This window comes from Ictidomys tridecemlineatus, chromosome 9, assembly GCF_052094955.1.
Source record: "Ictidomys tridecemlineatus isolate mIctTri1 chromosome 9, mIctTri1.hap1, whole genome shotgun sequence".
In the NCBI taxonomy this organism is placed as follows: domain Eukaryota; kingdom Metazoa; phylum Chordata; class Mammalia; order Rodentia; family Sciuridae; genus Ictidomys; species Ictidomys tridecemlineatus.
In genome coordinates, this window is record NC_135485.1 from 130,327,512 (window position 1) to 130,399,600 (window position 72,089).

The 72,089-nt window shown below is 34.7% G+C and overlaps 1 protein-coding gene across 2 annotated transcripts; it reads right to left on the reverse strand.

Annotated features, from left to right (window-relative positions):
• Positions 1–8,837: 8,837 nt before the first annotated feature.
• Usp38 (ubiquitin specific peptidase 38) lies at positions 8,838–49,860 on the reverse strand. 2 transcript variants are annotated; one of them, XM_005327561.5, is made up of 10 exons: positions 48,630–49,860; positions 46,986–47,121; positions 39,781–39,910; positions 38,002–38,103; positions 34,544–34,702; positions 32,796–32,989; positions 28,650–28,743; positions 26,099–26,205; positions 23,938–25,300; positions 8,838–19,224 (listed from the first exon to the last, which is right to left on the reverse strand). In XM_005327561.5, the coding sequence occupies exons 1-10, from the start codon at positions 49,309–49,311 to the stop codon at positions 19,063–19,065; spliced, it is 3,129 nt and encodes a 1,042-aa protein (XP_005327618.1). In that variant the 5' UTR covers positions 49,312–49,860; the 3' UTR covers positions 8,838–19,062. The 2 variants fall into 2 exon arrangements, with proteins under 2 accessions (XP_005327618.1, XP_077878202.1); XM_078022076.1 differs by lacking the exon at positions 38,002–38,103.
• Positions 49,861–72,089: the final 22,229 nt, after the last annotated feature.

The window sequence follows — 72,089 nt, forward strand, 5'->3', positions numbered from 1 at the left end:
AATTTACTATATCAATTTAAAATATCAAACCAATTTAAAAACTCTCACCTTCAATTTCTTGACAGCCTGTATCCCTGCCCAAGTCCAGAGCAAGGGCAGGTGTGACTTGTATTCTGAAAACACTCCACAACCGGCCAGTGTCTCTCTGCCTTTTAAATATTTCTTTCCTCAACACTTACTAAATATTTTCAATGCACATTAAATTTCTTCTCATCAAACCTTCCTAAAGTGTGACAGAAACAAGGATCCACAAAAAAACTGTTATATTTGGCTGTATTAAAACCCCCTTCTTCCTGGCAAACACACCATGAGCAAAATCAAAACATAGATGAAAAGATCAATAAAAGTGGGAAAACATATCCACAACTTCAACAGCAAGCAAAGTGCTATGTCCCTAATAGAGAGTTATGATAGTTTATAAAGGACCAACAACCCAATAAAAAACTGGGCAAAGGATATGAATACTTCCATAAAATGTAAAGCGCCAAACAAACAGATGCTTCACCTCCTTCACAAGAAAAGTGGAAAATAAAAATTAGAAGTAAAAATGAAAATAAAAATTACACTAAGATACCATTCTTTAAGCTTGTTGGGCCAGATAAAATTCAAAGGTTAGATATGACATGGTGTTAGGAAGGTTGGGGACACAGACTCTGCCTTTCGTTGCTTAGTAGAGCAACTTTTCTAGTTTTTGTAGAGGGACATTTAACAGTGACTGTCACTTACAAATGCACATTTGATATTCTGAAAAATATCAAATATTTTTCAGAATATCCCTTAGAGATAGCAGTTCTAATAAAAATTGAAATGACAGGCATACTTTTGACAGGCAAAATGATGCCTATTCAAGGCAACACCATTCTCTGAATAGTGAAATAGTGTAAATGACCATAATATAAGTGATTTGAGATCTAGTTAAATAAATTATGATATATGCTTACAATAAAATAGTAGGCAGCTATAAAAACCAAGAAAGTCCCGCCCCCCCTTTTTTTTGGTACTGAGGATTGAACCCAGGGGTGCTTAAACCATTGAGCCATATCCCCAGCCTTTATAATTTTTTATTTTGAGACAGGGTCTTGCTAAATTGTTCAGGGCCTTGCTCAATTTCTGAGACTGGTTTTGAACTTGAGATCCTCCTGCCTCAGCTTCCCTAGCTGCTGGGATTACGGGCATGTGCCACTGCACCTGGCAGGTTTTGTTTTCCCTGAGTATAGATTACAAATAATCTTTTGTATCATTTTCCCAGTTTAATATCACAGTCACTGGGTTTTATCTTAGCTACATTTTTATCATTTAAAGTAGAATACACTTATTAACCCACTTATATTCCAGTAGTCTTATCAATGAAAAACATTAGAGAACTAAGGACAAATAATGGAGTCATTATTTCACTGATCCACATCTAATTTCAGGAAAATCACTTCCATGCCCATATTAAATTTTCATATTAAACCTCTTGGTTTAATATGAAAAAAAATCTAGATTATTGTTAAGTAAAAAAAAATACTATAGATAGAATGAAGTGCAGTATGTGTTAATATTTGTGTAAAAAAGGAAGGGAAAATATGTGTATCTATCTATATCAGCTAATAAATGTATGAAAACACTCTAGAAGAATAAAATAAAAATATTGCTTATGGGAGACATTTTACTTAAATTTTTGTTTGTTTTAATGTTTGAAACTTAATGCCAGTTCAAAACAAAACAGCAACAACAACAAAACAGTAGCAGGTTCACTGTCTCCTCTTGGTGGCCCATAATGGCTGAATGTGACCCTTCTGTTCATCACAGAAAGGAGAAAATCTTCCTTACAGTCAGTTGTAAACGTGTTCAGCACTTAGAGATGGATGGAAGGATGGAAAATATTGATTGATATTTTAGACATTTATTTTCTTTCCTCATATGTTGCTTTGCAATCGGAGCTGATATCCCCTCTGGTGAGGCTATAGAAGTTCTCCCACCCATTTCTTCTTTGTAATTATGTCCCTTGGCTTCTGTGCTCATTGCCCATCTGATGCTGGAGTCCTGTGGCTCTAGATCCCCACTTTTTTTTTTTTTTAAATATCAGCAATTGAATCAAGGAGTGCTTAACCTCGGAGCCACATCTCCAGCCCTTTTTAAAATATATATATATTTTTTATCCCCACTCTTAATGGGAAAAACCTCCAAATAAAGAGATTTCCTCTTGCTAATATGAATGACTCCTCCCAGAGTGACTTCAATGAGAATGGAAAGGGATAATGAGGTGTCTTGTTATAGAGACTAAAACTTAACACATCCATAATAATCTTTTTTTTTTTTCTTCAGTGCTGGGGATGGAACCCAGGGCTTCATGTCTGATAGGCAAGTGCTCTACCACTGAGCTTCACCTCTCTAACCCTCAGAATAATCTGCTGCCCTCACTTTTCTATATTTGGACCACTCACTCCCAGAGCTCCCTACTCCATTGCTCACATAATCCATTTAGACAAACTAGAAATCTAGACCTCATCCATGGAAACTGAACTCCATATCCTGAGACGTTATCTCTCAGTAGGTCTATGAATTTTATTTCCTAAATATCTCTTGACTTTCTTCACCTTTTTCCTTCTCACTGAGATCACGTTAGCCCAGATAATCATGATCTGGGTGTAGATTACTGCAATATCTGCATTCCTCTCTTTTTCTTCCATTCCTTCCTAATCTTCCACTTTCTCCATCTTTTTTTGTGTGAAATATAATATTCATTCAGAAAGTGCATGTAGTGGATGATTTTGGTGACTTCCCAGGTTACCTATAGTAGCAGGTACACCTGCTGTGAATGTTGGCTGACAACTTACAGTTGTCTGGAATTTTCCTCTGCCACATCCAGCTGCTGTACCTGCCTGGTCAGTCTTGCTGGCACCTTCTTCCCACACAAATGGAAGCCAATCACAGGAAAGATGGCTCTTCTGCCTCCAGTGGGGTTGACTGTGGGTTCTGAGTTCCAGAATTCCCTCTAGGGTTAGATCCTGGCCTCTGGACAGCACATCCTTACTTACCTTTCCTCCTGCTCCACCATGCTTCTCTCATTCCCTCTACTCTCCTTCCCTGGAGACAGGGAGAAAGCACTTCCCCAATAATCCACTTGAATAAGAATCCTCATCTCAGGCTCTGCTTCTATGAAACCCAACCTCCCCAACCTCACACAGTGCATAAACTGGAATCCTTTAACTTGTCCAATTAGTGTAAATACCAAAGGAAAACTACCCAGGACTTAACAACAAGCCAAAGGAAAGGCAACATGTTCTTTCAATGCCGCATTTTAAGTTGCCTAATGATTATTTGATCATCAAGAAAGCATCCTCAAACTTTAGTGTTCATCATGATGGTGGTTAGAAGAATTGTGTCCTTCCCAAAATTTGCATGATTTAAGAAAAAAACACCAGAAGGGTAAACTATGAAATTAAACAAAAATGGCTACAGTACCAGTGAGGAAGGAAATAGAGTAGGGAATAGAAAAGGGACAGAAATTTGTGTTCTTGAAATACACTTTTTGTAGTTCTCAAAATTTTTATTTTAGAACCATGTACATTGTTTTCCAATTGAAACATGATTTTACAATTTTAAAATTAAATTTATTTTGACTATAACATAAAAATATAAAATTATACATATTAGTTAATGGAGAACCATGTAGCATTTTTCAAAAAAATTTTTAAACCTTTATTTTATTTATTTATTTTTCATGTGGTGCTGAGGATCGAACCCAGGGCCTTGCACGTGCTAAGTGAGTGCTGTACTGCTGAGGCATAACCCCAGCCCCCATGTAGCATTTTGACACGTGTATTTTGTATAAGGTCTACATCAGTTTGAACATCTATCTCCTAAAACATTTATTATTTTTTATGGCAAACTTCCTAAATCATTTTTCTACCTTTTTGAAGTGTACAGTGTATTATTGTTATCTACAGTCTACAGCAATTGCATACCAGAAATTTTTGCTCCTGCTAATTGTAACTTAGTACTCATTGACAATCTTTCCTCATCCCTCCCTCCCTGCTATTTTTCCTGGTCCCTGGTAACCACCATTCTGCTCTCAAAATTTCAAGAACTCTTTGTAGATGGCACCTCTCTCAATTCTCATCATCTTGTGCTTCTCCTCTGCTGTCAGCCACTGAGCCTCTGCTGACATGGCTGCCAGACTCAGCTCTGACCTGCAGTGACTACCAACAAGTGCCCTGTGGCCCCCATGCCCTGCGTGCTGCCTCTTATTTTTTCAGTTGTGAAAAATTTTTATATAAAAAATAATTCTTAGATGAAATCGGATTCCCTCTTTCTTACCCTGCACAAAAGTCAACTCAAAATGCATCAAAGACCTAGAAATTCGACGAGACACTTTGCAACTCCTAGAAGGAAACCTAGGGTTAAAACTCCAACAGATAGGTGCAAGCAAAGACTTCCTCAATAGGACCCCTAAAGCTCAGGAAATAATTAATAAATATTAATAAATGGGGATGGTATCAAACGAAAAAGCTTCTGCACAGCAAAGGAAACAATTAAGAGCATGAAGAGAGAGCCTGTAGAATGAGAGAAAAACGTTTCGAGCTTCTATTCTGAGAGAGAATTCATATCCAGAATATATAAAGGATTCAAAAAAAAAATTAGTATCAAATGAACCAAAAAATCCAATTAATAAACGACTCAATGAACTAAACAAATATTTCTTAAAAGAAGAAATACAAGTGGCTAAGAAAGATACAAAAAATGTTCAACATCTTTAACAATTATGGAAATACAAATCAAAACTACAATGAAATTTCATCTTACTCCACTTAAAATGGCGCCATCAAAAATACAAATGATAATAAATGCTAGAGACGATGTGGAGAAAAATAAATACTTTTACAGTCTTTGAGGGATTGTTGATTAGTACAACCATTATGGAAGTCAGTATGGAGTCCAATCAAAAGACTAGAAACAGGACCTATGACCTAGCTATACCACTTCTTGGTATTTATCCTAATAATTAATGCCAATGTACTCTAGTGACTCATGTATCCCCATGCTGGTAGCAGCACAAGTCACCATAGCAAAATTATGAAACCAGCCTATGTGTCCACCAGGGGATAAATGGATAAAAAAAAAAAATGAAGTATATGTACACAATGAAGTTTTATTCAGCTATAAAGCAGAATGAAATTATGTCATTTGCAGGAAAATGGATGAAACTGAGAATATTATGTTAAGCAAAATACCAAACTAATGTGGTCAAGGATTATATGTTTCTCTCATATGCATAAGCTGGAGAGAAAAATGTAAAAAAAAATGTGGTGGTGGTGGTGGGGAATCTATGATTACTGAAGGGGATCAGTGGAATTGAGGAAGAGAACGGGGGAGACAGGAGGGGAGGGTCAAGGGAAGTTCTGGGGAATGAAACTGACCAAGTTATATTGTTATATTTTGTGCATGTATAAATATATAATAGGGAATCTCACTACTTTTTATAATTATAATTCACCACTACTGACAAAAAATGAATTTTTAGAATTTAGTGATAAAAGTGGAAATATTTAAAGACTACAAAGTCTGGGATTGCTTCGAATTAATTCCAAAGGGAAGCAGGTGAGATGGGTACATTGGGATTCATTACAAGTTTGGGTTTTTATATCTCTGATATTTTCCAGTTTGAAAAATAAGTTATACATATAGCACAGGACAGCTAACATTCTCCTTGAAAGGTATATTAGCAAGGTTTTAAACCCCTAGATACATTGTAGGCCTGAAAGAATAATGAAGTTCTTGATCTCCTATCAGAATTCAGAGGTGTAGTAGGCCAGTGGATTTTAAAACAGGTCCTAAAGCTGTTTTCCTTCAGTTCATCTCTTTTTCCCTCCTGCTGCTAACAGACAAATCCCATCCTGTTCCAATCTGTCCCTAGGCTATTCTAGAAACTTCTTTTTTGTTTCTTCCCGTAGCACAAGAACAGAACAGAATAGAATACAATGAAGCATACCAAGGCCTCCTTAAACACAGATGTTTAAAACAAAAATCAAACCAAAAACTCATAGGATGTACAGGTACTATTTTTTTTTTTCCTTTTGGTAAGTGAGAATTGGATCACTGAGCTACACCCCAGTGCTTTGAATAGGCACTATTGATTAAAAATACTTTCAAAGCAACAATGAGAATTTAGGCTCACTATCTCATTAGGTAAAGGTGATTAAAAAAATAAAATAAAAGATAAAACAAGTACAAATACATGTGCATAATAAAAAATTTAAAAAGTACAAAAATATATTGCAAAAAACAAGTCTTCAAAAGCATTAATACTAGCAATTTATTGTATATTCTTCCAAAGATACTTTAAATATATTTGTAGAAAATATAATTTACATAACACATATTGTAGTATATTATATATAGTTAATAAATAATCTTTAACTTTCTCCAATGCTGTGATTTTGTTTTTTTTAGGACTCCTTTTTACGTTTGTACTATCATTTATACAGTGAGCAAAAAAAAAAAAAAACAATTCTGAAATAACATTTGCCTCACATTTAGTTTTTTCTTTTGGTTTTGACAACTCAAGCAATTTCATTTTTCCAGATGAGTACTTACAGGACTGCCTAAATAAAAATTTAAATTAGCATGGGCATAAATTCACTACTGGATTTCAGCAAACATTTTTCACTGGGTCATAAAATTTTCAGTGTCATAAAATTTAACATTTGAAAAAATAAAACTAAATCATCCTGACTTTGCCTCCTATTTTCCTAGTTTCACAATTGTGGGTTTTACAAAGACCCAAACCATGGGGGTTTTTAATTAGAAGCTACCATGAATAGTGACTTTGTATTAAATCAACCATTGCAGGGTGGGGAAGAAGCCCAGAGCCTCTCTCCCCCTCCAGCATGGGGAGGCAGAGACTGGGGGGGTGGGAAGGAAAGAGAAGTCCTTGCTTCTTTGCAAGTTCTACCCTTCAGGATCCTGTATCCTATTCTCTTCTTAGTGCCTCTCATTGGAGAAGGGCCCATATGGCCTGATGTCCATGCTCACTTTTCTTTTTTTCCCTTCAGGGACTGGGGATTCAATCAAAGGGCACTCTAACTGAGGTATATCTCCAGACCTTTTTAATTTTGAGACAGGGTCTCACTAAGTTGCCTGGTCTAGTGTTGAATTTGCAATCTTCCTGCCTCAGCCTCCTGGATAGCTGGGACACAACCCCTCCCCCCACTCCCCTCCAATACTGGGGATTGAATCCAGGGGTTCTACTGCTAAGCCACATTACCAGCCCTTTTAAATTTTGAGATAAGATCTCATTAAATTGTGGAGGCTGGCCTCTAACTTGCAATTCTCCTGCTTCAGCCTCCCAATTCCCATTTCTAAACTACACCTTTAAGTATGAAATAAAATTGTAAAATCCCAGCAACTGTCCTCAAGCCTGCTATCTCTCTCGGTGACCTTCTTTCCCCATTGCCCTCTTTATCCCCCTTCCCTTTAACATCTCCATTGTCTTTATTTTCAACAGTTCAATTAGTTCCTAAGAAACCCTGATTACTCCGTCCTCAAGGACAAGTCAAATCCAAGCTGGTCTTAGACCCCACCTTGTCTCTGTCATCTCTTTCCATGACAAAAACTTGGTGCGTTTCTTACCAGGTTATACTTACAGTAGATGAACCTACTCTGAAAATTCATGAGCCCATCAGCCAACCAAATTAAAGAGAGATTATACAAACATACTCTAAAGATCAACAATTCACAAATTAAATAAATGCCAGAGAGAATCCACAGGAAGTGCAATATAACTAAAATCTATAAAGAAAATATTTTTCCCTATTTTCCCCCACCCCCCACCCCCACTGGGGATTGAACCCAGGGAAGCTTAACCACTAAGACACATCCCAAGCCCTTTTGTGTTTTATTTTGAGACAGGGATCTCACTAAGTTGCTTAGGGCCTTGCAAAGTTGCTGAGACTGGCTTTGAACTTGTGATCCTCTTGCCTCAGCCTCCCAAGGCACTGGGATTTCAAATGTGTGCCACCACACCCTGCTTGCTATGGTTTCTGACTCTGCTTTTTTAGTTAAATACATTAAGGCACAAATGAACCAAATACTTTCCCTCAAAAACCTCCTACCTCTCCAAAAATTGAAATTTTCATACTTTTTCTTATTCTGCCAGTTAAGGGACATATAGCCCTGCAAATTCTAACAGACATTTCTTCAATTATCTGTAACTCACTTTGGGAATCACAAACTATTATTAGATCAGATACAGATCCCATTATTAGATCAGATACAGATCCCATTCAAGGGTTTTCTTTTCAAAATTTAAAATAATACTGAATGAATTTTTAAAAATCACAAGGTTATCATCAGCTTCTGGGAAAACTTCTTGCTAAGAGCACAATCTGGGCTCAAAACATTTTTTGGAAGCACCCTAATATTTTGCTTCATGATTCTGATTTGCCTAAGTGCATTATCTTGCTAAGGACACCTCTCTCCTGTGCATACTGCCTAGCAGAAGGGTATTATGGTTCTTCAGAGGAAAAGAACAGTGGAATGTACACATAATTATAAGAGGGGCTGTACTAAATTCACTAGCATGAGTAGAGGCTTGATGGTCCCACAGTGGCCATCAATCAGCTGCAGAGCCAGGGGAAACCAGAAATGGCTTAGTTCAAGAAATCTGGAAGCCTCAAGCAGTTCCAGTCTGAGACCTGGAAGCCCCCCAGAGAGTAGTTAGTAGAAGTCTGCTTTCAAAGGCTGAAGAATCTGCAGTCTGATATCCAAGGATTAAGACAGCAGCAGCAGCAACAACAAAACCCCACCCACGTGAAAAGTCTACCTTGCACATAAGGCCAGCTTCCCCTTAATTTTGTTTTTTGTTCCGTTTGGGCCCCTAGCTTATGGGATGGTGCCATTTCTATTCAGGTCAGGTCTTCTACTCTTCTCTCATTCACGTGCCAGTTGTCTCTGGAAACACTCTCACAGACACACCCAGAAGTATGCCCATTTTCTTTTGATCTAATCAAGTTGATAAGCAAGATGAAGCATCCAGGTGCTATTAAGAAGTCCTAATAAGAAGTCTGTTGTTTTTCCGTTGTGTGCAGCTGTCTTGCCATAATGGCATCCCCTGCAGCTGACTCTGGAGTCTCTAGTGCATGTGGTTTCATAGATGGTTGATCTTGGACGTGTGCTTTCAACGATTGTATCCAGCAGGAGAGTCATCATTAGAAATATATAACCGGAGAGAATCCACACTTGGTGTTTTTGTTAAGCTAAATTTCTATAATGGCTATAATGCTGCCTCAAGAGAAGAGGATGATGCAAAAAAGAAGTATAGAGAGAAGACACAGAAAAGAGGTCATCTGAAGAGATAGTCATGTGCCTGTGCAAAAGATATTGGTAGTTCTACATTTTTTTTTGTTTTGTTTTTTACTTGGAGGTGTATAAGGAGTAGGCGAGGCAAGTGTGTCAAACTGGTTTTCTCACAGATTCCATGTATTTGTATGATTCTCAAGATTTTTTATTATTATTTTTTTCATTGCCAGCTCTCAGAGTAACTGTTTAGCTCTGACCAGCTTACTTATTTCTCCCAGCTCAATTATGCTGTGTGCATTGGCAATGGCGACTCCCCTTAGAGTGATTTTGAGTATTATAGTAAATGGGGCTAGGGTGTAGCTCAGTGGTAGAGTGCTTGCCTAGCATACATGAGGCTCTGGGTTCCATCCCCAGCAACACATCACACACACACACACACCACACATAAATGATCTCTTAAAGGTGATTGATTAGGGTCAGAAAATGAAAGTTAGAGTAAACACATGGCTCTTTGTTTAACAGCTCTGTTCAATTTCTGCAGAGAGTAGTAACTCATTAACTAATGGAGCCTTGGGAGGTCGTCACCAAACTCTTGTCAATTGTGTTCATACATGTTATTAATGAAGATGCTTTTTATAAAAAACACGATGACTTGCTCATTGTTCTTTATTCAAAACCAGTACTCCAGTGGTTAACTGATACTGATTCTCCTGGGAAAGGAAGATAGGGAGTATTTAAAGCCTTTACTGTCAATCAGTAGTAGATCTGGGAAGATAATTTATTTGCCAGATGGCAGCCAGTCTATTATTTTGTCTCTAGCACCTAACCATGGTGGCCTACTTCTTTATGTTCTGATAAGGAATTGTGGAATATTCAATAACTGTTCCAGACAATTGCTGACCTGTTTATTGGCAGCCAGCATCCTCACTGAAGACAAAATAGAATATTTGGGGTTGTCACTTCCCAAGGCAAGATTCTTACCTTTGCTTGGAAGGTTTTCTCTGTTACTATTTTGCTGAATTTAGGGGAAGCCAGTGAAGACTGAGAGGCAAGTTAGTCTTATTGTTGTAGTTATTTTGTGTTCATTTTAGCCATGGGTGAGTAAAGTTATAAACTTTTGTCAAAATATTGGCAAATAATGTTTATGCCACATTACTTCTGCTGTTACTAAAAGCCAAAAGGATATAAATTATCCAGGGAAAGAAATTATTCAGTAGAGAGCTACAGAGGTATACCATCAATTTCAGCAACAAACTGGTTTTCCAAATTCTGAGCCTAGGTTTCAATATTTTTCTCATGAACTCTGGACCATGGTTTGAGACAGAACCAAATTAAGGCCAAGCTTGTCTTACACACCTGAGGATGAAGTTCTCTAGAAATATGAACTGTCAAAAATATAGCATGGATAGTCCAACATCTGTCTTGGACTTAGCCAAGTATAGACCATCTTGGAGAAATGACATGGCAGCAGGTCTGGTGTTCTGTTCTGGAATGTTGTGATTTTGATATAGAGACCATACAAACCACAAGACAGACATCCTGAAAAATATTCACCTTTGTTATTGTCTGCTTCAAGAAATGAGGCTTAGTGGTAGGAAGTGGAGGACAGAGTATAACCCAAGATGAAGAAGTAAAAATAAACTTAAAAAGAAGTCAAGATGTTCTAATGTGCTTGAGCAGATGTTATGAATTATTTCCTTTATTATATGGTAGATAGACTGGCTAATAAGTTGTCAACAGCAGCAGTATTAAAAAGTAATTTTATTGGTCTGTTGCCTTAATAATGGGGAAGTCATCAGTATTATTATAAGTTCCTCTTTCAGAATTCATATATGGTTCATTTGTTTTCTCAGCTGTTCAGAAATTTAATATATGAATACTCACAGTTTATCTAACTAGTCTTCATGGACATTTGATTATTTCAAGCTTTAGGCCATTATGAATACTGTTTTAAATATTTAAAAATGTATTTTGTGCATGTTTTGTTGGATCTATCTCTAGTTGTGGAGTGGCTGGATAATAGAATATATATATAAAAAGTTATATATATATAGAAGATACTGCTGGTTTTCCAAAGTAATCATAAATTTTTACTCCCATATGTAGGTATCTATTAGAGTTTACATTTTCCATTTTCATCAACATTTGTCTAAATTTTTTTATTCTATGAGCATTTAATGGCATATCATTGTGGTTTTGTGTCTTGATTATTAATGAAGTTCAGCACTTTTTGATGTTTATTAGAAATTTGTTTTTGAAGTGCCTTCTCAACTCTTTTGCCCATTTTACAACAAATTATCTTTTAAAATTTGATTTATGGGGGGGGCTAGTGTTGTGGCTCATAGGTCAGTACTCACTTAGTATGTGTGAGGCCTTGAGTTCGATCCTCAGCACCACATAAAAATATTGTGTCTACCTATAACTAAAAAATAAATATTTTTTAAAATTTTGATTTATAGCTGTTATATATATTCATATATCTACAATTATGTTCCATTCATGGCTTTTTTCATCCTTAATGGTGTCTTTGATGAACAGAAGTTTCCATTTTAATGTAATCCTTTTTATCATTGTTTTCTTTCATGATTAAGGCTTTATTTTAAATTTCTGACACTAGGGATTGAACCCAGGGGTGCTTTACCACTACACTATATCCCCAGACCTTTCTGAGACAGGGTTTCCCTAAATTGCTGAGGCTGGCCTCAAATTTGCAATCCACATTACTGGGATTACAGGCATGTATTACTGCACTCAGAATGACCAAGGCTTTTTGGGTCTTATTTAACAATAAACCTTTCCATTCACCTAGATTTTGAAGATATTCTAATAGGTGATGTTTTAGAAATGCATAGATTTACAATCCACAAGAATATATTTTGTATAATGCGTGAAGGGATAATTTTCTTTTCTTTTCCATGATTATTTAATTGCTTCACTAATATTTAACAGAAAAATTATCATTTTTACAGTGCTCTAATGTTTGTACAGTGCTTGATGTCTAGGGTGACCAACTTACTGCAATTTGCCTGAGATTTTCATTCTTAGCTCTGAAAGTTCTGTGTCTTATGAACAGCCTGTCTCTAATGAACTAGGATGGGTGATCACCTAATTTTTGTTATAAATCACGAATGCATATAAGTATAGGTTTACTTCTGGATTATTTTTTTAAAATAGAATAAGAAGCCCACTTTCTCTTTACTATCTTAGCTGTGTAGTAACCCTTACTATCCTGTTTTAAAAAAAGTCATCCTACCTTTCTTTCCAAGAGTCTTATTTTTTTTTGTAATTTTTCATTTTAGAATCAGCTGAATTATCACAAACAAGAATTCCAAGATTGAGATTGCATTGATTATGTAGATCAGTTTGAGGAAAAATTAGCACTTATAATATGAAAACCTCCAAGTCTTCTTTAATTTTCTAAATAAATATTTTGTGTGTGGAGGTCTTGTGCATTTTTCCCCAAAACATCGAACTTGTAGATTTATACCAAACAGATTTTTGTGTTGTTTTTAAATTTTGTATTTTAATACTTGCCCTTGGCATACAGAGTGGCCCTTTAATTTTGCATATTGACTTTGTGTTAGGGAAGTTACTGAATTGATTAATTCTACTGAATTTATGTATAAGTTAAATATTTTTATGTTAATTATTTTGGATTTTAAAAATAGAAGTAGGTGACTGGCTCAGTCTGTAGTCCATGTTTATACTTCTTTTCTTAGAGTCTCATGTCTGTCAACCTGTATGGTAGATGCGGCAGGAGATGGAAATCGTTGCTGGTGGACACGGTGTGCGATTCTAGCTTTTCAGTTATCCTCTCTTTTCTGGACGTACTGTAAATTGAGTCCATTATGTCAAGTCTATTTTCTAGCCTTCTTTTTTCCTTTGTGTAGAATCAAGTTTCCATCTGGTAACACTTTCCCTCAGCCTGAAGAATTTTTTTCTTTAACAAACCTCATAGTGCAAATATTCAAGAAAATAATTCTCTCAGCTTTTGTCTAACAAAATGTATTTCATTTCCACTTTGAATGAAGTTTTTACTGGATCTAATGAACATTCACTAGGTTTTTTTCTTTTCTTAAGTTTTTAGATGTCATTCCACTGTCTTCCAGCTTGCATACTTTCTGATTACTGTCTTTTGTTTCTCTATATTGAGGGTCATGAACTTTTTCTGTCCATTTCAATTATTCAATTCTGCCACTAGTGTGAAAACAGTCACGGACAATATTTAAGCCAACAGGTAAAGCTGTTACAAAAAAACTTAATATATGAAAAAAACAGGAGATAGGGTAGATTGGTCTGAGCTGTATAATTTGCTGACCTCAGTTCTATGCTTATTCTTTTTGTCTACTTGTTTTCTTTATGACCATTTTAAAGTGATTAAAAAGTGGAGTGCCTTGGTGTGGTTTTGTTTATTCTGCTGGAGGTTGGCCGAACTCTTGGATCTGCCATTTCTCTCTCTCTATTGTATTGATGTTTTTTTTAGACATTCCTTTTAAGCTCCTAGTTTGCAAATTCCATTCCCAATTTCCCATATTTTCTGCAGCTATTTCTATTGATCGGTTTTTCTCCTTGGTATGAATTACCTTTTCTTCCTCCTTTGAAGGTCTGGGTAAATTTTGTTCAGGTGCTGGGTATTGTGAATTTTACTTTTGTATATAATGGGTTTATTCCTTTAAAAACCGTTAAACTTTGTTCTCTATGCAGTCACATTACTTACACAATTTAACCAGAATTCCATCCTTGCAAGGCCTGCTTTTAATCTTTGTTGGGTGTAAAAGATTAGTATGGACTTTTTGGGACTGGGGTTGTAGCTCAGTGGTAGAGCACTTACCTAGCATGTGTGAGGCTCTGGGTTCGATCCTCAGCACTGCATAAAGATAAATAAACAAAATAAAGACATTGTATCTATCTGCAACTACAAAAATATTTTTTGAAAAGTATGGACTTTTCAAAGAGAAATATTAGATACAACCTAGGATGAAAGGGGGACTAATTTTAGGGAGTTAGAATAAGACTTGAATATATTAAACAGTGAGCTGGAATTAGTCAGAGAAAGTAGGATAAGGAGAACGGTATGCTCTACTGAGATGGGCATATGCAAAGGCCTAAACATGGCAATTACATGATGTTGTCTGAGTCAAATGATGCACAGGTCCAAAATGATTGAGGGGGAACAGAAAGGACGGAAGAGATTAGGCTAGTTAAGTAAGCAGATAATAGACAGGTGCAGAAATGAGCTGCTAAAACATGCTTCCCAACCCTTTGGATTACCATATCAAGGTTTTAACAAAGCAGATTATAATTTTTTTAAAGGAATCATGTTAGAGGTGCAAGATGTGGTGAGACAGATTGGAAGAATTTTATTTCATAATATTTATCTTAAGCCTTTATTATATAATTTGCTTAAAGCCTTTGCTCACATTTTTCTCCTTGTAATTGTTCCTCCAAACTAAAGCACTGACTTAGAAACCCTAAAGACTTGGATTAAGATCTTAGTTCTGATTTTTCACTAGTTGAATGATGTTGAGCAAATTCCCTAATCTGAGTCTTTATTTTCTTTATCCATAAAGGGGTGAGGAAAGGTGTGGAATGAGCTTACAGGGCTACTATAAATTAAAAAGACATAAATACCTGCCAGTGTATAGCACTTGGTAGAATATTAGCATATACTATTAGTCCCCTAAGATAAAAATCCTAGGAAAAGAATTTCTTTCGAGCAGAAATTTTTAAGCCAGATTTCAAATTTACATTGCAAGAGTAAGTTTAATAATGAGGATGCCTGGTCCCCACATAATTTAACTGGTCTGGGATGAGGCCTGAACATAGTATTATTTTTTCCAAGTTCTCAAAGTAATTTTTCACATGAATGCAAGGTTTAAAATTGCTATTTAATCTGGGAAGGTTAATCTTTTCATTCTTCTGAAATTAAGGTAGGGGTGTGTGTGTGTGTGTGTGTGTGTGTGTGTGTATGTGTGTGTGTGTGTGTATGTGTGTGTGTGTGTCTGTCTAGCACAGAAAGCAAAACATCAAAATATATCTGTTAAGAGAAAAACAACTGCAGGCCATAACAGACACTGAGAGAGCTGGCAATACACTTGGCTGACTTCTTAGATTCTATTTTTAATGTTAAATCCACATGAGTTATGTAACATCGGGGCCAAAGTTTTTATATAACAAATCTTTTTGAATTTCTGAAACTCAGATTGTTGATCTTATAAAATTTTTGATTCTCCTTTCTTGGAAAATTATTTCTATAGAATCCTTTTCATATGGAAAAGCTGCAGTTTTTTTTTCCCAAGTACTTTTTTTTTTTTAAATCCCTCATTCATTGTGAGGTTCATTTTCAAAAAAAGGACTCTGTACAAAAATTAACTTAGTTAAAAAAAAATAATAAGGCCAACACTGAAGACATATGACAGTTTGGTAAATACTTAAGAATATTTGGAACACCTTGTAGATTAAAAATATTTCAAAAACTTTCTTGAGATACTTTACTGATTTTGCATTTAAGCTTTTTAGTTACTGGATTATATTATCCAAGATTTAGCCTTATTCCTCCAAATGATATCACTGAGATATTAATAATAAAGAGTTCACATTTCCTAATAAGTTTATAAAATGTAAATAAATTACCCTCCATCTCAGGAATATTTAGTTTTAGAAACCTAAACTCTATACGAAAAAAACAGATTGTGAAAGGATATATAAGGTATAGCATTCTTATAAGATAATATATAAATACACAGTAGTGTTTCCTCTGAAATATTCATTGAAAAAGCATTCTTTATATAGAGTATATTATTATATAATGTACAAATTTGGAAACAAAGTCTAAAACATCAAAATGATGATTTTCACTAACTGGACAGACTATGCAAATTTTTTTCCTTAAACTATGCTAGGCACAGAATAAACATCCAATCTCACTTATAACAGCATGGCACTGAAGAGGTAGGACATAAAAAGATGACAACTTTTGTAGATGGCATTATCATAAAAAGAAGAGATTTAGTTTTGTAATATTTTTCTTCTCCCCAGATGTGAGTTAATAGGCTGTTTGAACCTGTCACAAGGATACTCTAGACATCATGAGGGATTTATATTTCTACATCCAAAGGATTCTACTGGTATCTTAAAGTACGGAGACAAAAGTCATGGCTCTCTAGTCCTTTAGCTTCCCTGATTATTCAGCTGACACAGAGGGATAATGCTTGAATGGGGGATGAGCTAGAATTCTCCAACATGATCTGTAAATGTCCTAATTCAGAGCTGCAGGAGCACCTGCTAGCGAACAGGTTATGAGGGCCTATGAGACAACATCAGAAGTATTTCCTTCTTAGAATATCTCTCTGGAAAAAAATAATACTTTTCTCAATGTGTCAACAAACATCTTTGAGGATAAGAAACTCAAATTTCCAGCCTTTTATTTTTGTTTGTAGTGAAGCCTAATATGTTCTTTCTTACTTTTTTGGGTACTGGGGATTGAACTCAGGGGCACTTGACCACTGAGCCATATCCCCAGCCCTATTTTGTATTTTATTAGAGACAAAGCCTCACTGAGTTGCTTCGTGCTTCGCTATTGCTAAAGCTGGCTTTGAAATTGTGATCCTCCTGCCTCAGCCTCTGAAGTCAATGGGATTATAGGTGTGTACCTTTGTGTCCAGAATATTACTGTATTTTTACTCTTTGAAATCAACTCAGTATTACTATATTGCTAGAATTTAATCTTTATCATTTTGAAAACTCAATACATATTATCTTAATACATAAAAATCATTGAGCTAGGCACAGTGGTACACACCTGTAATTCCAGCTACCTAGGAGGCTGAGGCAGGAGGCTCACCAATTTGAGAATAGCCTCATAACTTAGTGAGACTCTATCTCAAAAGAAAAAAATAAAAGGTTTGGGGATATAGCTCATAGTAGAGAGCCCCTGGATTCAGTATCTAGCACTACAAAAAAGAAAAAAAAAAATCCTGGAAATTCTTGATACTCAAGGATAAAATTGTGTCCTATTGACTATAAAGAATTTTCTAGAAGCATTTTAACCCAATATTAATTCAAGCATTAAATGACTTCATTAATTTCAATAAATGCTAAAACTGCTATAATCTGATTATAAATTATTTTGCAGCCAGTGGATAACTGAACACACAGGGTAACTCAGACACTCAGGGTAACTAAAAAAATCACTATTAGGTCAAAGGAAGCCACAGGAAAGTACGATAAAAATCTTTCTGGTTCGTTCATTTACAGAGAAGATAAATGTTGATTAATTCTGTAAAGCATTGCCAGTTTTAATCAATTTTCTTAATCTTCTGGGTGATTAGACACAGGTTAGGAGTGGGGAAGTAGTGGAATGAAGAGGAGGTGTTGTTTTTAAATGCTGCCACAAGAGCTTGGGAAAAAAGATAAACCCCGAATCACCAAAGAACCTTATTTCCTTAAAATGTTTTCAAAATAAATATGCGACCAATCTTTAGAACAATGCACAACCATGGATAAGTTAAAACCTTCAGGAAGGAGGATATTTGGGATAACTCTTGAATACTATATAATCAAAACCCAGGAGAACTGACATGCTTCCAGTTTCCTGGCCAAACATAATGTGTGATGGTAGGGGCTGGCATTTTCACATTGTATCTGAAACTAAGAAATAGAAACAATTGTGGAAAACATAACTCAAAAAACCCCAAAAATTCCAAATATACAACTCCAAAGATACGTTAACAATGTTTAATGTTTTGAGGATTAAGTAACAAATCAAAAAAGATTTTTTACTTAACTAAGTTCACTTCCTTTGAATTTTTCTAAGAGTTAATTAAAAATTGACTATTATACTTACTGATTTAGAACCATCAGATTTTGCTTCTGGAAAAATCTAATACCTTTCAAAAAATTACAATTGTAATGTTAGCACAAAAATTACTTCCTAAGATTTCATTTTTTAAAAAACTTTTCTGCAGCCAAAGATTCCTATTTTTGAATTACAGTACTGCAAGGCACATACAGAACTCACCTCCTTCAAAATACACAGATGATACTCCCTGAAATATAAGTTTAAAATTCTTGAACAATTAGAAATACGACAAAGTTAGCAATTTTTAGGTAAAAACATTGCTTCTACAGGATCATGCACCTTTCTTAAAATCAATTCAGCAATATGTATAAATAATCCTTTTTTAAAACATGTGTACTTGAAATGCAGATACAGTGATACTGAAGATAGCACTAAACAGAAACCTGAAAAGTACTATAATTTGATAAATTTTGTTATTGCCTTCATTAGAGACTGGATCATCTCTAGTATTTTCAAAGACTTGAATTTAATAACTGGGCAACTACCCAAGAAATAAAGGTATTTCTTTAAAACAACATTTCTTACTTCTAGCATTGATTTTTGTATAAAGAATGCTAAGTGAATTATGTATTTTTTTGTTTAGTAGAACCCAAGATAGACCAGTTAAATGCTTCTACCAAATTTAGTGCAGCTTAATTAGGGACCAGGTACATTGTTTCCTCTGAACATTTTTGGTCGAGCATGACTAACCATAATGCAAATGGAATCTTAAGAGGTAGATTTTTTTCCCATGATGCATTTTGTTAATAAATGTATTGTCAATAAAATAAAAACAAGCACTGTATGTGTGTTCTTAAAGTACAAGGGTCTAATGAAAAGAAAAATAAAAGATAGGTATGATATTTGTTACAGTCTGACATTTTAACAGTCATAGTATTAGATGTTTTGTGACCAGTGCATTTTGGACACTCTCGGGATCAAAATACGAGTCTGCCAACTGTATTAAATCCTCCCCCACCCCCTCCACCAGTTGGTCCACAGCTTCCTGGTGGGTCATTGTCATCAAATCCATTGGGCCGAAATGAACAGGAAGCAGATGCAGCTTGTAGGGCCCGGGCTCGAGCATTCAACTCTTGTTCCTAAAATTAAAAATAGTTCTTATAAAGATAAAATGCTAAGTACATGGATAGGTATATTGCACAAACAAATATTCCAAAGCTGCCTTAATCTTTAATAAGCATCTTTCAAATCCCAATTACTTTAAAAATATTGACATTAATCCTTCCCAAATCCTACTGAAGTACATAATCACCTTTGGAACAAATAAGGCAGAGAACAAAATCCTCATGTAACTCCACAGAATGACATATCTCAAAACATAGAACGTTTCAAGATCTCACTTTATAATAAACTGTAGCCCCTAAGACATACATCTTCTTTACAGAAAATATTACAGCCCCTGCAACACTCTTTTATAGGAAGAATTTCTTCTTCTATATAAAACAGAATTCAAAGATTCTAACAGTGGGTTTTCTATACTTTATCACCTGGAGCTATTTTGGAAGTGAGAGATTACAGTAAAAGTTAAAAAGAAACACTTTGCATTTTTTTCTCACCCTTCCCTTAGGCTACTTCTTAACACTAAGACAGATTTCAAAAACAACCGATAAGTAAAATGAAGTCTATCTCTTTATACTAGTAGTACTTATTACTTTTCCCTACCAGAGTATTAGAACTTTTATCAGGAATCAGTCTTATTCATTTATGGCACATATTAGGTGTTCAATAATATCAATAATTTCATATTAGAATGCTAGTTGGTGCATGGATTCAAAAGGAATAATGTGAGTAAATAATGTCATATTCATTACAGAAAGGCATTACTGTTGCTTTGAGACAGATTATACTATATTTAGATCTATCCATCAAGCAAGGTGTGAAACTGGATTTTAAAATTATGGAACCACAAACTTCTTTAAATAGTACCCAGAATATACTGACATGTGCCCATTTTCTGGAAGAAGGTCTACTGCCTTCAAATGGAGTTGATCCAATAAGGTCTAAAAGCCACTACTAACAAGCATAGCCCTTTGCTTGTCAGCAGAACCACCCTAAAGAATTCTGAAAACCAGCTGACATTAGCCACAACTGTATGATATCCCATGTTTCAACTTAAAGCCCCGAGACTCTGCCATCTGGAAAGGCAATCTTATTTTATAATTTCTAGCTAAAATTTTTATGAATCCCTCTTTATGAATCACATATTTTTATAGCTAAAAGAAACTTTGAATAAGAAATCCTTAATGGCCTAATTAACCTGAAAGGGCTTCTAAAACTTAATTTGTAGAATATTTTTGAAAACATTGTTTTCATCTACTGTGTCATTTACTGTATTCATAATTGTTAGCTCCCACAGTCATTTTTCAGATGATATAGTAGATATTCAATCTATATTATTAAAAAATATATATTTTTTTGACAGAAAAGCATACCTCAGAAAAAGACACTAAAATAATAATAATAATAAAAAAAATCCTCAGTGCTCTATCTTTATATTAAGCTGTTCAAATCAGCAATGAAACCATAACTCTGTATCTAAGGAACTATAATTTCATATATAGATGTATTCCCTAAGGAGCTTGAATATGCAAGGTAGTGTTCCAGAAGTTCTGCTTCCAAGATACAATAGTTTTTAGCCTAGACTTTGTTTTAAGCTAATAACCCCACTGCTTCTAACACCTACAAAATTCATATTTCAGACATAAAAGCATCCCCAGAATGTTTCTTTTTTGTATAGTTTTCTGTTTTCAGAAGATGAGTTTATGAATCAAAGCAGAAAACATACCTTTCATTTTATTTCTTTTAATAAAGAAGAGACATTGTGTACACTGTTAAAATCAATTCTCATAGCATATATAATTTATATCACAAATTTATAGCAAGTATTCAAATTAATTCTAATTTCAGTAACAGACCATAAATGAAGCTACAGAAAGGCATTACTGTTGCTTTGAGACAGATTATACTATATTTAGATCTATCCATCAAGTAAAACTGTTGACATTAAATTCCCCCCTTTTATTTTTCTTTAAACCATATATATTATATATACTTTTCTTTATGTATGATAAAAAAATTTAAGAAATTAAACTACCACCTCCTTCAAAGAAACAAAGAAAACAAGCAAAAGCTAGAAAACTCTGCCTGTGGTCAATGTGGGCCTGATGGCTGGTGATTTCCACTCTGCAATGCCGGTGGTATTTACGTAGTCTTTATCTTACTGCATCCTAACCAAAGGCTTAGGTTTTGTAATTGGGACAATAAAACAACAGAGTAGCTACTACTAGTGGAAGTTGAATTGAAGGGAAAGAAATATATGAAGAGGAAGATCCTTTTACTATTTGAGTTTCAACAACTTTTTATAAATCGGTACATTGCTATTTCTTACATCCTATATTCTAGATATAGTTATCTATTATAAAGCACAAAATGCTTTGAAATATGAAGTACATGCTATGAAATAAGCACAAATTTAAATTATACCTCAAGACTAAGTGCAAAACTCAAAATACACATACATACTCTATGTGTTCAAAACTGAAAAACGGACAGCTAAAAAACTGCTGTACATAAGATCTCAACCAGACATTCCCATTACTGGAAATTACTAGATATGTTCATCAGCATAACAGAATAAACAAGATAGTCTCTTACCACAAACTTAAAATACCAGAATGATTTGGTTAGATGGTATGAGAAACTTTACAATTAAAGTCTTCATCAATTACACCACTGTATTTGAAAGTAAATAATTACAATCTAAATTATATTTAAGTTCTTATTTAAAAGTTTACTGTTTATCATTATAATTTGCTTTAAAAAGGCATTTTGATAGTAAAGTTTAATAGCCAGTCTAAATATTCTTAAATAAATACCTTACTGTAAAATTTGGCAATATGTTTTCTGCTTTAAACAACTAACCAATCTGAGACTTAAGATGGGATTTAGGACAATTGTACAACACTGAAAAACTATTCACAAACTACATAACGCCTTTTCTTTATTTAATATAAGAGTCTTAAAAAATAATGGGGGGCTGGTGTTGTAGCTCAGTGGTAGAACCTTTGCCTAGCATGTGTGAGGCACTGGGTTCAATCCTCAGTAACATACATAAAAAAATAAACAAAGGTCCATCAATAAGTAAAAAACAATATTTAAAAAAACAATAAAAAGAATGGCCTGTTTTAATCTTGGGGTTGGGGATGTGGCTCAAGCGGTAGCGCGCTTGCCTGGCATACTTGCGGCCCGGGGTTCGATCCTCAGCACCACATACAAAGATGTTGTGTCTGCTGAAAACTAAAAATAAATATTAAAAAATTCTTTCTTTCTCTCTCTCTCTTAAAAAAAAAAAAAAAAAGAATGGCTGCTCATGCTCAAACACTAAATCAGGATGTAATGGAGAAAACAGCAAGATGGTTAAACTGGAAAATCTAGGTGGCAATGCGATAGTCATTATGGCTGTAATAGTATTTGACACTCTAATTACAGAAATTAGAGTAGTTCCTTATCTTTTCAAATATTTGATAAATACAATATTCTGCCCAATCACTGGTATGTAAATAACCTTCTGCATATTTCCAAAAGTCAGGATCACCGCCCTGGGCCTTAATTGTCTACACTTGGTAGAAATTTTCTATTTCAACTTAATTCTCTGTTCTACTTCTCTAATCTTTAAGAATCATGATAATTAATAACTAATTATTAATTATCATGTAACAAGAAGAATATGAGTGAATATATTCTATTTCTATTACCTAGATAATAGACAACTTAACTGGTGTTAGTTTTTGGTAGTGAATCAATTCTAACAAACATTCTGAATTCCTATTTTTTTTTTCTGTAAAGTTAATTGTTTATGTGTCACTTCAGAACATTGCTGTCATCCTTTAAAAATGTGTCATTATTTGGGTATTTTATAATGCAGGAAATTTGAAAGCTCCTGAGAAAATTTCCCTCTAAAAATCAGTACTATAATGCCCATTTCTTCTTTTATTCTGCTTGTGTCTTTTAGTTTTGTGTCTTTCAAACACAAAAGTTTTAGAAATTTACTAATTTAAACTCATAAAATAATTTGAACTACCCAGTTACTACACCTATAATTTCCTTTTCTACAGTTTCACCTATAATTTGCTACTGGTCCTTTTTTTTTTAACCAAAAGTTGGAAGGTTTCAAAGAAAAACACTTGCAACATGACCATTACTAACTTTAAAGTAAATAAAATACTCCTTGAAAAAAATATATTAAAATAAGCAAATTTATCTCATTTGAAGCATTTATGCCATGGCTTTTATTTACTAACTGTGCTATTATCTCATTGATTTTATTGCCCAGATGCTCAAAAATACAAACACCCTTTCTTTATATATTTTCTCCTTTTTAATATCCTTTATTTTGTCCATCTGAATGTCAACACACAGACCTTAAAATATTTACACAAAGAACTTGCAGGAATGAACACCAAATTTACCAGTCATTTCCCGAGGGGGGATGAAGGGAAAAGGGTTTTTGTATGGCATGATTTTATAATCATCTTTTCTAACTAAAAATAGAGCTTTCATAAATAAAAACAAAATAGGTTGAACCTAATTGCCACTTTTCACAACTACTTCCCAATATTAGAAAGTATAATAATTGAATTATATAGGTTGAGCTCATTTTATATAAATCCAGAATCAAGTTTCAGAATTCCTTGAAAATGTGTAAGTCAAGTTGGATTTCAAAATCTGGCCACTCAATTAACCACCTATCAATTGTATAATATTTTCTGCAAATAAAAATATTTTCAACTTACCTGTAAATATAGTTTATTGTCCTTTGTTATAGCATCCATAAGTTCCTTCTGAAGAGGTGGGTCTCCATTTACCCAGAGTCCACTGGTTGGATTGTTACCACTTAAACCATGAGTGGTGTTCTGTTTTTTATACAGAAGCACATATGCAGTATCTTTTGGAAACCTACTTGTAATTTTCTGGACTGACTGAAATGAAGTGAATGTCACTCTGCTGTCATTAAATAAAAACCATTCTTTTGACATTTCCTTTCTTTCCAAATCCTGTTCAATAATTGCACTGGGACTATCTCTGCTTAGTATGTGACTCTGGGAGGGTGCTAATGTGAGATTTTCAGGCTGGTGGCACATCTGGTATGAAGACTCTGCACCTGTGATGTTTCTGGCATAAGAATAGTAATGCCCACTTTCAGAGGATATACCAGAGTGAACCACAACAGAACTTAATAGGTAGGGGACCAACTTTGGACAGAAAGCTTCTTCAGTTCCAGAAGGCTTTAATTTTTTAGCTAGGTTCTCACCAATATCAGTGAAATCAACATCTACAGACCAACTTTCTGACAATGAAGATAAAGAAGTAGTTCTTTTAACTGGCAACTCCAAAACCAGTGGCAGTGACACATTGTCTAAAATTTTTCTTCTCACATGATACTTCTGATCATAGGAAAATCTCAGGAGAGTAAGAATAAGGTATTCGGGTTCCTCCGTGATTTGCATAGTTTTCTCAGCATTCTGCAGAGAGGCACAGTTTTCACAATAATATTGGTTGTCACCAGTAAGAATCTCTGGAGCCAAAAAATAATTTAGTAAGTCAGTTACTGAAGGTGTGGTCTCACCTCCTGGTTTCTGAGGTACATCTTTATTGATAAGAATCTTGGGAGATTCATTAGGGACAGAACTGTTTTCAGTATAGTGAAACCCATCAGGAGGACCGCCTATTGTTCTTTCATTCATAATTGAATCACAGACAAAGGCAGCTGTTGCTGGATTATAAACTACTGGTTCTTCTGTAGGACCAGATACACTGGCTTGCATTAAGCTGCCATCTTGTGTATTGGATAATGATGCTGGATCTTGGAAAGACAAGTCTTCCACAGCAGGGGAAGGACAAAAGGCTAGTGAAAGATCCGTGAAGGCTTCCACTTTTTGTGAGGTACTCCTGCAGTTCAAGCAACATATGTGAGTCTGTAATTTTCCTCCAAACATTTTTTCTATTAAAGTCTTCTCACTGTCACTTGTGCAAGGGGTCTCTGACAGTACAGCTGCCTTACTGGCTACTTCCTGTAAAGAAGTTTCACTGTACCCCAGACTTTCAGAAGACTTGTATGAGGATTGAACTTTCAAGATCTTCTCTTCTTCATGGAGCCTGAGGGAGAATATATCAGTATATCACTACTTTACTTACGTTAAAATATCATTTCTATTTAACAATATTGGTGGCTTAAAATATAAATTATTTTTAATCAATATAAAAACCAAGTTTCTCTTCTTCTAATCAAGAAGAATACTGAATAGTTACAGAATCTAGAAGAAAAGTTAAGGGGTAATTACTACTCTATATTCTCATTATACTTTCTTCATAAGGTTATTTTATAGCATGTATTATATTACAATTAAGTATATATGTCCCTTATTGTCTCATATATTTTTGTCTGCTTGACATCTCAGAGAAGTTTGGCACAAAGAAACCATTAATATATCCTTAGCTGAAAGAAAGGGAGGTTGCACAGGTTAAGACCAACTAACTTTGTCATTCATACGACAGAAAGGAGCAAAGACAAGGAGACACAAGAAGATTGTAAGTTTTGTTCATTCAGTGGTAAGGATACAGTAAAATGTACCCTATGCTTATAATTATAAATGGTCTAAAGGAATGGCTCTTAAACTTTGTGGTCCTAGCACTCCTTTATATTCTTAAAAATAACTAAGCAACCCATTTTATTATTTTGATAATAGCTCATATTTTGATAACAGCTGATCTGAAGTACAAAAAATCCAGGGGAAGGGGGAACAAAACCAAATTAAAAACAAAAGTAAACTTAAAAAGCATACAATAAATGCTAGATAAACACCTGAAATGTTTTCAAAAGTAAAAACAATATTAAATAGAAAGAAACTGTTATGAGAAGACACATTCAAGTTATATTTTAAAAATACTTTTTACCTGTCAAGCAGAAACCTGAGGTATTCAGAACAGTCTTGTTGTGATCTGGGAGTAAACCATGGAGGTCTGGAAGCCTCAAAGAATATCCGAGGTGCATATGCTTCCCTCTTTAGATAGCAGCACAGAAAATACAAGGAAGTATTATAGCATGAACCAAAAGTAACTGAAATCTTAATATCTAATGTTTAATAAAGATTATTTAAAATTACATTGCACTCGGCCTTTTCTAAAAAAGCCAGAAACATGGAGCAACCTGGAAACATATAAAACTAGTTACAAATAAATATAGGCAATCTTTAGTTACACCTTCTCACTCTGTAAAGAACAGAGACTTCAGAAACTATGGGGCTTGTCCAAGGTCATACAACTAAGTGAGTAGAGGGATTACATTAGAACCCAGGTTTCTCTAACTCTTGATATAATATTACCTCTCTATGATAACTGTGTTTGAGTCCCTAATTTTTTTTAAATGAAAGCTTAATGAATATATATTGTGGACAAAATAATATGGTGAATGGTCTACAGAGCCAGGCAACTACTTGCTTTAGTTGAAAATTTCCTTGCTTGGGTACATGTCTTAAATGTATAGAATGTGAACACATTGGTTAGGGACCTTGCTAGTTTTGTCTTGTTTTTTCTTTTAATACCAGATACCAACCCAGGGAAACTTACCACTAAGCCACATCCTTAGCACCTTTTTTAGAAACAGGGTCTCGCTGAGTTGCTAAGTGCCTCACTAAGTTGCTGAGGCTGGCTTTGAACTTGAGATTGTCCCATCTCAGCCTTCAGAGTCTCTGGGATTACAGGAAAGTCCCTGGCTTTTGTTTTCTTTTTAAAAGTGCACATAGGCAGTTCAGTCTAGTAGTTGATTTTAGACTCTGGATTAAATTAATCTAGGTTCAAATACTGGATTTTTCCACATACACACACAAAAAAGCTGAATAGGTGTATGAAAAATATGATTATAACTTGAAAAATCTGAAATTCTCTTGATATTTTGAATATATTTGGTATATAATAATGGAATCCTCCTCAGTTAAAGAAAATTTTATTCAAATTAGGGGTGTTTATAGCATTTTGCAAGAAGGGAGTTTGGCATACTGATTTAGCATAAGTTTCAGAGCTATTTAATTCACATCCTAATCCTGCTACTTGTTTGCATGACCCTGAGCAGATAACTTAAACTTTTTTTTCCCAGCAAACTGGGGATATACTGATAGATTAGTTTTGAGGATTAAGAGATAAATGACTAGAAAATTTAAATGCTCAGTAAATGTTAACTTTGTTATTTATAAGAAAAAAACTTTAATTATTTAGGGAAATCTACCTACCTAAAATAATCCTTGCCAGTCTGCTACCCAATCAAGAAGGTCTCAACTGTGATAGAACTTTAATTAGGATCTCTCGTTAGTTTCTTTCTTCTTTTCTTGGGAATGGGGAACCTCCTAGAGTTTTTTCTTAGTAGTTCTGATTTAGTAAGTTAATATAGTATACATATATCTATATAAATATACATATGTACACATATACATATATATCTATAATATAGTAAATGTGGACTAACGATAAATCAAGTACAGAAAAAAAATCACTAGGAAAACAAAGAGGAAAGAAGAGTTTTCATTTCTCTTGGTCCTGATATGTTAAATTTAATTTGTTGGCATATTTCTCTCAGATGAAGACTAATAAAATGATCTCTCTGAGAACATCAGTACTCATAGGCCATCATTATTCTGTCAATCCTGTTTCAATCATTTTCATGTAAGAAGTTAGACTTGAGACATTTTTCAGTTTGTAGATGGAAACAATCCCATCAATTATGAATCTTTTTTTTTCTTCTGGCTCTAATTACCAACTACTTTTTAAGATTTCTGTGAGTCAATAGCAATCAGAGGAAAACCAGAAAATAATACATTAAAGTAATATATATCATTTGTCTGTGTATGTTCAAATCCTAAGCTATAATTCACTGAACATAGGATTCCCTTTGCTTATCATAGACTATGTATTGTATCTCTCCAAAAATATTCTGTTGAATATTTACTATATATGACCTTTTTCTATTAGCATAAATTCATTTCCTTGAATTAATCTATATACATAAAAGATCATGATAAAATTTTAAGCTTTAGAATTCAACACATAAACAGTTCTACAAAAATCTTTAGTCATAATGAAGGATATATATAAGAAAAGGGAGGGGTAAAAAAGTCTGGCACCACACAATTACTTTAGTTGCTCATTTCTATGCAAATCCATTAATTTAGTATCTGTAAACTATTAAAAATGCATTTAAAATGATTTCTTCATGATAGATTCTTTATTTGATAGGAAATTGGATTTTACATATAACAGTTCTTAGAACAGTAGGTCTCTATAATATTTATCAATAAGAATGGGAAGTGGAGAGAATGAGGATAAAAACTTGGCATATTCTGATATTTAGATATTTTAGGCAGTACTACTTCAGTTAAAAAGGTTTGGCATATGTGAAGTTCAAAGAATATTATCATCACAGTTAGCATATACTACTATACACACATACACTCACCTGTGTATGAGCCAAAAAGGCAAAAAGATGCTGTAATTTTTTCATTAATGAATTGCACCCGTTTAGATTTAAAGATAATACTTGTCTCCTGAAACTGAAGGAAAATAAAATATAATGCAATATATCTCTATAAATATATACACAAGCATTTTTTTTTTTTACAAAAATATCTTTAAAAAGCTAAAAAGAATAGGGCAGAGGGGTTGGAAGGGAAGGGATGGGGCATGGGGTAATTAATGATGATGGAATGTGATGATCATTACTATCCAAAGTACATGTAAGAAGACACGAATTGGTGTGAATATACTATGTATACAACCAGAGATATGAAAAGTTGTGCTCTATATATGTATTAAGAATTGTAACGCATTCTGCTGTCATATATAAATAAAAAATTTACACAATAAAATTTTTAAAAAAGCTAAAAAGAAGCTATTAGCTATTAGCATAAATTCATTTTTTTAAATTAAAACTTATGCTTAGCTGGATGCAGTGGTGCATGCCTGTAATCTCAGTGGCTTAGAAGGCTGAGGCAGGAGGATGCAAAGTTCAAAGCCAGCCTCAGCAGCTTGGTAAGGTACTAAGCAATTCAGTGAGACCCTGTTTCTAAATAAAACAACAACAAAAAATAGGGCTAGGGATGTGGCTCAATGGTTAAGCACTCCTGGATTGACTCACCTATACTGACCCCCGCCTCCCTCAGCCAAACCAAAACCCAAAAAACAAAACAAACAAAACAACTTATGCTTAGAGTAAAACGTTATTTATGTGACAGTTTTTTTTTTTTTTTTGCCTAACAAAGTTACCTAACTGTATGTAACACAGTGAAGAGGGAAGAAGGGAATGATAATAAACGAACACTTAACTACCTGGCCTGGCAATGACCTATGCGCTCTCCCATATTATTCCTATTTCCTGGATTAGTATATATAACTAGGCTATTCATTTATATCTTAGATAAGAAACTTTTAAATTCTTTTAAATATGCATGAAATAAAAATATGCTGTCATCAAAACACAAAAAAGTTGGAGTGATTTTAAAGAGTGTGGTATAGCATAGCTTGGGAAAAGAATATTAAAAAATAGTATAGGAACAATTGGTTACCCATGTGGAAAAAATAGAAGTAGGCAAGATTTTGTAACATCACAAATGCCATGTTGGATAAAGAAATTAAAGCAAATACAAAACTAATAAAGTACTTAAAAACAAAAGGGGAAATTTTAGAGGGTAAGGGCTTTCTAAACCACAGGTGCTATAAACAAAAACTGGCAGATTTGACTACATTAAAAAAAATCTATATAAATAGCTGGGTGTAGTGGCGCACACTTGTAATCCCAGTGGCTCGGGAGGCTGAGGCAGGAGGATCCCAAGTTCAAAGCTAGCTTCAGCAAAAGCAAAGTGTTAGCAACTCAGTGAGACCCTGTCTTTAATATAGTACAAAATAGGGCTGGGGATGTGGCTCAGTGGTAGAGTGCTCCTGAGTTCAATTTCCGGAACAAAAAATAAACAAACAAATAAGACTACAAAAAATTGATTTATGTAATTAGAAGAAAGCATGTAATAAGGATTATCATGCAGAGTATAAATGAATCAACACGAAAAAGAAGAAAACCCAGCAGAAAGATGCAAAAGAACAGGTTATTAAGAAAGAAAAGCAAATGAACAAAGAAAAATAGAGAAGAAAAAAACCATAATGGTCAATAATATGCAAATTAAAACAAAAAGAAGAGGAAAGTGCAGTGGCATGTTCCTTTTAGTCCCAGCTACTACATAGGAGGCTGAGTTCCAGTTCAACCTTGGGAAAATAGTAAGACCCTATTTTTTTATATACATATTTTGTGTGTGCGTGTGTGTGTGTGTGTGTGTATATTTATATTTTAAATATCTTTATTTTGATTATTTATGTGGTGCTGAGGATCGAATTCAGTGCCTCACACGTTAGGCAAGTGCTCTACCACTGAGCCACAGCCCAACCCTATTTTTTATAAAATACAAAAACAAAAGAAATTACTCAGATTGGGAAAAAAGTAAGACTGATTATATAAAGTACTTCCAGAGGTATAGACAGTCATAGGTACAACCAGATGTTAGTATGTAAGTTCAAAATGCTACAACCTTTTGCGGAGCAATCTGGCATATCCTATTCAAAGAAAATCCTGCCTATCTGCATATGAGAAATGCTCATAATGACCAAAAACAGATTTAAAAGTAAATTAATAATTTGGTCAACAGGAATATGGTTAAATAAATCATGATAATGATTTAATTCAGAGTGACATAGGTACGTGCTGCCCCATAATGGGAACATTTCTAACACAAATTATTAAATGACAAAAACAAGTGGACTAAAAAAGAATTTATAAATAGGATTCTCTGCAAAATTTTTTAAAAAACAATGACACTGTTTTTGTATTAGATATAGGCTAATGACTATACCAAAAAAATCTGGAATGAATAATGCACACAAAACTGTGCCTTTGGGAATGGGTGTGTGTGATGTTTATTTTATATATTTGTACATTTAGTAATTTTTTTAAAGCCACGAAAAAGAATTCATTTAGTATCTAAGAAATAAAATACGCTGTCTTCCTATTCTGAGATTATTGGCTACTGCACAGCAAAATGTACTCTCTCAATTTTTCTTGCCAGTTATAATTGCTTTGGTCTCTGCTTTTTGTCATCTGTAAAATGAGATGGCTCAGTGGATGACCTCTGGTGGTCAGATATAGATTCTTCAATCTTATGCTTAGGGTTAGTTGAGCCTGAGTACATCTTTTCTTAAACATACACACACACACACACACACACACACACACACACACACACACGCGCACACACACAGAAGAAAATAAAACAACAACAAAAAAAAACAATAAACAAAACACTAACCCATATGTAAAACACCTTAGTGCTCACGCTATAATCTGGGGCTAAGCAATAACTGAAAACGAACTCAATATCTAATAGTTTTTGTCTCTTCTAGGCAGCCATAACAACTTCTAAAAGCTTGGAATTCAATTTATAAACATCTTTGAGAAAGCTCCATGAAATCTTCTTGGTACTAAAGAGAAAATATTAACCATATTTTGCCTTTAGGAAAGGCAAAATATTATTTTGTACCATCATGGACAGCATTCCTCTAACTAGCAATTTTTATTTCCCATTCACTTAGCTGCAAAAGAAAATGGATTTAAAAGTAAATTCATAAGTAGGCAAAGGAATATGTCTGTTAATACATTTGTTCAGTAACTACCATATTGGAGTGGGAAGCAGAGCTTGTTTTCTAAACCACAAAGAAGTTGTTCTGATAAACACTGAAATACCTATAAGCATAAAAAACTAAATTTGATACCCTCAAAACATATGGGTTAAACCTAGCATAGTGGTGCTAATCCCAGTAGCTCAGGAGGATGAGGCAGGAGGATCACAAGTTCAAAACCAGCCTCAGCAACTTAGTGAGACCCTGTCTCAAAATGAAAAATAAAAAGGACTTGGGATGGGATGTGGCTTAGTAGTGAAATACCCCTGGTTTAAAAAAAAAAAAAAAGATATATGGGTTAAAAAAATATAGTGGGCTTATAGATAGAAACAAAGATAAGAGGGAAAGGGAGGGAGAAGGGGAATAGCATGGATGGTGAAAGGAGACCCTCATCATTATACAAAATACATCTATGAAGATGTGAATCTGGTGTCAGCATACCCTATATATAATCAGAGATATGAAAAATTATTGTATAATGGTGTATTAAGAATTGTAATGCAAAATAAATAAACAAATAAAAAATAGAAAGGGGGAAAAAAGAAACAAAGATAAGAAATAATAATAGCAAATGAGATCTCTAGGACACATAACAGACTAAATCTATCCCTCTGTTATTAAATGTCAAGTCATAGAAATTAAAAAGATAGTAGCATTATAAATAAATGGAATGCACACTAGATATAATTAAGCAGACTTTATATAAGTATTATTTCAATAGTTCTTGAGCACTAAAAGCAATTTCACTTCTGAATAAGCCTACTATATGGAAATATTAACATTTTGCCATTTATAAGAAATAATGTATAGAAAATCTCCACCTTACATTTTGTTAGCATTCATCAAATTGTATAGTTGAAGTGAAAATGTTCAAATTTAAACTTACTCTGTAGCCATAAACAATGCTTGTATAACACTGTTCATATAACATGTATTTCCTAGGTTAATAAGGCCAGTTTTTCCAGTTTCAGATTTTCCAGAAAGTCTAGACAAGCAAGATGCCAAAGAATTGGATTGAGACGTCCAGGCACTTTGACTGAGAATCAGCTTAATTTTCTCCTCACCAGGCTTAGGAAAATCCTACACATCATAAATAGGAAAAATATTTTAAAGTAAAGTAAAAACTATTTTTGTTATTAAAATAATTAACACCACAAAGAAGATTTTTCCACTGACATTATTTTACTTCTTAGTTTTAAAATACTGACAGCAGTAATTAGCTAGTCACTAAAAATTCAAATTACAGTGCATGGCAAAAATAAATGCCTCCTGAACACAGTTGCTCAAGTTCAATAATACTTACGAATTGTCACATTTGAACTATTTAGGCTAGCAAAATATTTACAACATAAAACTTTAAGATCAGAGAGTATTCTGTGCTATTTAAAGGCAGTAGGAATGAGGACTTGAAGTGGTCCATAACTGAATAAGTTAAACAACAAATAATCTGCTTTTCAAATTTGGGGATAAAAATCATATTTTCTTTTAATTCATTACTAATATTTACTAGTATTAATCCTTAGAAACAAAAGTCCAAAGTAATTAGGGGATTTAAAATAAAAGTACACATTGACATAATGACCTCTGACTCTGAAAAACTCATCACATTTTACCATCTAGAAAATTATTACAACATACAGATTTTTCTTACTTGCTTAGTAAAGTATGTGATAATGAGAAAAGATTTTAAGTGTAAATGATTTCAAGCTTGAGTAGAGCATTGGCGAATAAGGAAAGTTGGTCAAATAATTTACAATTATCTTTTATTGACTGCTATTTCTGGTACTTAGACTTTGGAAAACAAATATTTTTAAAGTATTTCTGCTTTTTTTGTTTTGATGATAGCTAAGAGAAAGTGTTTCCTTGGGCTAAGAGTAATGCCTTTCCTTCTTCAGATTCTGAGAATTCTGAGTTATCAGAATTTTCAATATGAAAGCACTGAAGAACAGTCATCAATAGACACAGCAATAGAGAGTATCATTACTATTAAATCCATGACAAATGCTCCTTCATATAATTTACTTTAGAAAGGTCAAGTGTCATACCAGTGTTATACATCACACACATTAATTGTTTAACAGTCTTATCTTCTGGACCCCAAAATTACTTTCATAAAGCTAACTAGACAGTAAAAATCATATGATTTGAGTCCATTTCAGATACGAAGTAGTATAATGTCTGAGTTAAACTCTCTTATTTTGCTCTACCTTGACTTTGCAGTAAACTTACTGAGAAAAGTGTGCTTGCTGTGATCCATTTTTCACAAACAGAAATGATGCACTATCTATACAAAGTCGAAAACCAGAGTGACCACAAATAATTCAAGTAAAGATTCTATGAAATATAGACATTCACGAATAGTATATAGTAAAAGCAGAATTAAAAATAGGGACAAAATCAGTCAAATACTTTATTATCTGCATTTCCATGATTCTAATATGTACTTTACATATTTGAACACATGGGATGCAAATCTGATATATGAATTCATTTAATATAGTATATTTTTAAAACAAGTTTCCCCAAAAGTGGTTATAAATTCTAAGATATGCCTTATTTGATGGTACCAGAGAATTGAAGAAATATGGTTATTAATCTGCAACTCCATAAATACTGGTATAACAATTCTCATACCTTTATTGCCTCCAGAATAGGTTCATAGAGATCTGGAAATCCAGAATAATGATACATCATACAGTGTATTAATTCTGTTAACTGCACTAAGAAGGTTGTGCTGGAAGGCAGGCCATCATTTTTGAAAGAGTGAACCAAATTAACTACATGAGGAACAATCTGAAGAAAAAAAAAGATAAACATTTCTTAAAATGTATACAAACTGGCAACACATTCTCTAGCCTACAAATAGAGTACAATGGTATATGATCAGCAAGTTCTTTCCCATGTGTTGTCATAGCTTTTTCTAAAAAAGTTATAAAGTTAAAATTTTCTAGAATATCAACGTAAATCTTGTTTTCAGTCATGTACAAGTGTAATTCCATTTACTATTCCTCTCCTCATTCTTATACTATTATATGTCTGACATAGGTACAAACAGAAATCTTAGTCACTGCAACAATTCTAAAGAAATGCCTTCAGTTGAAAAATTTTAGGGCTATTATATTGACGAGATCATTTGATGGGAACAAATTAAAAACAAATAAACAAGCAAACCTAGAATTAGCTAAAGAGCTCCACCTAGTGAGAACTTAAAAATTTTCAGCTTGAAAGAATTACAAGTTAAGTCTACCTTAAGTCTTTGAAATAACTTACAAATGTAACTAAAATTATAGCTCAAATAATATACTTTTCATTTAGATAAGAAGAGGGACAATGTCTAATGTTGGATTGGATATCCTTATTAATAAACTCTTTCCTCAACCCAAATAAAGATGGTCCTAAAAATAAAAGAAATCAGAATCTTCTATTATATTTAAGAAACTGGGGCTAAAAATAAAAAGGAAATTGAAAATGTACATTGCTTGTAAACATGTAGACAATTGTTAATATTGATGATCATCACAAAAAAATGTTTTCATTGTAAAATTAGTTGAAAAAGACCCAACAAATATAGACATAATAACAAAAATATTTAAGAAGTTATTACCCAAATGAAACAAATTCTATTTTTCAGCAATGGTTCATTCTATTTAAAAAAATGCTGTACTTTTTCCAAATAATTGTAATATGAAACTACATGTTTACACTTCTCATGCTAAAAGACATCTTATTATGTTCTATTTGTGGAATATTTTTGGTCGATATCTCATAAAAAAGTGAAGCTATAGTTATATTAGGGTTATGCCATGAGGCAATAATAATGACAGTTATAGTAATGCCCCAATCATCATCTTTTCCTTTTACCTAAAAAGAATCATCATATTCTTAAATTAACAGTGCTACTTCTGTTTTCTGTCTAGCTTTATCATTGAGCCTGAGGTCTTAAATCACATTTTAGGTTTACACTACTTTTAATCTTACCTCCATCAAAGGTATGGATATCACCATAAAACTAGCAGCTCCTAATGGGTTCATACTATTGCTATCATCTCTACATATTTAAGCAAATTGAATGCAACCCTGCCCCATAAAGCCACATCTCTCAGACATTCTTTTGATAAAATAATTAAAAATTTAAAATTATTTTGTTTTCTCAGACATGAAGGGAAAGAAATAAAAAGAGGAAATAATTTAAAAATGATTCATAATTCCAAATTGTCCAAAAGCACTTCTAATGTACATTTGATTTTTGCAATCAGGTTATATGGTTTTCTATTACTATGCCCCAAATGATCAATATTATCATTGACACAGAAATAAGACCTTTTCTTAGAGATATACTTCCAAGCAAGCTATATTGACTCCTCAATGCTTGAAAGTTGAGTTTTTGAATGAGGAAACTAAATGTTTCTAGACATTATTGTAACACTAAACATAATTTACTATTTGAGGAAATGCATAAAATTTAAATAGTTGTTTTTTTTTTCTTACCCATTATGACTATCTGCCACAGTGTCTATTTAAATTTTTTCCACTTATAAAAAATATGAGGGGCTGGGGTTGTGGCTCAGCGGTAGAGCACTTGACTAGCATGTGTGAGGCATTGGGTTCAATTTTCAGCACATAATAAATAAATAAATAAACAATATAGAGCTATTGTGTCCATCTACAACTAAAAAATTTTAAAAAATATATAAAAAGCAATCTGTCTCATTACAATACATATTATAACATCAATCCTGGTTTGCCCTAAATTATTCTAAACATAAAATATGATGAATCATGATGCTGATGATTCCAAATTGTTGCTCATAGTTAGCTACCCTTAAATCGCAGTCCTTCACTGAATTGTTTGGAATTATATGTGATTTAATTACCATTTAAATCACTTCTAAATGTCCAAGTTATTCTTAGTTAAGTGGAGGGTCAAACTCTACACAGTACTTAGACAAGAATTTGGTCTTTGTTTTTAGGCTTTACTAAGCCAGATCAAAAATTTCAGTTTCAGATCTAACTTAAATAAATGATCCCTTAAATAAATGATTTAATACCCATTTAATTAATAATCAAACATTTCAAAGTCAAATATTTGTTATTTTAACTATTTTTCTCGGGGAAAAAAAGTAGTTAAAGTAGTTTAGGTACTACTAAAGTAGGAAAGGTAAGGAGATAACTTATTTTAAAACATTCTGAGCAATAAAATAGGTTTAGAATATAGAGTAAGCGACTAATCCCAGAGATTAAGAAATGTCCTTGGTATAATAAAGTAATAATAAAATAAATGATTAAGTTATGTTAGAGAGTCTCCTTCTTAGAAATTTGAAAACAAGCTTTTTTTTGAAGGGCCTACACACAATCATGCTTGGAAGAAAAAAAAAAGTCACCTAAAAATTAACAACTAGGATTCTATACATCTTCATCAGTCTCCTCTGAATTTTGTTATGGTGATCAGTATCCTTAAGATTTCAACATTGTAGGTATACTGATAATGAGTTAATAGTCCTGTAAAACTGCGGATCAGATCTTGGAGGAAGCAGGCATTCACACAAAGCTACTGCTTTCCTCTGATGCCATAAAAACGTCAATGGACAGGTCCCTAAAGTAACATCTGGGTCATTACCTGTGATAATTGATAATCAAATCAAAACCAGTGATATAATTGTTTAAAGTGGTAGCATTCTAGATATGTTTTAAGATGGAGTCAACAGGATATGGGCTGAGAGTGAATAAAAAGACTTAATTTTAAGGCAACAAATCAAACTGATGTTTTCATGGTTCTGAAATTTTAAAGCCATCAGTGATTTTCAACTATTTTAATCCTTTTGCACTGTTCCTATGTACAGCAGACATCCATCAGTGACATATCTCACATACAGCAGTAACAAGTCGGGTAGTTATGGTGAGACACAAAACATTCTGAAAATACATTCCTTGGAGAGAAATTACACAGCTTCAATTTTCTAAGAAAAGGTAAAGCTATGTGAAAATAGATTCAGAACTAACTTACAGCCTTTTCACTACATACAAATGTGACTCAATAGGAAACTAAATTTTGAAATGTTTTTTAATTATAGGAAGCTTCTGGCATAACTTACCAAATGGAACGCCTCTGGAGAATGCTGAAAACTAAGCAGCATGTGAGAAAGAACTGCAAGAGCACCAGGTCTCACAAGAGGAAACCAAAGTCGATTAAAAACCTTCAAAATAAGATAAGACACCCATCTTAAGAATTTGGAGGAAAATCAGTAACTCAATCAGTAGTTATTTCCCTAGAGCAAAAATTATTTATATGAATGCCCCCATTCCTGAAAAGTTCTATCATAACATGTTATTAAACTTTGGGGGAAGGACAAAGTTTTGAGATAACAACATGACTGAGATCAAGGGGAATGTAATGGCCTACCCAATTCTTAAAATACCCTGATAAATGGAAATCTGTTAAACTATGTTTATATGATGATGTTTCTTGGGCCACTCTTCATTTAATTCACTCAATAAATATTTATTAAGCACTTACTATTGCTCAGCACTGTTCTAGGCAATGGAAAACAGTAGATCTGAAAAATAATTTCTAAAAGGACTTTCAGTATAAAAGATGTGAAGAGATAATAAAAAGGAACATATAATGATAAGTGCTATCAAAATACAAAGCAGGGCATGAATAGAAAATACTGGGTGGCAGAGGGGTTTGCTATTTTTACAAAGGATGTGCAAAAAAAATGTCTCATGTAAAAGGTAATATCTGACTATAAAGCAGAAAGGAGAGAGATAAGCTTGGTAGATACTTGAGAAAACAGCAATTTAAACAGGACAAAAAGCAGTGCAAAGGTCCCAAGTCCTCCAGGCTGGTGTGATATGAATATAGTAAGGAGGACAGTGTAAGTGAAGCAAGAGACTAAGGCAAGTGGGAGATGGAATTAGAGAAGTAGCAGTGGGCCAGATCACATGGCATCTTGTGAGACACCTACAGGGAACAAAAAGCAGGGAGGCTAAGGTAATCAATTCAACAAGAGATGGTGACAACTTTGGATTGAGGTAGTAGTGACGTAACTGATTAAAAGTGGTAGGATTCTGGATATATTCTAAAGGTGGAGTCAGCAGGATATATAGGATATGGGTTGAGAGAGAATGTTAGAGATAAGGATAGCTTCAAGTTTTTGGCCTAAGTGAGTGAAAGGATGGAGTAGCCCTTTATTAAGATGGGAAAGATCACCTGTGGGAGAAAAAATATTAGAGTTTCATATCTGAGTATAGACAGTTGAATATATGAATATGGAATTCAAGGGAGAACAATGAACTAGAAATATACATTTGTCAGTCATAAAGCCTTGGGACACCTATGCTGTGAATATGCACTGAAAAGAAAGAGGACCAAAGACTGAACTCTAAGGCAATCTTAAAAACTGGAAAGAGCAAGAACAGGAGACTGATATGCCAGTGAAGTAGGACAAAACCCAAGGAAATATGATGTCCTGGAAATTGAGTAAGAAAAGTGTTTTAAGAGGAGTGTTCAGTTTGTCAAATGCTGCTGACAGGCTGAAGAGGAGAGCCCTGAGAAATGATCCCTGGTGTAGCAACATTGGGAAGCACTGTTATCAAAGGTAATTTTGGTAAGGTAATGGTAAAAGTTTAATTAGATGAATTCAAGAAATAATGGGAGAAATGTTTTCATAGTCAGTATCTGAAAATAGCAAAACTATTTTAATTACACTTACATGGCATTTTTTAAATTACTAAGGCCTATTCAAAACAAAACCAAAAACTGGAACATTTAAAATTAAGCATTCAAATGCTTTTAAAGAGACAATACTGATTATAAAAATATTGATTATAAGATTTCATGCATTCTAATAGATTCATATTCTCCCACTTACCAGTTCTATTTTCAGCAAAGTAACATCTATCAAAATAGTAAACTTCTGAACAGCTGCTAGTCCTTTCAGCAGTGCAATTACCCAAGTATCCACATGCTGAGCCAACGGCCAGGAGAGCCAGTCAATCATTCTGAAAATTGAAGAAAAATAAAACTATCAGTATTGGAAATATTTTCAACATTACTCAAGAGTAGACTACTCTTGTTACAGTAAATAACCACTCACTTCATAACTCATTATTTACAACTTGCTAGTAAAAAGCACTGACCAAGATGTAGAAATGAAATACAATGGATGCTTACCCTCAAGAAGTTTTCAATTTTGTACAGTGACAATTTCTTATATTTAATGCATTTCCATTAAAAAATTTCTAATTTTAACAAATGCAAGAATAAAAAAATTTATACTATATAATGGTATCAAGAATTTATTATCAAACTTACTCTAAGAACAGCTGAAATATAGATATCCAAATGAAAACATATGGGTATCAACCAAGATTTCTCCTTCCTGATGAGTGCAGTCTAATGTAATACACCATTAAAAGAGGATATATTGTCAATTATGGAACAGGTATCATCATCTCTTTCAAAAGTCTACTATGTAAAGACAACAAAAGAAAACTTCAAATATATAAAAGGGTACAAATTGTGTAAATATGCTAATGGCCTAATTTCATTAATGAATGCCTTTCTTCTTGAATATCAACCCAGTTCAAGGGAAAAAAGATAATGTAAAACAAGGTTTGAAAGAGACTCCCTAAGTTAGATATTTACCACAATGAAGGCAGGTACAACTCTTTTGGAAAGCAATTAGACCAAATGTTCATACAATTCAACCTAACAGACTGATTTTAAGGATTATCTAATAAGAAAATAGTAGGGGAAAAAACTCACCTTTTGAAGTCAGAGCAAGTGGTTTAAAGATCTCAATTTATAATTTATTAGCCAGAAAACTATATATTATATATTATAAGTACTTATAATCTCTGTGCCTCAAATTCCTTATCTCTAGATTGCAGGTAAGCATGCTCATTTTCAGGGATGTTGTGAAGAGAAAATGGGTCAATATATAACAATGGAAATATTCATTGTGAATTCCTCTCTTTTAACATATGCAACAATAAACATCTTCATCCTCCAAACTGTCAAACTACCAATGCCGAGGTCATAAATCTGCCCAAAAAAAGAAACTACCATGTTAAAAGGACTGACATCTAAATCGATTTGGGCATCTTCACCAAAGCTATTATATAACTATCTATAATAATATTGGAGTGTTGTCTTTATTAAGTTTTTTCCTTTTAAGATTAAAATGCCCCTAAAGTCCCAATACACACTGACTACAAGTTATCTGTATGTTCCTTCCATTCCCTATACTCAATTTACTTCTTGTTTTCCTGGCTTCTTCCAACAATGACAGCTACAAGTCATTGAAGTAGCCCCTGATAGCTATTCTACATCTTCCAAGTATTTCAAGGTTGATTCTCAAAAATTTAGTGACTATTCTACATAAAAGAAGAGACATACTTCTTTTGTGAATTAAGAATATATGCTGGGCACAGTGGTGCATGCCTGTAATCCTAGAGACTAGGGAGGATAAGGTAATAGGATTGAAAGTCTGAGGCCAGGCTTAGCAACTTAGTGAGGCCGAAGTAACTTGGGCCTTGGTAAGTAGTAACTTGGTGAGAACCTGCCTCAAAATAAAAAAAAAGGATTGGGGATGTAATTCAGTGGTTAAGTACCTCTGGGCTCAATTCCAAAACCAAAATACACACACACACACACACACTCACTCTCAATCTAGCACTGTTTTTGATACAGAAAAACTGCAGAAAAACCTAAATGACCACCAATAAGGAAAAGACCAAATACACTGCAGTAGTGACACTGCAGAACACTAAGCAGAATTTGAAGAAATGAGGTAGATGAATCTATCCATGGTTATCTAATATGGAAAGATATGAAATGTTGTTAAAATAAGTTTAAAAAATCTTTCATTTTTGTTTTGTGTGAGTATACACATGGAAATATACACAAAAAAAACTAATGTGGCCTAGAGGGGCATGTGTGAGCATTTCTATTTGGCACTGTGGCTCTAAGGGGAGTGGCACTGTCAAAGAACCGGACAGAGCTCAAGACCAGAATCTTCTTTAACTCAGTCTAAGGAGAGTACAATACAGGGTGAGTGGACAGAGAACAGAAAACCCACTTGGGGGGCTGGGGTTGTTGCTCATTGGTAGAGCGCTTGCCTTGCAAGCATGAGGCCCTGGGTTCAATCCTCAGCACCACATAAAAATAAATAAATAAAGATACTTGTCCATATCAACTAAAAAAATATTAAAAAAAAAAAGAAAATCCCACTTGGCAATGGCTCTTTATTATTCCCAATTACTTGTATTTTTTCCTCTAGCCTCCTTATTTTCTTCATAAATAAATCTTATAAATCTTACTCTTTATCCCATGTGTACCAATCCAATCTCCAGAACAATCTTAAAACAAACTTCACATCAGTAGTTATACATTTTAGAAGCTTCTATGTGTGAAGGTTTGTGTCCCTCTAAAATTCACATGTTGAAATTGAATTCCCAATACATTGGTATTAAGAGATGAGACCTTTAAGAGGTGCTAGATCATAATGGTGGAGCCATCACGGGTGGGATTAGTGCCCTTATAAAAGATACTTCCACCCTTGCACAGAAGGTGCCATCTATGAGAAACAGGCTCTCACCAGTCACTGAATTTGCTAGTGTCTTATTCTCAAACTTCTCATCCTTCAGAACTGTGAAAAATAAATTTCTGTTGTTCATAAATTACTCAGTTTAAATTATTTTGTTATAGCAGACTAAACAGAAGTTGTTCATGAAGCAAATATTTGAGTGTGTATTATATAGGGAGTACTATGTTAGCGGCTAAGAATATAGTATTAAGATGTTTTGTATCCTCAGATTGGAAAAGAGAAAGTTAAAATTATCAATGATCACAAAATTATCAAACAGTGGTATTGGTATCTGAATTAAACTTGCCAGTGCAATTGCTTTTCCCTCTGCATTTTCTTCTTCATTTTGATTAAACTGGTATACGCCAAAATCCCCTCAGGCACAGAAATCGTAGGATGAGTTATTTTTATGGTTAACTATAGTGATAATTTCTATCACATATTGGTTACTATAAGTTTGAATTCTAAGGACATTTTTTCTTAAATTTTTATTTAATTGCTTACAACTAAAGAACATTTTAACTGCAGTTGTTGTTTATGTACTCCAACATCTTATCACCTCTATTAGACTATAAACTCCAGAGTAGATCTTGTTCTTATTTTAATCTTACATATCTTTGGATCCCCTTACTCAGCAGAGTGCCTGGCACAGAGTAGGAGCTCATTTGCTGAATAAATAAAACCATTTCTTCTATAGCTAAAAAAAATACATATATGCAACTTTAAAATTAACAATAAAGCAGGAGACATGAAAGGCAACAAAATAGATTTAATCATAATTTATGGAGAGTAAAATCAATTTTCACTTTTACATGGCAGTTTGAGGTCTACATTTAGCCTTCAGTCTTATTTGTCCCAATATTTTAAAAATTGGGAAGTTTCACATAAAAAACTGGATTTCAGGCTTCTTTTGAAAAATGAGATCAAACAAGATTGAATATAAATATCTCTGTGACAACAAACAATTAGAATTGAGGATCAGTTTTCTCCAGAAGATGCTTGTGTACTGTATTCAATATCATTTCACTGACATTTGGCCTATTCCGTACTTCAATGTTATCTGGTGCTGCAATGATACTTGCATTTGCTTTTTTGAATTACAAAAAATGACTGTGAAGCATGGTAAATGGTACTTTTGGAAAAATATAGTGCGTGAGCAAGTATAATGTAGGAGTATGGTAAAAATAAACATCCTTTCAATTGCACTTTCTATGTAAAAAAATAATCACTGTGGGTAGATTATAGGTTAAAAAGGATTGTATAGGTTAAATTAGAAATGCAGTATAAAAACTGGATCACATCTTCTTGTGGAAACAAATAGGTAAAAATTAATTCCCAAGTACATTTCAAAAACAAAATAAATTATTAAGTTGGATACAATGACTGTTTAAAAAAAAGTCTAGAAAATTAAGAACAAGAGTGTTTGCTGAGTGCTGACAAGTAGAATCTGCACATAGTTTATAGTAAGTAGTATCAGTCACTATAGTTTCTTGGTCAGAGGAAAAAATCAGTAGGGCTGAGTGTTCAGATAAGAAAAATTAAAAGGACAACTAGAAGCCCACTTCAACAGTGCTGGTCTGTTTCCACAAATGGTGGGGATAGACAAAGTATCATTCTAAGTCACTAATATGCCATTATGTAAAAATGTGAGTATGTAACAGATGTGATTCTGCAATCTGTATTTGGGGTAAAAATGGGAGTTCAAAACCCAATTGAGTCAAATGTATGAAAGATGATATATCATGAGCTCTGCAATGTTTTGAACAATCAATAAAAAAAAAATGAAAAAAAAAAAAAAAAGAAATGCGCTAAAGAAAGAATCCAAAAGACTCGGTGATGTTACTCAAAGGGAATGGAAGGATGGAATTGAAAATTGCTTCTAGATTTGTGAGCAGATATCTAGGAGAATTAAAAGTGTCAATGGGGATCAAAATAAGAAAAATAAATAAATAAAAATCACTATCAGGCCATGAAGATAAGTTCTGTCTCTTAAAGAACAACCGAGGGTAATAAATCTGATTATTCTGGGTTTCTCTCTTCATTGGTGTCTACATGGTATGATGATAACTCTGGAGCCAAATGTACCACTTCCTTTCTAAGTGAACCTGAGTAAATTATTTAATCTCTCAATTTCCTCAACTATAAAATAGGGTCAAAAATATGATCTACCTCAAAAGGCTGTGATGAATATGAATGACTTTTGGCATGTAAACAATATTAGCTATTATTACGTATGCAACGAAGGGTATGGAAAAACGAAATTCTAATTTTACTTGCAGCTGTGAAATCTAATTCTCAGAGAATTACATACTCACTTTGACACATTTTGAGGGTTGATCTAGCTTACAGTCTATTTGTTCCAATATTTTACTAAGAGGACAATATAATTTGATATATTCATTCAAAAGAGATGTTGCAGTCACACTGACACAAACAGGAGTTTCATTAGGGAGAGATCCATGAAATAAGAATATTTCTTTTTTTTAATTTTAAGTTTTATTTACTTATTCATTTTTTAAGACAGAATCTCACTATGTTGCCTAGGCTATTCTCCATTTCCATCTCCTGGGCTCAAGTAATCTGCCTCAGTCCTGAGTACTAAGAACTTTATTTTATAAAAGATTGAAATCAACCACATACACAACAGATTAATAAAGTGATAAGAAGAGAGGGACGGAGAAAAAGAACTGACATAGGAAGCATGCTGTCACAAGACTAGAAATTAAAAAACAATAAATACAAAGACATTAAAAAGATGAAAATAAAAAATACAGACTACCAAAAAAAGGCAAAGCTTTCACTATAAATTAAAAGTAATAGTGACAGAAGCCATACAATATAGTTATATAGACTTTTCTCAAATATATAAATATTCTCACAAGTCCCTGGAAATTAAGAAAGGAGAAGTATAAATTACAAATAAGATGATTCTCTTAAGTTTAAGAGCACAAAGAAAGAAGAAAAGCTTGAAGAGAAAGACCTTTTTAAACACAGCAGTGAAAAAGATGAAAAAAAATATGACTTTCTACAGTTTGTGTAATAGAGAGTGGCATGAGTACATATGCAGCCTATTGGGAATTCAACATGAATCCTTCAGTTCATACATTTATATATGTAAATTTTATAACAATGGCATAAAAACCATTTTGTTGCAAATTCTTATTTTCTACTTAAATATGTTTAATACATACACAAAGAAGAAATAAAGAACAAAAACAGACAGGAAAAGTTCAATGAGAAAACATATAGTAACTGAAAAGAGAAACTCAATAGCTGGAATAAGTGCATAGATGGGCACTTTAGAAGAGAAAAATCAGGAAATTGTAAGACAGTACAGATGCTCCTTGACTTAGGTTGGGGTTATATCCTGATAAATTCACTGTAAACAAAATATAAATAAAGAATGCATTCAAGACACTCAACCTGCCAAACACTCCAACTTAGCAACATAGTACACCATAAAGATTATTTACCCTCTGATTATGTAGCTGACTGGGACCTGTGGATCACTACTTCTGCCCAATATTTTGAGAAAATATTGAACCAAGTATTGTTAACCGAGGAAAAGAGCAGACTGAAAATTCAAAGTATGGTTTCTACTGAATGCACATTCATAAAATTGAAAAATCATAGAACAAATCATCCTAAGTCCAGTACCACCTACACTGATATTCTTTCCCTGAAATATCCACAGGTTTGCTCCTTCCATTTCCTTCATGTCTTTATTGTCATGGTCACCTCAACTAAGGTTTCCTTTTCCATCTTATTTAAAATTGTAAACCCCTTCTTCACACCACATTCCTCTTCTTACCCACTTTTTTCCCCAAAACAATTGCACATACTAAATTATTTTACTTATTTATGATATATTCTAAAACAAAACCTAAATCTAAAACAAAGTCAATTTTAAGATGTATAATTAGTTATACAGCACTAAGTGAAAAAAATTTTGCTCATTTAAGCAGAATATCCATAACCGGGCATTTCCACATTTTAACATCTTTGAAATCAGGATGCATGTTGAAATCAGAAAAATATGTTATCTATCTAAAACTAAAGGAGAAAACTAAATATTAGACAAAAGAAAAGAGAATATTACCCACTGAGCCCAGCTGAAAGATAAAGTATGCTTAAGATAAAATAGGGAGGGAAAATTAAAAAAGCCTGGAGGGAATAAATAGGTTGTAGGAAATAAAAATGAGCAATGAAATTAGAAAAATACATGGATATTGATAATACAATAAACTTCTATCTGTATAATAAATGGACACAAGTGTAGGATTTTGGAATAAAAAAGTTAAATTGAAACAAATTTATGAATTACTAGGATCCCTGCCAAGGCAATAATAAGATAAACCACTCCAATTAGTTTGGAACACATTTATATATTTGAGTCCCTGATTAGTTTTAACTATTTCTCTAAGTTTCTCATTACTCACAAGATAGCTTCTCCTCTCAAATCTACCATGAGTAGAATGAAGGAGTACCTGCAAAGAGCTTGGGTCATACTTGCATCTTTTACATTGGGATCCGTGGTAAGGCTCCTGATGAGAACTGTAATCATCTGAAGAGGAATATGCTGCACGAGGCTTGCCAGTGCTACAGAAGGTTCAAATGATGCATCTATTTTTTTAATTCAAAAGAAAAAGAAATATAGCAAGAAGGTTCAAGTGAAGTAATATAAAGAAAACAACACTTTCCCAAAAGAACAAAAAAAACATATTTATTTGCAGCAAAGGTGTTAATCAGGAAGGAGCTGTTATACTATACACCATAGTAGATTCTGATGAAAGAGGAATATTAAATTACATGAATATTAAATGAGAGACTAAGAGCAAATAGCAGTATTTACTCATTCTACACACAGAATATTGAATTTTAAAAACTGTTATTTAGTACTGCCATCTTTAATCCATTAATTACTTGACCTCCAATTTTTAATATTAATTATTGTTGTGTTAAGATATTCATTTGCAAAGCATTAGAAAAGAATTACTAGGTATCAATTTCAATTCTCACTTTAAGACTACTGAAGGTAATTTAAAACTACTATAATAGTCATTACAAAGCTATAAGGAAGATTTTTTTTTAACAAATCTTTCTTTTAAGTTGAAATTTAGATGAATTGAGGGGAGACTTTGCTAAATTACATAAAAATTAAGTGACTCCAAGATGAGCACCTTGAACAGCTATGGTAACACAGACAATACAAGTAAAATTACAGTAAGAAAAAATTAATCAACCCCAACAAATACTGTAAATAAATAGTTGGCATACATTAAATTCTTTATCAGATTGTAAGAACAGGCTAAAACTCCACCCTTATTTCTGTTTCTCAAAATGAAAGGAGGACACAGGTTCTAGTTCGAATACCCAAGTGGAATAATTAAGGAGGATGGCTGTATTAAGTAGAGAAATGATGCTGGTTTTGAACATATTATTTCACAACTATAAACTTGAAAGCTCCAAGGCTTTCAGGAACCCAGACATACAGGTAAAATTTCTAGGAAAGAAAGCATTTTCTAGCCAAGTATTATTATGTGACCTTCTTCAATTTTTAAGGATTCAGTTATAGCACAAAATTATGTATTTAAGTCCTCACACTCCTGCTTTCCTCATTCTACCTGTATCCCTTTCTCACATACACTACTTAAGACAGAAAATGCCAATATTTAAAATCTACATAGTAAACTGTGATAACCTAGTAATAAAACTGCACAATCCATGAATTTATAAATGCGGGAATTCAAAAACAGGGAAAAAAACTCAACAAGATGACAAAATCACATACAATAATTATGTGGTAAATATTATTACTATGCTACCATTAGTCACTAATGAGTAGACGCTTTACATAGCAGCTGTCATCCTGAAAGCTGGGTAATTAAGTAACTTGTTTAATGCCAAAGGTCTTAGACTTAGATGTTCCCAACTTTTAAAATAGGAACAGGAGGTGTTTTTAAGGTATAACGTGACATCCTGAATAAGGTAGAGGATTGGAATGAAATTCTGGATGAGGGTTCTAGGATTTGCTCTCCTTTGACAATGTTTTCTGGGCTGGAAGCAAGCAAAAAATGTATGTGATAGAGACTGAATTTCCAAGAGATAGTCTCCTTAAAAATAATCCTTACCTGTGGAAGAGATGCTTGCAAAAACTTCTTGCAGGGAAGGTAACAGTGTGGAGGGCTCAGCTTTCCAGATGTTCTGCAGCAAATTACTCACTTTTGTTACCTGGGAGACATACTCCCGGAGCTCTTTCTCCTGGGTGGACACGCACTGAAAGTGGCCTATCGTTCGAACCAGCTGTTGGCAGAAGGTGATGGACAATTTCCCTTTGGGGATGCACTGCACGAAGTCGGTCAGAAGGTCGCTCAGTCGGGCACAAAGTTGGGGCTCTGGCCTCTCACATACCATCCGTAACACCTCTACCTGCAGCAGGCTGAAGAGGTCCAGCACCGATGGGCAGCTCATGATCAGCTTCAGGCCGTTGTGAATGTAGTCCAGGATGGCTACGTCTTTCCTGTCCAGCGAGTGGTAGCCCTGCTGAAGGAGGCCCAACACGAAAGTCTTGTTGAAGAAAGACTCGAACTCAGGCCGGTGGTAGCGTGCGTAGGCCTCCAGTACCTGGTGACCCACTTGTCGCTGGAAGGGGTCCTGGCCCTCCAGGATGAGCCGGGTAGTCAGGTCAAACATGGCCTCGCACTGCTCCTGATCTAGCCAATGCTCCGCGGATTCCACCACCTTCCGCACAATCACCCGCTTTAGGGGAAGCGGGTGCGAAGAACTCACCAGGCCCTCCAGGATCTTGTCCATTGTGGCCACGCCGCAGGGCCAGGGCCAGGGGATAAGGAGCGGGCGGCGGCAGCCCCGAGGTAGGGCAGGAGAGCACCGGGGCGGAGGTGAACTTGGAGCGTAGCAGCAGCGGGACCGGCCACCGCCACCGCCGCCTCAGCAGCCACATTTATCGTGTAGGGGAGCCCATCCAAATCGGGGCGGGAGCTGGCGAACCTGGGGCGCGATAAGAACCGACACCACCCACGGCGGGCCTAGGGCGATGGAGGTCCGTACTCCGCAGCCACCGCGGGCTGGCGGTCCCTTGCGGCATCGGCGCGGAGGGACCGGCAAGGCCCCCGGCTATGGTGGGGGCTCAGAACCGGGGCTGCCAGCCGTAGGCGGGGGAGGCGCGCCTTCCCGTTCTGGAGAAGGTGTAGGCGTCCAGGCTCCGACTGGTGTAGAGAAGAAACCGGCCCAAGGATGAGTCAGGAGGCGCTGTCACTCTGGGCTGTCAAGGAGGGTGCCGGGATCAGCCGGGGAAGCTAGGCGGAGGTGGACACCCTTGACCCGGATTCAGAAGTGCCGGCAAACAGGAAGTGAAGCACGAAAGAGCGCCCGGAAAGGCCCACCCCTCCGCCCCGCCCTCCACCGGTGCACGCCCTCCCCGCGCTCATCCGCCCCGCCCCTTTGCCGACGCGCACGCGCGCCGCCTCATGTCGAGTCGCGGAACGTCACTGGAGAGCGTGTGTCTAGTCACAGGCAGACTTCCGGGAGGAACTGTCTGGGACTCGCATTGTGCCTGTGACCCGCCTCTAGGAATCCTGTGGGCTGACCTCCGTCGATTGTGTCAGGGTCAGGTTACTCGTGAAAACCTAAGGAAGTGCTGTTTAGGTAAAATCTCGTGAGTGAGGGTTTTGGAAGCGCGAGAAGAGCCTTTGGGGAGAAAGTACGGAAAAAAAGTTAGGACGAGGAGAGATCTTTTAATGCCCCGGTTCGTTCCTGGAGAAATGCGCCTAGGGTGTCTGACCCAGACTGGCTTTTCTCCTACCGTGTGGTTACTTACTAAAGTAAGGACTACACCTGGCACCAAGGTTGAGCGACAATAAATATCAGCAGTTTGTTTTTATCAGGCCCCTAGTAAGCATTCAGTTAGTGAGCTTTTGTATCATATCGAAAATTCAAAAGCTGCCTTCGAAATGGGAAGGAGAGTAAGGAAAATGGCAGGTGAGAAAGAGAGTTATGTGTATGCTTGTGCCGTATAAAAGGGTACTTTGAAAATTATCTGAAAACAACAAAATTTAATGTTTGTGTGTGCTGCCACTGAAGATAGTTTGCAATAAGGAAGAACAGGTGGATTTATGATGCTTGAACTCTTTGAAGTTAAAATTTCAATGATTCACAACAAGAATTTAAAAACTTTAACCAGATTCTTTAACAATGAAAAAAAATTGCCTAAGTATAGCTCCTTTTAGGCTTGGTAATATAGTTGTAAAATCAGACATTAACAGCCTGTAATACAGACAAAACTTTAAATAGTTTATTTAAAATGTCCAAAAGCAAAACGAACAAAATTGCAAATTGTTTCAATTTGCTAAAGGGTATTTTTTTTTTTTTTTAAAAAAACTTAAGTTGCAAACATGATTATGCCAGTATATTTAACACACCCGTTACAGGATAATCTTAAAATGAATAGCAGTTTAGAGAAGATAGAAGCTAAGTAAAAATAACTTGACACTGAGTTGATTTGTAGGAAAAGGAGAGAATGGGGCAATTGATTGATGTAAAAGACAGTCATGATAGAGGACAGGAATGGCTTTGGAACTTTCCTTTTTTGAATAGGTTCAAGGTAAAACTACAGAGAAAAGTAGGTGTACTGGGAATAGAGCTTCCTTGGAATACAGATATAACATAGAAAGTAAAGTAATAAGGAATGGTGGATCCCGGGCGTGGTGGCGTATGCCTGCCTGTAGTCTGAGGCATGCCTGGGTCGGGAGGCTGGGGCACGAGAATCATTGAGTTCAAAGCCAGCCTCAGCAATGGCAAGGTGCCAACCAACTCAGTGAGACCTTGTCTCTAAATAAGATACAAAAAGGGCTGGAGATGTGGTCAGTGGTTGAGTGCCCCCCATTTAAATCCCTGGTACTCACCCTCCCCCCCCCCCCAAAAAAAAGGATTGGTAGGATTGTGGGTTTGAGGTAAAGTGGAGAAGATTTAGGATTAGTTTTTGTGCTAAGGAACCAACTGAGGATGACTGAATATTGTTGAACAATAGCAGTTAAATGATTAGTCCAGAGCAGACAGGAAAAAAATATTTAAATACTTGATATAGTACTTTTAATCACCCATAACATTTCCCTTTTTGCTAATATTATATCTTGAGAACTTGTAAAATAAGATGTCTGAGAAAAATGCAATTCTCAGGCTATGTAATATATAAAACATAGTTTCATACTATCAGACTTCCAAATGTGACTAAAACTCTATTTTTAAAATACTATTGAGTGATATATGCATGAAATAAAATGGTAGGTTTTATTATCATAAAATTCAAAGCACGTTTACTTTTGCATTTCTTTATACATATTTTGCCACATATATTTACTTCATTCTATGGTTATAGAATTTCAGTTTGAAATGGACAATTCTATAGCATAGCCAAAAGTCATACAACACTATTTTGATCCTGTTAAACATTTTTAAATATTGTAAGAAGTCTGTGGAAGGGTTTTGTTTCAGAGACTCATGCCAGTCATCATCAGATTAGGAAGTGCTATTACTATGGGTTTTAAGATTTTGTATAGGGATTTAGCCTAAGGCCCAAATTGCTAATTAAATGATGTTTATAAATAGATCTGAGAATGGGAGCTAAGTGATGAGAGAATTATCATTTATTTCTTAGTTCTCGGTGGACACAACATCTTTGTTGGTATGTGGTGCTGAGGTTCGAACCCGGGCCGCACGCATGCCAGGCAAGTGCGCTACCGCTTGAGCCACATCCCCAGCAAGAGAATTATCATTTATTAAAGATCCTCTATATACTTTATCCTGAGTTCTCAAAACAGACTTTTGAAAATAGGTGTTAGTGTCTGTATTGTGTAGAAATATAATTGAAGCCATGAGAGATTAAATACATACATTTGACTCCAGAATCTCTACTATTTTCATCATACCACAAAGAGTATGTTTGTGTTTATGTGTTTATGATGAGTAAAGAGAAGAGGCATTTCCAAAAGCAGTGGTTAGAATCAGCCAGTCCGCAACAGCTTTATTATGATGTTAACTGTCCCGTAGAAATTTATGTCACCTTATAGAATCAAAAGTAAAAGCATTGTATAAAGAGAGCTGTGATCAGCAAACCATTATATGAAATAATTGCAAATACTCCTGATTTTTAAACTTTCAGTTTATGTTCACATATATCTTTTAAGTTGTAAAGAAAAAAAACTGGAAAGAAATATAATACCAATCATTTAATATGGTGGGATTTAAAAAAAAAAGATTTATAATGAACACCAAGCTAATTTCACTATCTACTGGTGCTTCTCATCCCATTTAGAGTAAAATCCAAATGGCAATCATTGACTGTAACTCCCAACATAAATTTGCTCCTGTGTCTACTACATGATAATAAACAAAAAATTAATTTTACTTTTATATACTAGCAATGAACACATGGAAACCAAAATTAAAAATATAATACCACTGGTAATTACACAACATCAAGACTACTTAGGTGTAAATCTAACAAAATATGTACAGGATTCTAATTGAAAGCAATAAAATGCTAATGTAAGAAATCACAAAAGATCTAAATAAAGGATCATGTTCATGGATTGAAAAACTCAACATGGTACTTTTTTTTTTTAAAGAGAGAGGGGAGGGGGGGAGGGAGGGAGGGAGGGAGAATTTTTTAATATTTATTTCTTAGTTCTCGGCGGACACAACATTTTTGTTGGTATGTGGTGCTGAGGATCGAATCCGGGCCGCACGCATGCCAGACGAGCGCGCTACCGCCTGAGCCACATTCCCAGCCCTCAACATGGTACTGATATTAATTCTACCCACACTGAAAAATGGGCTTAATGCAACTACTAGAAAAAAAGAAGAAAGAAAGAAAGAAAGAAAGAAGAAAAGAAAGACTTTGTTGATAGTATGAAAAGACAACTGACTGACTAGGAAGAAATCCTTATATACCATATATTTGACAAAGGATTTGTATCAAGAATAAAGTACTCTCAAAAGTCAACAGAGTAAAAGACTTGTGCATCAAAGCACACTACCAAGAGTGTGGAAGAACAACCCATAGAATAGGAAAAAATATTTAGAAAGCATGAGTCTGTTAAGGGATCATACAAAATATATAAAGAACTCCTATACCCAAAACAAAACGCCCAATTTAAAAATGGGCTAAACATTTGAGTAGACACTCCATAGAAGATATAGAGTACTCAAAGGAAAAAATGCTTAACATTTCACTTATTAGGGAGACACAAATCAAAACCACAGTGGTATTCCATATGTTGGAATGATCTTTACTTAAAAACACAAAACAATGAAAAAAAGCAAGTGTTGGCAAGGATGTGAAAAAAATGTAAAATGGTGACACTCCTGTAAAAAATAGTTGAATGGTTCATCAAAAGTTTACTTTAAACAAAGTTACCATATGATCCAGCAATTCTATTTGTAGGTACACATCTCAAATGTTCACAGCAGCTTTATTTGTAATAAAAAACTGGAAACCAAAATAGTTGTCCATAAGTAAATGTTAAACAAACTGGTGTACCTATAACATGAAACTATAGATATAACAACTTGTATGGATCTTAAGGATACAGAGTATCTCTATATTATATTTGCAACTTTGGGTGGATCTAGGCCAAAGTAAAAAGTTAAAAACAACCCTCCAAATATCCAACTCTAATAATTTATCTGTATGCAATTAGGTAACTCCATTGTATCCTATTTTATTTTCTCCATCAAAACAAACCTCAAATCCTTAACATTTAGAAACTATGATATTGGAGCTTTCAGCATGATTCAAAAGGTAAATGGAATCATGACTATTCGTTGCTGGGCACAAAATAACCTCGAGGTCATGAGCCACTTGTAGGTTCAAACAGGAACTAGTTTATTGTCCGAACACAATGGGAACTCTCCAGAACTCCACAGAAACTGCTTGAGAACCAACGGTAACTCCGAGAGAACTCAATGGGAACTCCACGGGAACTCAATGGGAACTCAAAAGTAGCGGGCACCAAGGTAGCAGGAGCCGCCTTATTGCCAGACAGCAGAGGTTTATATACACAACTGAATACACAGCTTGTTTCAATTTAGCATCATCCAATTACAACAATCAGTCATTATTTTAATAATTATACACAGCTTAACTTAATTATCATCTTAATGGTTCGCTGGTGTTACTTCTCAATCACTCCTTCTGGCAAAATGCCAGGCGCCATCCTGACTTGGCTGTGGCTCTCAACAATTCATACACAATGTTCTGATTTTATATGAATTCTTGCTCTTATCTAATTACAGATAAGTGAAAAATAAGGTATGAATAAGTCATGGTGTTCAGAAATGTGAGTTTTTATTCCTAGATATTAAGCTCAAAAACAGAAAGTAGGGACTATGTATATAAAAATTGGAGTTCTGTATAGTAAAGATTTCAACTGTTTGCATGTATTATAATGAGGAAGTGCTGCAACAGATTCTTAGTAAAAAATAATCTAGATAGAAACAACCTTTGTGTTGTCATAACAAAATACCATAGACTGGGTGATTTAAACAACAGAAATTTATCTTTTTTCTCCAGTTTTAGAAGCTGGAAGTTTGACATGAAGTTGGTAGAGGCCTTTTTCTGGCTTGCAGGTAGACGCTTTCCTGTGTCCTCACCTGACCTTTTTAATGTGTGTGCAAGGAGAGAGAAGGCTCTCTATGTATTATAAGAATACCAGTCCTATTGGGTTCCACCCCACCCTTATTAACTCATTAATCTTAATTACCATCTTAAGACTTTATATAGTCACATTAAGGGTTAGGTATTCAGCATATGAATTTTGGGGTGGTAGTGGTGGGCACACAGTTCACTCTGTAGTAGAACCCAAAATTTCCCCCCTGTGGGCTATATTCTTGCTCTTATCCAAAAACAAAAAACAAAAAAACTCAGTTTTTCTCAATGGACCACCTACAATTGAGGTGAAATTTGGACTTATTTTCCATTATGGTTTGTATCTGGAATGTCCCCAAAGGGCTCATGTGTTGAAGGCTTGGCTCCCATTGCAGGGGGTTTGTGTAGGATTGGATCATGAGAGCTCTCTAATGTCATCAGTGGGCTAATCCATGGATGGATTCATGCTTTGCTGATATTATTAGAAAGTGGTGGTAACTGTAGGAGGAGGTGGAAGGAGTAGGTCATTGGGTTGTCATCTTGTGCCTAACCCTCCCCTCAACCTCCCGCCTTTCCTGGCTGTCATGAGGTGAACAGCTTTTCTCTACCATGGAGTTAGCAACCAGCGGGGGTGGGGGTGGGGTGGGCTCTTAAGAACTGAAGTCAAGTAGTGCAGACTGTTGAAAACACTTCAGTTTATACCTCAAGTGATAGTTATTGGAGGGTTTGAACAGAGGGTTGGCATGATTTGGCTTGATGGCTTAAAAATGTCAATTTGCAATATCATAAAAGTCAATTCTTCCCTTGGAGGGTTTGAACAGAGGGATGGCATGATTTGGCTTGATGGTTAAAAAATGTCAATTTGCAATTCATAAAAATCAATTCTTCCCCACGATTTTTTCTTTTAAATTTAGTAAATAACAGTACAAATGCCATCAGTTTCTTTTTTTTCCCCTTGGAGTTAGACCCGTCTTGAATATACAATTCAATTGGAAAAACAAAACATAGATACCAAGGAAATTCTAAAAAAAAAAAAAGAACAGTGGAGAGAGAGGAGGGCTAGCTCCTCCAGACATTAAAACAGATACTCTAAAACTTATTTTGGAAAAAATTACAAGTCATATGACTTAAAATTATAATTTGGAAAAATTTTTGTATTGGGACATGAAAAGACACACAGAACAGAATGGAGCAGAATAGAAAATCTAGAAATAGACTCAATTACATAGGTATATAGTACATGATCTAAGGCATCTCAAATCATTGACCAAATGATGGGCTGTTAATAAGTGAGTAATTGATATCCATGTGAGAAAACAAAATAAAATTAGATCCATTCTTGAATACATTCCAAATGGATCAGAAACTTAAATGGGAAAAATAAAATCATACAATAAAAATATGGGTGAATTTCTCTTAATCTAGAAGTGAGGAAATCTTGCGAAATAGGACTCAAAGTACAGATACGTTAAGGGAAAAATGGAAAATTTTGAGTATGTATAAAATAATTGGGGGAGAAAGAAAAAGTCACAAGATAGATGACAAATTGAGAAAAAACATTTGCAGGTTAATCACAGAAAAAGGGGTGTCCAAATACAACAAGAGCTTCTGAAAATAGACTTATAAAAAGCCAACAACTCCATGTAAAAATAAGCTAGGAAAAAAAATAAAAATAGGCTAGAACAATTTATGCAGAAATGTAGATGGCCCTTAGTCATGAAAATATGCTTACCATCACTCATAGTAAGACAAATACAAATGAAAATTATACTTAAATGTGTCTCTCATATCTCAGATGCAAATAACATTTGACAACATCCTTTGGATGAGATTGTGGAGAAATAGGCATTCACATACATTGTTTAAGGGAATGAAATGAAAAATGGTATAACCCATATGGAGTTTATACCATTTTGGCAATATAATAATATGGCATTCATTTACCCTTGGATTTGGTAATCTTACTTGGAGGACTCTATCCCAAAAAATGCATGGGTCAAAAAAAAATTTACATCTATAAATGCACAAGGACTTTGGACTAATTCAAGTGTCTAACCTTAGGGGACTGACTGAATAAAATAAATTGGTAAATGGATACTCTCTCACAAAAAAGAAAAAGAACAAAAAGGAATCTTCTTCAGAATAGATTGTTAATTTTAAAAAGCATGGTAGGAAAAAAGTGTTAGTATTTAAAGTAAGCTTTCTTTTATTTCAGAATGCATGGACTGGGAATATATAATACACATATGTATATATTTAAATTTTTAAGTACTGAAAGAACTATTCATAATAGAGTACACAAAGGGGAAGTAGAGCTTAGTAAAGCTTGATTTCTTTGGAAATTTCTTACATTTTTGGCTTTGGACTCATGTATATATTTTACATAATTATAAAACAAAATGAAATAAAAAATAATTACTAAAATGAAAAATTAAATGAATGATTTTTTCTATATAACACTTTGTTTATAACTGCACAAAAGGGAAATATTACAAGTGATGTTTAACAAAGTAATTTGTATATCCCTAGTTGAATATACCCTAAGAGCAAAAGGAACCACAAAATATTGTAAACTTTTGGTAACCACATTGTAATCATATTATTTGGGGTGGAATATTTTGTGTCTATTGTAGGAAAAGCCTATAATAAATGAGTAATTATATCTTTAATAATGGAGATTTTCATGATCTTTAAAAAAAAAACAAACAGATTTATGAGTGGTAAGGTTACATAAAAATCCTGTTCTGAATTTGAATTGGAAGTATCAGTATGAATTTATGATGGATTTTATTTTTAAGAATTTATCATCTATCTGCCAACTTCTGATTTAGAAGTGGGCCCAGAATCAATAGAAATAAGGCAAATGTAGTTGTACTCAGAATGCAGTCTTTACTAGTTCTCACTAAAAAGAACAAGGATAATTTGAAGAATTAGCTTCTTCTAGGGATGGATCAGGATATGTTCTAGAGGATCCTATAACATCTTGTCAAACTTGAGATGAAAAAAAGGCAATAAAGACTATCAGGGTCATGTCTAAAGGATTCAGGAGTCAACTTGAATAACCTCCTTGTGTTTAAAGATGGCAAAAGTTGAGTATCTATGATATTAATATTATGTTTGCATTCATTAATCCATAGTAATATATTTTTAAAAAGCTTATTAATTCTCTTTTAAAAATTCTTTTTGGAAAACTATGGAAAGAACTAAACATTTTTCCTGCTTTATCTATAAAATATTCACCTTAGAGTACATGAAGTTTGAAAGATACAGAAGTATTTCTGCTAAAGACGAAGGGAAGGTAAATTATCACCATTTGTAACTAATGAATTAGTGATTCTTCCATGGTGTTAAAAATCACAAAAAGAGATCACCACTTTATGTATCTCCTGACAGAAGTGCACAATTCAACCCATTAAATAATGTAGAAAATAAATACAAGAAAATCTGTCTCTGATGGAGCTTCTAGATCAATTGGTCAATTAATCAATGAAGAATATAAGAAGTCAAGAAACATGATGCCAAACATGCTATCACAGAATCCCAACTCTGATAAACTCCAGGATAAGCAAGAGGTAAATTTTCAACAGATATTTTGAAAGAGAGGGAAATAGGAGGAGAGATTTTTTTAGTATAGAAGAAAAGAGACTTAAGTAATATATTACCCAATCACAATATATAGATCTTGTTTGGATTTCAGTTTAATAACATTTAAAAAATAAAACGGAAAAAGTGAACCCTGATGGGATATTTGATGATATGAAAAATATGAAAAGTGTTTGAGGTATATGTGATTATGTTTTAGAGTCCTTATCTTTTGTAGATGTACACTGAAATATTCAAAGATAAAATGATGTCATAGATTTACTTCAGAATAATGTGGGATTAGGATTGTGGATTTTATTGAAAAAAGATTGCTGCATATTGATAATTGTTGAAGATAGATAATAGGTATAAAAGTAAAAAAAAAAGGAAGAAGAAGAGGAGGAGGAGGAGGAGGAAGAGAAGGAAAAAGAAGAATGATAATAATGGTGTTGCGGCATGGTGGGTACATCCCTGTAGTCCCAACAATTGAGGAGGCTAAAATAAGAGGATTACAAGTTAAAGGCCAGTCTCAGCAACTTAGTGAGATCTTGTCTCAAAAATAAAAATGGCTGAGAATACAGCTCAGTAGTAAAGTTCCCCATTAAAGGTTAAGGCTAGAGATAAAATTAATTTCCCAGTACCAAAGTAAAAATAAAATTAAAAAAATAAAAAACAACAATGTTCTGGATCTTGTTCTAAAAAAGACTTAACGTGGGCAAGAAGGATTTCAGTAGTAGTAGTAGAGAGATCAGTTAAATAACTTGTAATAATCTAGAAGAATAATCGACTGTGACTGGGATCTGGACTATTAATAGTAGAGGTAGTGAGAAATATTAAGGTTACAAGTATGTTTTGAAGGTAGCACTCATAAGATTTTTTAGATTGGATGTAGAGTGAGAGAGAAGAATGACTCCTAGACTTTTCACCTGAGCATTTTGGAAGATAGAGTTTCCATGAACTGAGATGAAGAAGATTGCCAAAAATGCATGTTTAAGAGAGGTGATCTTCACTGTTAAAGTTTTAAACTTGAAATATCTGCTAGATAATCAAGTGAAGATGTTAAATAGTTAAATGTGTCAACTAATAGTTGAATGAGTCTCAAGTACAGGGAAAGATTAAGGCTGGAGATAAAATTCAAAAGTTATCAACATACAATGGTATTTAAAGCATAAGGTGGTTGATATCAGTAAAGGAATTAGTGTGAAAAGAAATAGAATTATAGTTCTTAGTTGAACTCCAACATTAAGATATTTGGGAGGTGTAACTCTGTAGTCCATTCAGTCAGTTATAACAAAATGCATTAGACTGTGTAATTTTATAAAAAAAAAACAGACTTATTTCTCACAGTTTAAGATGCTGGAATTCCAAGATCAAGGCACCAGCATATTCAATGTCTGGTAAGGGCTCTGTGTTTCAAAGGTGGCGCTTTGTTGTGTGCTCACATGGTAAAAGAAGATGGGGCTCCTTTGAGTTTCTTTTACCTAATTCCTTCCAAAGGTCCCCCTCTTAATATTATCACCTTTGGGGTTAGTCTCCAAAATATATATTTTTGAAGAGCACACATTCAGATCATCTCAGAGAAGAGGACAAAAACAAAAAAGTATTCTAAAGAAATAACCAGTGAGGTAGGAGGAACACGAATTCTGGAAGACATTTGAGGAAGAGAATTATCTGTGTCCCAAATTGCTAAATAGTCTAATAAAATGAGGCTTGAGGATTGAATACTGTGTTTAATAACATAAAAATGAGCAATTTGATGGAGAGGTGAGTATTGAAGCTTAATTGTAGGCTTAAGAGAAAATGGGAAAGAAATTGCAATCAGCAGGGATAAATAACTACTTTAAAGAGATTTGCCAAAGGCAGAGGAAAAATGTGTTGGTAGTCGTAAAGTGAAGTGTAGTATCAAGCTGAAGTGTTAACAAAAGAGAAAAATTATGTTTTTTGGCTATTAGATAAAATATCTAGAAAAGAATAAAATTGCTGAGACAATACCCTTGAGTAAGTGAGAAAGGATTTAGTGCACAAGTGGAGGGTTTGCTTTTGCTATGAGCATGAAGTTCACTCACAGTAACAGGAGAGAGTACAGTGCATGTAGGTGGATGAATGTGGTTCTGAGAGTTTGCAGAAGTTCTCTGATTCTGTTTTCTCAGTAAAATATAAAGGAAGAGTATCAGTTAAAAATGAGAGGATGGGATACAGGTTTTAGGAGAGAGGTGGAACTATGTTACAGTTGTTTGGGATAATGGAAATACAGTATAATTCCTAGCATTAAGGGGCTGTTTTAGAGACCATGAATGTTGATGAGAATAGTCAATTTATTTATGTTTTTTTAATCTAGCTATGTTAATATGTGCAGGTAAGTGTAGAATAGGTGGAGAAAGGGATAGAACCAAGGTTGTGGTTTAGTCAAGTACAAGGAATCAAGCAAGACAAGGACAGGTAAGATGTATGCAAAGGAGTGATTAGATTAACCATGGAATTTAAACTGGATAAAGACAGAACTGAGGATCTGAGTGAGGGACAATGAAAAAGATGTTAGGATCAATAAATTAATTGTAGGTTCTAGTGAGGTCAAGGGGTATTGGGATCCTTCAGATTCCAACTGGAGGAAGTGAGTTGGAAAGATAGGATGTTTCAAGTTGAGATGGGTACTGTATTTGTTGGGAATGACAGTGGATGAGTTTTAACCATGAGGGTAAGTAGCTGGAGTAGGAAGGGAGGCAAAAACATTGGAAGAGATGAACTCAAGCCATGGAGTGACAGACACCATATTAGAAAGTTAATCTATGTTGGCTTTGAAGTCACCTAAGGATTATGACAGGAATAGGGTCTGAGACAGTCTTAGTGAGTCAAGAGCTAAATTCTGCAAGGAGTGGAGTAGAGAGAGAGAGAGTGACATGGAGATTGAGCACTGCAAAAGGAAAAGATAGCATGTATTTTGATGTCATAATTTAAATGGATGTTTCTTCAGAGAGGGAAGAGGAATAGTCTGGAAGGAGCAACAAAGAACAAGAATGTCTTCTTAATTTCTAGGAATAGTAATAGTGGAGTTTGGGTGAAATAACACACACATTTGAAGAGAGCTGCAGAGAAGACGGCTACAGGGTTGATAAAGTTTAAAAGCAAGACAGAAAACCCTATTCAGAGAAGCTTGTTCTGCTGATGACTACCTGGGTAGTCATCTTCATATGAGGGCATAGTGGAAAGATTTCAGGAGTTGGGCAAGGATAAGAAAGGGGGTCAGAAAAGGGGATGTTTAAAACCTTACGGAAATAGAGTCCCGAGGATGAGACTTGATTTTGATTTTTTGTGGCAACTAAAATCAACAAGCTTGAAGGGCATAATGAGATTAACTTGGTAAAAGTTTTTGATTAAAAACTTTAGGTTTGGAATTAAACCTTTAATGAAACAAATATACAAGCTCTGTGAAGATTTAAGGACAAGCCTGTGCTTAGGTTAGCCACAAGTGAAATGCCTAAGGCAAAATGTCTGCCTTGCATGGGCACAGGTGTACCTGAGGTTAGGAAGGAATCTGAAGGCCTTGAAGGTTACTGAGGCTCATTATTCATTACCTTCAATAGGTGTAATACAGCAATTGTTTCTACTATCAGAGATTTTTCTTATCACGATGATGATCTCTTTCTCAAAGATAGGCAAAAAGGTTTTGCCCTCTTGCCTGACAGGAATTGTGTGGCAGTAGCATCTTTTTGACTTGACATTTTAGCTAGTAACATTCAAACAATATTTTAAACTTGAAATCTGATGCAAAAAATTCCCAAAGATCAAAATAATCATAACTTGCTGAACATGAATTCAAAACAAAGGAATGGTGCTGGCGGACTCCAAACCTGAAAAAAAAGCACCCGATTGTTTATAGGCACAGAAAAACTTGTTATTGTTCCCTTTATGCTGCCTGAAATTATCAACATGTGACACAGGAAAAACATTGGGCAGGGATATTAATTTTTAGCCGCCACTTTTGTTCAAATCACTTACCTGGACTGGAAATATGTCTCCTCTTTACTCATTTGAACTCAGAACTATCATATCTACTGCTGAATGTTGAAGGGTTTACAATTTTCTGGTTGGAAACAACTGAGGCATTGACTGGCTGGCAGAGGGGCTTGCTTGTAGGGGCAGGATGGTATAAGTGGGAATGAGGTGGAAAGCAAGAATGGTGTTTGCTATGGCAAGGATTTTTTTGTTGTTGTTGTTACCATCCCTGAAACACAATAAACAAGCAGAAATAAACAAATGGGATTATATCAAGCTAAAAAGCTTTAACACAGCAAAGGAAGCATTAGAGTGAAGAGACATCTTACAGAATGGGAGAAAATATTTGCAAACTGTGTGTCCAATGAGGGGTTGATATTCAAAGTATATAAGGAAACCAAACAACAGCAAACAAGACAAAAAATTACTAAAATTGGGCAATATATATAACTAGACATTTTTTTTAAAGGAAGACATAGAAATAGGCAACAAGAATATGAAAAATGCTTAAGGTACTAATCATCAAGGATATAAAAATCAATACCATAATGAGATATCATCTCACTCCAGTTAGAATGGCTACCATAAAAAAGACAAGTGTTGGTGAAGATGTGGAGAAAAGGAACAATTGCACTCTTTTTGTGGGAATGCAAATGAGTTCTGCATTATGGATAAGTGTAGAGGCTTCTCAAAAAATTAGAACTACTCTAAGAGGTCTCTATGGCATAGTTGCAGTTTTACTTTTCATGTGAGTGGGGTGTTTATGTAGTCTGAAATCTCATGTTTGCTAAAATAGGAGGAAGGCTAGATTGAATAAAAGTGCAATGTTTTTGTATAGGTTTTAAAGATTTAGATGGAAGGCAGGGCAGGACTGATAGCTTTATTATTTAATGTTTAGGTTCATTTTCATTAATTTTTAAAATTGATGCATGAGTTTGTACATATCTCTGAGGTCCAAAGTGCTATTTTGTTTTATGTATACATTGAATTATGACCTAGGGTAATTAGTATATCCATCACTATATAGTTTCTTTATATTTACACTCAAAATCCTATCTTTAACTATTTTTGAGATGTGCAATGCTTTTTTGTTAATTATATTCACTCTGTTATATGTACTTTCAAAAAGTTTCTGTGTGGCAATTGATATGCAATATTTTAGCCCAGCAGATTTATACAGAGAATATATCTAGAATCTGGAAATTATTTTCTTGTAAGAATAGATTAAAACTTGCAAGGTATATAGCTAATGCTTGGCTTAAGTTGCATTTTCTTTCTTAAAACCTCTTTGAGAAATTATCCTATTAGTTTTTAGGATGTCTTATAGATATAAAGTAATGACTTCTGGTTGCAATAAATTTCTTTAACTATTTACATAAACTAATGTTGAGCTAGCTATGTGCATCCTTTCTCCACTCTTTTTAAATCATAATATATCTTCTCTATCCTGGACCCTTTCCTGGAGCCTCACTGGCTCATTATTTCAGGTTTCAGCTCTAATGTTCCACCATCTAGGGAAGCCTTGCTTAACTTCATCAAATAGGCCAATTATTCTGTAAAATACCCTCATAGATCCTGTATTTCTCTCTGGTACTTAGCACAAATTTTACGTATTTCAGTACTTCTTGAATGTCTTTATTCTGCATTAGATGTAAGTTCTTTGAGGACAGGAATCATGTTTATCTTCTCTCCTGCTCCTTACCCAGCATCCAGCAGAGTATCTTCTAGTACTCAGGACTTAGCAATTATTAAATTACCATGCAATTAAAAATACTTTGGGAATACACTGTTTTGGTGTATAACTATATCTTTAAGAAGTGATTTGACAGTAACTTTTTAGTGTTATTATAAATTTAAAGCATGGAAGAATGAGGCTTTCACAATGTACATACCCTTGGCACAGTTGGCATAGGAAAATCCTATTAAAGTTTCACAGGTTGCCTTAATATAGTAAATATTTAGGTTGACTTTATGAGACTTTCAGATACTAAGTTTGAGAAAGTGAATAGTTGTCAGGATTTGCATATACTACAGTTTGGTGCTGAATGTCTTCTATAGGCTCATTTGTTTAAGGTTTATTTCTGGGTGGTGCTATTGGGAGGTGGTAGAACCCTTAGGAGGTGAGGTGCAGTGGAGGGAAGTTAGGTCACTGGGGGCCTGCCTTTGAAGGGGATGTTGACACCTGGTGCTTAGATTCCTTCTTTTTGCTTATGGGTTGCCATGAGGTAAATAGACTTCCTCTGTTATATGCTTCCACTGTGACATATTGTAGCACCATAAGCCAGGGCAACAGGGCCAACCAATAACAGCTTGAAACTTCAGAATCCATGAATCAAAATAAAACTTTCTTCTCTATAAGTTGTTTATCTCAGATATTTTGTCACAGTGATGCAGAACTGACCTAATATAGCACCCATGATCACAATCAAAACCAAACCAAACCAAAGAATAAGACTTTCACATTCTTCTAACTATAATAAATTACAGTTCTAATAAAACATTTGTTTATATGTTGTTTTCATTTTGATCTCTTATTTTCCATTTTTTTTCTTTTTTCCTTTTTTTTTAAACCAGCGATTGAACCCAGGGATGCTTAATCAATGAGCCACATCCCCAGCCCAGTTTTAATTTTTATTTTGAGGCAAGGTCTCATTAACTTACCCATGGCCTCATTAAGCTGTTGAAGCTGGCTTTGAACTTGTGATCCTCCTGCCTCAGCCTTCCAAGCTGCTGGAATCATAGGCATGCACCACAGTGCTTGGCTGACATTTATTTTTTCTTTAAGATTTTTGCATTATAGTCTTAATACCACAGTCACTGTGTTTTATCTTAGCTACATTTTTATCATTTAGCGTAAGATACACTTATTAACCCAATTATGTAGTCTTGTGAATGAAAAACATCATAGAATTAAGGACAAACCATAGAGTCATTATTTCACTGATCCTCATCTAATTTCAGGAAATTACTTACCTAAAGTGATTCTGCCCGAAAATTTTTTCCATGTCTTAAAAAGAAAAAAACAGAAAGAAAAGTGAAATTATGGGAAACCTATGATAGTTTAATAATCATTGTAAACTTTTTATACTTCATCACTAGTAATACTTGATAATAAAGAGTAAATTAACGGCCCAACATTTTTAAAAGTTTACTTTAATAAGTATAAAGAATGTAATAATTAGAGAAACTTGTGGAGAAGTTGACCAAGGGAAAACAAGTATTAATCTAAATTTTCTAAAATTATTTTTTAATACAATATTTATTTAAATTATTTAATATGCAATTTATCATTTGTCACTTCATTATAATGACTGTTCTTTTGTCTGATGATAAACAGCAGCCACAATGATTATTCCAGATCCCCACATTGGATAAATTCCACTTTTCCAGATTAAAGTTTTCTTTAGATTTCGGAGGCACAATTTTTATTATTTCTGCAATGTTTGGTGGACCTGGTGCATCAGCAACTCTTGTGACTACCTTCCCTTAGAATGCAAGAAATTGCAGAAGAGTGAGATGGTAGCCTTGCTGATCTCTGAGCTTCCAATACACTGGGTTCAGGATTCAGCCCTATTGTTGGGGTATGTGGGTTGACTGTCTGAATAGACCTTGCTGACAGACACAGTCTTGTTGCCCTCATCACCCTGAGAGGGGGAAGTCCAGCTGAAGGGAGAGAAGAAGAGAGGAAGGAAGAAGGGAAGAGAGGGAGGAGATGGGAAGACAGGATGTGGTAGTCTATTACAAATTCTAGTGCAGGGGAAAATATTTGTATCTTAGAATTTTGCTTGAGTCAGCTTCAGCTATGAGACACTTTCATGTACAGAGCATTTTGGAGTGTTTATTTAAAGTGTTCCTCTAGAATGTAGGCTGTGGTGATGGCAAAGAACCAGAGAATTGGGAACAAAGTCCAGTTATCTTTCTGTGTTTTAATATGTTGTATACCTTTTCACTTTGAGTTGTAGATTAGTGGAGAAATATGTATGATTTTTAAAACAGACTAAACTGGATTGACTATTTTTATTTATGGCCTTGTATAAGTTATTTGGACCACAGTTTACTCATCTGTGCAAAATGAGGACAGTATGAGTTTTTCAAGAGACATTCCATAGATTAAAAAATCTAGTGTATCTGTTTCTGACACATATGGACATACAAGAATACAGTTATCCCTCTGTATCAGTAAGGGATTTGTTTTGAAATCTGCTGAAGCTCAAGTCTCTTGCATAAAATGGCATGATATTTGCACATCTTCCTGTATACTTAAATCACCTCTAGATTACTTCTGATTCCTAATACAATGCAAATGCTAGGTAAATAGTTATACTGCATTGTTTAGGAATAATAACAAGAAAAAAGTCCCTATATGATGCAATTAAAAAAAAACTGTTTTCCATCCACAGTTGGTTGAACCTACAGATGCAGAACCCAAGTTCACAGAGGACCGACTGTATTTCTTTCTTATCAGATGGTGGTTTGGTTTAGAAAAAACAGCAGCCTAGGATTTTAAACCACATCCTTTTACACTGCAGACCAGGTCCCTCCCTCCTGCCTTTCTACCCTCCTTTCCTTTCTTCCTTCTTTCTCTTTACTATCTGAAAGGATAAAGATTGTGGTTTGGATTTCATCTGTAATTAGGAGTCAGGGAAATGTAGGGTATATACTCTCCCAACTATCCACGTGTGTATCTTGGATTGGTTTAGAAAAGGTGGAAAACCAGAGTAGCAATAAGCTTGTTGAGAAAAAAAGTTCTAATAAAAACATTGAAGATACTTAAGGGTTATTAAGTAAAATTATTATTTGTTTTTAAAAATATTTTTTAGTTGTAGATGGGCACAATACCTTTATTTAATTAATTATTTATATGTGGTGCTGCGGATTAAACCTAGCACCTCACACTATCCAGGCAAGTGCTCTTCCACTGAGCCACAACACCAGCCCAGGTTTTATTATTCTTGACTAAATAATTTTTCATGTTAATTACAGAGTTTCTGTATTATAAAGGGACCCACAAAAGAGATGGGTGGAATTGGTAGGAAAGCTAAAAATTATTGGTTTTTGAGCTGATGGGGCATTTTCTTTTAAATTTTGTAATGGGAACTATTGAGTATAATTCACAAGTATATTGTCCTGAAGATAAAGAAAGCCTGTCTTTTCCAGTGACATTTACAGCATCAAATCAATAATAACATATTTATTTAATACCCCTGCCCCCCCATTTCTGTCTTAATGTATTTCCTTTTTAGGCCCAGATTATTGTACTGGTAAAATTATCTGAAAGTGATAACATCATAATGATAAATTAATCCATCTATTCACTTTAGCTTCCAGCAGATGCAAATTCTAATTATTTAAATAATTCATTTGTTCTACTTCAAGGTTTATTTTATTCTTACCAATGATATGTACCACAGTAGCTTTAACTCTCTACAGATCACTGTGAGTTTAATAAAAGCCCTTTTTACAGAAAGAAAAGTTTCAACAGATCAGTAGGCAGAGGCTACTTAATTAGGCATTACCTAATCCAGTTAAATTTTCATACTTGGATTCAGTCTGGTTCCTCACAATTCAATTCTCCTACTCCAGTTTTCAGACTGTCAAATATTATTAATACTTAGACTTAAAACCAGACTAATTGGTTATACTACTAATTTATGCTCCCCATCCTTAGTTATGGCCTCATTGCTGTTCAATTTTATATTCATCTCCAAATATTGCATATTATCCCAGCACTCAAGCACCCTATCCCTACTTCTCCTTGTAATATTCTTCATTCTTACTGCATTGAAAAGATTGAGAACTATCACATCAACTCCCTTAATTTCCCTTTGCTCCAACAGAAAACACAGTTTCTGTATTATGTTTTTCTCTTTCTTTAATTCTGATGTCTGTGCCTTTCTTTCTTTCTTCTAGCCCCTGTGCCCAGTACTGGGGATTTAAACCAGGGGTGCTTAACCACTGAGCTATACTCCCAGTCCTTTTTTCTTTATTTATTTTTTAATTTTATGATGGGGGTCTTACTACATTGCTTATAGCTAAATAAGCTGAAGGAATTTTCAGGGTTCCTGTTTCAGCTTCCCAAGCTCCTGGGATTACAGGCATTCACTACATGCCCTCCTATGTGTGCCTTGTATTCCTTCCCACCTGCTGTGACATTTTGCTTCATCAGCCATCTCCTTGATTCATCAATCTCTCTACTCTCTTGGCTTTCACTCCGTCCCTCAATCTTGTTATTATATCTATTTACCCTTTGGGCTCTCATAGGACTTCAGCAACACTTTATAAAGTGACAGATTACACTGTCTAAATTGCATAAAAAAGAATGTTCACTTACTTTTGATGGCTCAGGAGTCATTTCTTATTGAACCTCTGTGAGATTTTTAATGCAATTTATATTATTGGAGACACTTTTGTGGAAAAAATCTGTAAAACTGTTAAATTTTAGAAACATATTATGTAAGATATGCTATTTACTTCATGCTGTCTATTCTGGAATTTTCATTACAAATTCAGGCAGAGTTTGTCAGTTCTGGGATTTAGTTCTACCTTACTTTCAAGGTTAATAAATTAGCCTTTTGCTGTCTCATCAACTGTTTTATCCACAATGATAGGAGATATGCGTCTTCTGCATCAGAGGAAGCACTTTATTACTATGGCACAGCAACAAGCATAAGCATCAATATGTTTGCATTGGATCTGCTTTCCTCCTATTCCCAAGGGGTGGCACAGAGGGTCCAGTTGGGAGCCTGCACATGCAATGGGTTGTGTTACAGGAGAGCAATCTTGAATTTGAGAGTCCACTGCTTTTATAGCAAGCAGTCAGTAAGATGGCTGTTTTGATTCTCAAGGTTGCTAGTACATCCAACTTCCAGAAATGGCCTGGGCAGGAAATGGTCAGGTCTTTGCATTCTTGTCATGTGCTGTAAAAACTGCAAGATGCTAGGAGCCAATGGCAGATTGACTCTCCTTTCAGTTCTGGAATCTCTTTTTAGCAATTCTTAAGGAGAGAAACTCTTCACATTTGGATTTTTAATATATAGGTTCATATAATTAATTTTAAATTATTTATAAATGGGATACTGATGTCAATTTTCCACTTCATTCCTTAGTGTGTGTGTATGGGTGTGTGTGGGGGGGTGGGGGGTATCAGAGATTGAATCAAGGGGCATTTTTTTTATTGGTTGCTCAAGACAATACAATGATCTTGACATATCATACATTTGATTCAAATGGAGTATGAATTCTTATTTTTCCAAGTGTACAGATTACAGGTTCACATTGGTTATACAGCCACATTTATACATACAGCAATACTAGTGTCTGTTGTATTCTTCTGCACTTCCTATCCCCCCTCCCCTCCCCTCTCCTCCCATCACCTCTCTCTACCCAATCTACTGTGACACATTTCTCTCTCTTTTTTTATTCCCCCTCACACCATCATATATGTAATTTTGTATAACAATGAGAGTCTTCTTCCATCTTCTGTGCAATTCCCCTTCTCCCTCCCATTCCCTCCTACCTCTCGTCCCTGTTTAGTGGTAATCTTCTTCTCATGCTCTTCCTCCCTACTCTGTTTTGAGTCATCCCTCAAGGGACATTTAACCACTGATCTCTAGCCCTTTTTATTTTATTTTATTATTTATTTATTTTTGAGACAGGGCCTTACTAAATTGCTTAGGGCCTTGTTGAGGCTGGCTTTGAATTTTGCAATCCTCCTGCCTCAGCTTCCTGAGCTGCTGGGATTACAGGTGTGTGACATCATGCCTGGCTCTACTTCCTTCTTTTCTTTTTTTTTAAACTTTTTCTTTTTTTTTTCTTGGTTGTTCACAACATTACAAAGCTCTTGACATATCATATTTCATACATTAGATTGAAGTGGGTTATGAACTCCCAATTTTACCCCAAATGCAGATTGCAAAATCACGTCGATTACACATCCACAATTTTATATAATGCCCTGTTAGTAACTGTTGTATTCTGATACCTTTCCTATCCCCTACTATCCCCCTCCCCTTCCCTCACATCTTCTCTCTCTACCCCATCTACTGTAATTCAATTCTCTCCTTGTTTATTTTACCATTCCCCTCACAACCTCTTATATGTAATTTTGTATAGCAATGAGGGTCTCCCTTCATTTCCATGCAATTTCCCTTTTCTCTCCCTTTCCCTCCCATCTCATGTCTCTGTTTAATGTTAATCTTTTCTTCCTGCTCTTCCTCCCTGCTCTGATCATAGCTGTTCTCATTATATCAAAGAAGACATTTGGTATTTGTTTTTTAGGGATTGGCTAGCTTCACTAAGCATAATCTGCTCTAGTGCCATCCATTTCCCTGCAAATTCCATGATTTTGTCATTTTTAAGTGCTGCGTAATATTCCATGGTGTATAAATGCCACATTTTTTTTTATCCATTCATCTACTGAAGGGCATCTGGGTTGGTTCCACAGTCTAGCTATTGTGAATTGTGCTGCTATGAACATCGATGTGGCAGTATCCCTGTAGCATGCTCTTTTAAGGTCTTCAGGGAATAGTCCGAGAAGGGCAATAGCAGGGTCAAATGGTGGTTCCATTCCTAGCTTTCCCAGGAATCTCCATACTGCTTTCCAAATTGGCCGCACCAATTTGCAGTCCCACCAGCAATGTACAAGTGTACCCTTTTCCCCACGTCCTCACCAGCACTTGTTGTTGTTTGACTTCATAGTGGCTGCCAGTCTTATTGGAGTGAGATGGTATCTTAGGGTGGTTTTGATTTGCATTTCTCTGACTGCTAGAGATGGTGTGCATTTTTTCATGTACTTGTTGATTGATTGTATATCCTCCTCTGAGAAGTGTCTGTTCAGGTCCTTGGCCCATTTGTTGATTGGGTTATTTGTTATCTTATTGTCTAATTTTTTGAGTTCTTTGTATACTCTGGATATTAGGGCTCTATCTGAAGTGTGAGGAGTAAAGATTTGTTCCCAGGATGTAGGCTTCCTATTTACCTCTCTTATTGTTTCTCTCGCTGAGAAAAAACTTTTTAGTTTAAGTAAGTCCCATTTGTTGATTCTAGTTATTAACTCTTGTGCTATGGGTGTCCTATTAAGGAATTTGGAGCCCGACCCCACAATATGTAGATCAGAGCCAACTTTTTCTTCTATCAGACGGAGAGTCTCTGATTTGATATCAAGCTCCTTGATCCATTTTGAGTTAACTTTTGTGCATGGCGAGAGAAAGGGATTCAATTTCATTTTGTTGCATATGGATTTCCAGTTTTCCCAACACCATTTGTTGAAGATGCTATCCTTCCTCCATTGCATGCTTTTAGCCCCTTTATCAAATATAAGATAGTTGTAACTTTGTGGATTAGTCTCTGTGTC

Bases quoted from the DNA above. Each gene is read 5' to 3' on its own strand.
- Usp38 (XM_005327561.5), bottom strand. From the start codon at position 49,311: ATGGACAAGATCCTGGAGGGCCTGGTGAGTTCTTCGCACCCGCTTCCC. The intron at 39,911-46,985 runs GTACTCCTTCAT...TTCAATTTTCAG, and splicing joins ATGACCCAAGCTCTTTGCAG to AATGATTGACTGGCTCTCCT. The intron at 38,104-39,780 runs GTAAGTGGGAGA...CTTATTTTGAAG, and splicing joins CTTTGCTGAAAATAGAACTG to GTTTTTAATCGACTTTGGTT.